At 28.5% G+C, this 71,901-nt stretch overlaps 3 protein-coding genes across 21 annotated transcripts; 2 read left to right on the plus strand and 1 right to left on the minus strand.

The window, feature by feature from the left end:
* The first annotated feature begins 8,313 nt into the window (after window positions 1–8,313).
* LOC136082432 (cytoskeleton-associated protein 5-A-like) lies at window positions 8,314–31,357 on the plus strand. 19 transcript variants are annotated; one of them, XM_065801723.1, is made up of 30 exons: window positions 8,352–8,902; window positions 9,020–9,143; window positions 9,647–9,737; window positions 9,911–9,991; window positions 10,077–10,223; window positions 10,422–12,533; window positions 12,897–13,072; window positions 13,444–13,589; window positions 13,725–13,901; window positions 14,040–14,121; window positions 14,216–14,254; window positions 14,632–14,717; window positions 14,839–14,945; window positions 15,531–15,640; window positions 20,709–20,797; window positions 21,097–21,154; window positions 21,913–22,193; window positions 22,304–22,380; window positions 22,631–22,843; window positions 23,091–23,219; window positions 23,853–23,972; window positions 24,065–24,214; window positions 24,296–24,499; window positions 24,687–24,784; window positions 25,141–25,383; window positions 26,257–26,459; window positions 26,642–26,973; window positions 27,101–27,672; window positions 27,933–28,032; window positions 28,142–28,269. In XM_065801723.1, exons 19-23 carry the CDS (start codon window positions 22,694–22,696, stop codon window positions 24,350–24,352), a joined length of 606 nt encoding a protein of 201 aa, XP_065657795.1. In that variant the 5' UTR covers window positions 8,352–8,902; window positions 9,020–9,143; window positions 9,647–9,737; window positions 9,911–9,991; window positions 10,077–10,223; window positions 10,422–12,533; window positions 12,897–13,072; window positions 13,444–13,589; window positions 13,725–13,901; window positions 14,040–14,121; window positions 14,216–14,254; window positions 14,632–14,717; window positions 14,839–14,945; window positions 15,531–15,640; window positions 20,709–20,797; window positions 21,097–21,154; window positions 21,913–22,193; window positions 22,304–22,380; window positions 22,631–22,693; the 3' UTR covers window positions 24,353–24,499; window positions 24,687–24,784; window positions 25,141–25,383; window positions 26,257–26,459; window positions 26,642–26,973; window positions 27,101–27,672; window positions 27,933–28,032; window positions 28,142–28,269. The 19 variants fall into 19 exon arrangements, with proteins under 19 accessions (XP_065657803.1, XP_065657795.1, XP_065657805.1 ...); XM_065801730.1 differs by lacking the exon at window positions 14,040–14,121 and having other exon boundaries at window positions 8,382–8,902; window positions 10,422–10,550; window positions 12,455–12,533; window positions 13,444–13,544; XM_065801733.1 differs by lacking the exon at window positions 14,040–14,121 and having other exon boundaries at window positions 10,422–12,594; window positions 13,444–13,544; window positions 13,725–13,896.
* On the plus strand, window positions 24,861–27,316 carry LOC136082717 (cytoskeleton-associated protein 5-like). The gene is made up of 6 exons (XM_065802138.1): window positions 24,861–24,864; window positions 25,238–25,383; window positions 26,299–26,459; window positions 26,642–26,711; window positions 26,800–26,973; window positions 27,125–27,316. Exons 1-6 carry the CDS (start codon window positions 24,861–24,863, stop codon window positions 27,314–27,316), a joined length of 747 nt encoding a protein of 248 aa, XP_065658210.1.
* A 7,292-nt stretch (window positions 31,358–38,649) lies between the features above and the next one.
* Window positions 38,650–40,434, minus strand: LOC136082433 (uncharacterized). The gene is made up of 2 exons (XM_065801738.1): window positions 40,346–40,434; window positions 38,650–40,136 (listed from the first exon to the last, which is right to left on the minus strand). The coding sequence occupies exons 1-2, from the start codon at window positions 40,346–40,348 to the stop codon at window positions 39,096–39,098; spliced, it is 1,044 nt and encodes a 347-aa protein (XP_065657810.1). The 5' UTR covers window positions 40,349–40,434; the 3' UTR covers window positions 38,650–39,095.
* Between the last annotated feature and the right edge of the window lie 31,467 nt (window positions 40,435–71,901).

Raw genomic sequence — 71,901 nt, forward strand, 5'->3', positions numbered from 1 at the left:
CAATATCAGCTTTTATTTGTGATACACCAGTTAGATCATTTATAAAAGGAAATAAAGGACATAGAGCCTATTATGGCTGCGATAGATGCTGTCAAAAAGGTTTATATGCTGGAAGAGTAACTTTTCCAGATCTTCAAGCTAAACTAAGGACGAATTATTCTTTTTCAAATATGACACAAAGAGAACATCATGCCAAAGAATCTGTCCTCGTTCAACTTGGTGTTGGTATAATAACCCAGTTTTCTAGTGATTATATGCACCTTGTATGCTTAGGAGTTGTTCGAAAGTTAATGTTTATTTGGTTCAAAGGTCTATTACATGTTAGAATTGGTCCCAGAGATGTGAAAAAACTTTCGGATAAATTAATTGGTGCAACCATGTTTGTTCCTAAAGAGTTTGCACGTAAGCCAAGATCTGTTACTGAATTTGAAAGGTATAAGGCAACAGAATTTCGGCAGTTTCTTTTATATACTAGTGTCATTTATTTGACTGAAGTACTCCCAGAAGCTTTGTATAAAAATTTGCTTTTATTATCTGTTGCCATGAGGATTTTGTTGTGTCCACAGCTTGCTGCAATTTATGCAGAATCAGCTCACACTTTGCTCACTCTTTTTTATCAGCATGCCTCTGCTTTATTTGGTCCGGAAGTGATCACTTATAACCTTCATGGGCTTTCACATTTATGTTCAGATGTAAAAAAAAAGGAGCATTAGACAATATATCTTGTTTTCCTTTTGAAAATTATCTTTCTCAAGTTAAAAAATTGGTGCACAAACCAAACTTTCCTTTACAACAAGTAGCACATAGATTGTCAGAAAGAGCGTCATTGCAATTGAAAGAAACATTTGTTAAATATCCTTTATTGAAGCAGGAGCATACAATACAAGCAACTATTTTTACCAAATTTTTGTGTAACAACCTCAGTAGGTGATAACTGTATTGGCTTAAAAAGTGGTGAAATAGTGATTGTACAAAACATTGTAAAGACAAAAAAAGAACCTTATGATACATTTATAGTATTCAACATTTTTAAAAAGAAATCAAAGTTATTTGTTTATCCGTGGGATTCTACATTGATTGGTATTTATTCTGTCGACGAATTGTCAGAAAATTTACGATTTTGTTGTATTGATAATATCAAAAAAAAAAAATGTTCTTTTGCCACAAAGAAAATCAAATGTAGCATTTCCACTTTTACACACCTAGATACACACACTTATACTCTGAATGTATATATATATATATATATATATATATATATATATATATATATATATATATATATATATATATATATATATATATATATATATATATATATATATATATATATATATATATATATATATATATATATCCACTGTGTGTGTGTATACAGTGCTGGCAAAAAGTCTTGCAACATCATAATTACTTTTCATAATTACTTCCAAAAACAATAATACTTCCAAAAATATTATATTTTCACCAAAAACAAGTTCAATTATTTTTATTACATTGTATAATCATTTTAAACAGATGTACTATTAATATTTGGTAGGATACCCTTTGTTTTTTAACACAGAACTAATTCGTTTGGGCATGGATTGTGCAAGATTTTCACATAGTCCTGATGTAATTTTTGTACACCATACATGACGAATAGCATTTTTTTAAACCATCTAATGAACTGCAGTTCTTAGCAGATACACGCTTCTTGATTAACATCCAAAGATTTTCAATTGGGTTGAGATCTGGAGAATTTCCAGGCCAATCAAGCAACTGTATGTTTCTTGATCCAAGCCACTGCTTCACAGACTTCGCGGTGTGGCATGGTGCTGAATCTTGTTGAAAAACTGTGCACTGATAAATAATCATGAAATTGATTAGAGATTCATCCAAAATGTTGAGGTACTTTTTTGCATTCATAGTTTCTCCTTTGGGCAAAAAGTATAAATCTCCGAGGCCATGAGCAGAAAAACAACCCCACACCATTACAGAAGGTGAATGCTTCACAGTTTTGCATGTGTATTTAGGATTGGTAGGATTAGAACTAGTAGGTCGACGAACAAAAAGCTTAACATCAGAGAACTGACGAAACATAGACTTATCACTGAAAATCACCTGTGTCCACTGCTCTTCTGTCCAGTTTTGATGCTTCTTGCAGAACTTAATGCGCTTTTTTCTCATCTTTTCAGTTACTAATGGCTTCTTAAATGGCCTTCGTGCAGGTAAGTTTAATTCCGCAGAAAGTCTGTGACGGATTGTGCGCTTTGAGACATTAGAAAGTGTTGGTATGCTGTTCTGTAGGTCACCAGAACAGCATACCAGTTTTAAAACAAATTTGTATTCCCCATAATAACCAATACAAACATAAAGTCATAAGGGGAAAAAGTTGAAATGTATTGACCTTATCAAAATGCTTACCGTTCAGGCTGGCGCCTGGAGGTGGCTGCCTCCACTACCTTTTTGTTGCGCCATGGATTTGAAATACTAACAAAATCGTGAAAAAATTGTTATTATTCGGTTCATTATCATCAAGGTGCTAAATTATTTTTCGGAATGATGAAACATGGTAGCAAGTTTGTATACAGTTTTTCCAAATCAAATATTTTTCCAGTCACTAAAGTTTGCATTAAATTGTTAAAATGGGTGACAATAATGACAGACAAAAACTCTCTATAAATAGATAGATAGATAGATATGTATTAGAAACATCAAATACATGTTCTAAAGGACACGAAGGCCCATGCAAAGGTGGACACTAACAGCGTGCCTATAAATAAATTTAAAAGAAAATGCACCACTACAAAACCAATAACAAAATTATAAAATTACAAATATCATAAAGAAAAAAAATTGTAAAGAAACAAATAGTTGTTCCTTTTTGAATAAATGTTCGTTTAAGTCAAAAGAGTTAATCTTATTTTTAAATGATAAAATATTTTTTGCATTCACAGCATCCGAGGTCATATTGTTCCACAATATGACCTCGGATTCCACAATGACCACACCCGGGGTCATATTTTTCCATAATATGACCCCGGGTGTGGCTATAGTTGTCAATCTCAAAGAACAAAGATTGATCTGTACAAATAAGTTTACGGAAAATTTTAAAACACGGTACTAAGTCAATTTTAAGGTGCCGAACCTCAAGCGATTTTAAACCAAGCAACTGTAGTCTATTATGATAGGACAAATTTCTAAGGTTCCAAATTTTCTTAGTAAATTTTCGTTGGACACTTTCAACTGATTTAATCAATCCAATTTGGTGTGGCGACCAAACTGGAGAGCATTCTAAAATTGGTCGTATATAAGTAGTGAAAGCTCTAACTAGGATACAAGGGTCGCGAGTTTTAAAACACTTCAAAATTAAGTATGCTCTAGAGTTAGCTTGATTGATGACTTTAGAAATATGTTTTTTATAATTAAGGTTACAGTTCATTGTAACTAATAGATCATTTGGGTTGGAGGACCAAGCTAAAGTACACTCACCTAATTTATAGTTAACCTTTATACCTGAGGGAGATGCTATTCTAAGTGAAAAACACTTACTACAAGCAATTTTTAGTTGCCACAAATCTGCCCATAATACGAGTCTATTTAGAGCATAAACAAAATCCTGGCTTAGATCCATGTCATGGTAGAAACAATGTGGGACCTAACACACTACCCTGTGGAACTCCACTAACAATATGTATTGAGTTTGATAGAGAACTACCGACCAAACAATCGTTTGCAGATCCTAGGAGATTTGTGCAGGTGGAGTGATTGTTCAGGAAATCATGTTGATTATGAGTTATTAGGCTACGTTGAGTTAGGTACTCTATAACATGCATACCGATCATTCTTTCCATGATGCGATAACAAGTGCATATCAATGAGATGGATTTATATTATTTGGATCCGCAGTAGATCCTTTTTTAAAAATTGGAGAGACAAAAGCATGGCGCCATTGATTAGGTAAAGAACTAGACTTAAAACATCAAATATAAAGGAAAGCGGAATACACAATAAATGAATTTTTCAGAAGTATGTTAGGTATGCCATCAGGACCATACGATGTACTAGCTTTAATTTCCGTTAAAGATTTATACACTGCTTCTGTTGGAAAATTTACTGTTTCAATACCTATTGAACCATTAACATAACTAAAGACACTGCCAAAGTGTTTGTTAAACACATCAGCGATTTCTTAGTTACTACTAGTTATTTCGTCATTATTGTTTTTTCTTTAAGAGGATAACTGTTTTTAGAAATATTGAGTTTTTGATAAGCATAACCAAAAAGTTTTCTATTATTGCTTTCTTTACTAGTTTAAGCTCGACTCTTATTTAGTAAGTGTGTATTGTTTCTTTACATTTACTAGCGTATTTGTTATATGCCTTTTTGTGTGTAATGACTTTAGTATTTGACCATCTTTTCCATAAGAATGCTTTACGACTTAACATTTTCCTAATAAACCTTGGGTAGCGATTTCTTTTTTTGACCAGATGAATCTTTCTAATTGAAACAAATTGGTAAATACCATTGCAAAAGTGATCGCAAAAAAATGTTCCAATAATCCTCAACTGTGAAAACAAAGGAAAACTCGAAGTTCCAATTTATATTTGATAAATAAGATTGAAAACCATCAATGTCAGCATTAACGAAGTCATAGAAGGATTCTGTATTTTTTTTTGACTGATTGAAATCATTTATTTGTAATTGTAGACACAATAAAACTTCTACGTGTAATAGTTAAGTAATTGCAATTATTACAGATGGAAATAAAGTTAACCAAAGCTTTTTTTCTAAATTCAAAACAGTAGAGGGAAAACCTTGGTTATGTCAAAATGGTTCTTATATTTTATATGACTATGTTCATCTTTTGAAGTGCATAAGAAACAATTGGCTAACAGAAAAACTAGGTCAGTTGCAGTTTATTCATAATGAAATAACTCACATTCCAAATTGGAGAGATTTAATTAACTTATATACACTTGGAAAAAACCAGCTAATAAAGTTATCCAGATTGACTGAAACATCAATAAATCCTAAACCAATAGAATGACAAAAAGTAAGCACTTGTTTACAAATATTTAGTGAAGAGACAGTTGCAGCTCTAAAAACTCATCCTAAAATAGAACAAGAAAGTGTCAAGGGTACTATTATTTTTTTGGAGTTAATTATAGAATTTTGGAAAATAGATTTAGGGATGAGTCGCGTAATGTAATCTTCAGATGACATTAATTTAAAAAAGTTGCTCGCTATTGCAACAATGGCTGAAAATATGAAACCAACATCAGGTAAACGTGTTCGCCAGCTTACGAGAAATACAAACAATGCTCTTTCACATACTTGTCGTGACCTAGTTGATTTGTCTTGTCATCTTTTATCAAGTGGAAATGAATATGTTATTTTAGGTTGGTTTTATACAAAATCATTGTATAAAACCAATGGTTTTATACAAAATCATTGTATAAAATTATCAAGTGGAAATGAATATGTTATTTTAGCTTGGTCCAATTACAAAATGCTTTGGAAAACAAAGGCAAGGCTCTGGTGGTACTTACTTTATAACAGCTAAATCAGTTATCAAAAAAGTATTCAACACGCTAAGCTGGTGCTACAACTGAATATTGATGTAGAAGGAAATGATGGCCATGACTGTCTTTTATGTCTTGAAGATTTAAATGATAGGGAAATTGATATAATTTACAATTAAGTAGATCTAGAAGATACTATAAATATAGACATTTTATATGCTATTGTCTATATTGCTAGTTATGTTCAAAAGTGTTCTACTAAAGAAAATGAAGAAGATACAGCTACATATTATGAAAAATATGGAACTTATTTGAATACTTTAAATAGAGGAGGATTAACTATTCCATCAGATACTCTATCTCAGTGGTCCTTATTTTGCTACATATTTTTTTCTTTATTAGATAAAAGAGTTTGCCGAACATTTCTTATACGACAGTTTGCATTTATTGCAGAGAAGTACAGTTTTTCTATTGCAAAGAAACAATGCCAAACATTAGCAAACATTTTTTTAAAGAACTTTGCATTACTTCACACTCCCAAAAGTAATAAAGAAACCAAATTGAAAGAAATAAAGCTTATGTAAAAATTTTTTTTTTATCTTTAGTAAAAAAAAATTTGGTTTTTTATTGGTGTATTTTTCTCATTACTTATTATTTCTTATATATTATATATATAAAATTTTGATTTAAAATGTTTTTATTCATTTTAATAAACAATTTAAGCTTATAAAAAAGTTGTTAATTTAACGTCAAATAACTAATTTTATAATAATGCATCAAAAAAATGCAAGTAGAATGTTTACTAATTATATACTAAGTCTTAGCAAAGCTATACAACATTTTTCTATTTTACTAAACCGCCATATTTTTTTTAAATCGGCCTTCATTCAAAAAAAATCGCGCACAGTGTCGAGGGCTTCTATAAAAAAGGCTATAACTGGGATGTAAGAAAGTGGGCGGTAGCATGTAATTAAACGGAGGTTACGGGACCTAAAGTTTAAGTCTATACAGACCATGTCGATATCCGTGTCAGTTTAAGTTATTTGGACTTGTTCCAATTTAATGTCATTTCTGCAATAAATAGCTACTCCTCCGCCAATTTTGATGCAATCCTTACGATAGATAGTGTAATCTTTCGGACAAACAATAGAGTCTGATATTTTACTGCAAACGCAAATAACGGCAGGTTTATTTGCCTCCGTAAATACATAAAATTCGTGCAACTTTTTTGTAAGACTTCTTGCATTTAGAAAATATACATAATTTTTTAAACATGGGTTTGAAGAAGTTTCGTCATTACTAATACAACTCATTAATTTAGAATTAGTTGATTTATTACGACATTGTGTAGTACAAATTATTTTGTTCTGTTTATTCGATTTAGATATAAATGGTTCACGTGACGAATATACAAGTTCCGCTACACAAAGACTTCCGTGACTCAGTTTCCTGTTGTTTACGATTTTAACAATTCTGTCATTTCGAATACCATAACAATATAGCATAGATTCTGAATTTAATAAGTTTATTTTTACATTTATCTCTTAACAACTTAGCTTTATATCTTTCTGCCTCGGTTAAGTCAGGGTTAATAAAAACATTTTTAAAGTCGCTCAAACTTTTCGATAATTTTGCTGCTTTTAAATTTAAATTCCGATCGATCTTATTATTTAAAACAACAACAAAAGGTGGTTGATCTTCTATTTTCGATTTGAGCTTATTAATTTGTTTAACGTCAACATTTATATTATAAGAGTTAAAAACTTCTTGAATTGAATTTTTATCCTCCTTTATCGCACTTGGTTTATCTAATGCTTTTGATGGATTAATGCCAAATATTATTACATTAATTTCACGTTTCTCTCTCTCCTTTTTTTGGGCTGTAACGACATCTATTAGGTGTAGTTGCTCTACTGATTTTTTAGTTGTATTTTTTCCTTTTACAATGCTTGCCCATGATACTAAGGGTGCTGATTTAATAGGTTCTACATTTTCAAGCACTTTTAATTTTTCTGATAACAGTAAGTTTAGATTTTTTAGATCCTCGATAGTCATGTTTAGAGCTTTGATTAGTTTTTCTTGCTCTGCTTTGAAAACATTAAATTCTGTTGACTGAACATTCACCATAGTTGATAGGTTTTACACATATACTTTTAATATATATATATATATATATATATATATATATATATATATATATATATATATATATATATATATATATATATATATACATATAAATATATATATATATATATATATATATATATATATATATATATATATATATATATATATATATATATATATAATTCGTAGGTGTATGTTTTATTTTTTGATGTATGTTTTTTTCTTTGACTATGTTTTTTTGTTTTTATTAATTAAATAATTTTTTTTATAAACTTTATTTTTAATATTATTATATATTATAGCAATTACTAATTAATATGTAAATATTAATTATGTTATTTATTATTTGATTGAAATAAAAAGACTTGTATGTTTGGAAATTAACTGTATGTTTTATTTTTTGATGTAGTATATATATATATTCTCATAGTAAATTTAAAGTATTCTTACGCTAATAAACACGTCTTATCTTGTTGATAGTGGAAGTCAAAAAAGATGTTTCTCTATTGAAGAAAAAGTTTCTCATATGGCCAAAGATTTATAAATATATATCAATATATAATATTTATAAATATATATCAATATATAAATATTATAAATAATAAACAAAGATTTATAAATATATATCAATATATAAATATTATAAATATATACCAAATATCAATATATATAATCTATCAAGTTCTAAAAAGTATTATGCCTGAAAACTGACCACAATGTGTATTAATAGATGTATAAAACCGATTTAGCAATAGCTTAAATTTGCTTAAAAGACCAATGGTTAATAATGATAAGCTCACATTCCTAATTTACCTAAGCTAAGAAAGCAAGCTAAAGGATACAATTTGATAAGTAAAGAAAACATCATTAATATCTCTACAAGGCAGACGCCGGAGGAGAGAAATAAACAACAATATGATAAGTAAAGAAAACAGGCTAAAATGTGGAATTTTAAATCACAGCATGTTTTTATATTATATTAGTGTTGATTATTACTAAGTTGATAGTTTATTCAACTTTGTTTACACTACTAATAATAACACTACTTTTGCAGTTTACTCAATTTCACGTTCAGTTATGGAAAGCACGTCTGGCTGGTTATGAAGAAGCTGCAAAAAAGTTTCATTTAATTGATAGTGATAAAAGTCCCGAACATTTGAACTTCTCTGGAATTATAAAAGATTTTGTTGTTGACTCAAATGCAGCAGCTCAAGGAAAGGGATTGGAGCTGTTCTTTTATATGTTGAAAATGCCGCTTGTGCAGCAAAGTATGTTACTAAATAATTATTTTAATTCAATAAACATGCTACTTGTTTATGTAAGAATGTATTTACTAACAAGAAAAGGATTTTTTATTATGGAAGTTGTATGTAAAATATTTGCAGATGTTGCTCAGATATTGTTACTGGTATAATTGCTAAGGTAATGACAGCACGACCAAAGTCTAAACAATTGGGAGTTGATATTTTACTTATGTTCATTGAAATTGAAAAGCAAGATGTAGCGATGGTAAAAAATTAAAATTACTCTCCCATTCATTTGTATTGTCACTAAATAATGTTCTCAGAGAATCTTTTTTTCTTTAAATTTATTTTAGTTTCAAAACTAGTGTCTGAATAACTTTTTACTTAGCTGTTTTTCAATCTAAAATTCTGCTCAAAAAAGACTATTTTTATTAGTAGTTGTTGTTCTTTTATACAGGAGGAACTTGTAAATGGTTTTTCTCAAAAAAAAATTTGGCATTAAGTATTTTGCAAGTTATAAGTCAAAGCTTTATTTTTAAATAAATAAAATTAGGCTAAAGTTTTAGTTTGTTTAAGATTGTTTGACTGAGAAAATTAAAACTTTGTAATATACCTCATTACCAAATGTATCTAAAAAAACTATTTTAATTTTATTTGCTAATTAACCAATAGTTTATTTTCAAGTTTCTTCAAAAATAAAAAATAGATATACATTATGCATACTTTGATCACCTACTTGTTTTTTTTTTTTTTTTTTTTTTTTTGCAGAGAATTTGGAGGTATGGTCATTATGATAAAAGGTCTTGTCAAACTTATCCCAACTTTGCTCAGTCATAGTGATCAAGAAATTAGAAATAGGGTAATGGTTTTTTTTTGCTAAAATCATCATCATCATCATCATTATCACCAAGCACTTCAAACTCAAATTAAGTTTAAACCCATTCAAATAAAAAACTTTTTGTGCGGCATTTGTTTTGTACTGTTTTTGTGGATATCACTTGCATGAATGTACATATTTTTTTTTTCTATTAGACTAAAGAACTGGCAATTGAGATTTATTTATGGATTAGAGATGCAATTAAGCTGCAGTTGCAGACTTAAAAACCAGTGCAGGTAAATTATTTGAATCCTTTACTTCCTTTTTCTTTCCTAATAAGCAACAACAATAAGGATTTTTGTATTGTCTTACTGCTCAAAGAGCTTGAAGATGAGCGGCAAAAATTAGATGCTATTCCACCAGTTCCCACAAGATTTACTCGATCTGAACAAGCCAAATGAGCTGCTGCACCCCCTCCTGTTGCAGCTGGTGGAGAACAAATTGGTGACATAGTTGGAGCTTCACAAGGTAAAGTCAATATATATTTCATGTCTAAAAAAACCTGTACCTGCAAGATTTTGGCATATGTACTCCTATCCTTCACTTGTGAAATAAAGATTAGTTATAACGTTTCTATTTGTTTTCAAATTTTATTGTTATGTTTATTTGTCCTTTAAAAATGGATCCACTAACAGGCTGATCTAAATCTTTTTGTAATCTTTTTAGGTATACATACTTTTGATTTATAAGGATAACTGCAGCTGCTGTTTTTATTGCCCCGTGGGAAATGTTTGATCCAGTTGATATCTTGAGTCAGCTTCCTAAAGCTTTTATGAAGAAGTTTTAAGTGTTTAAGTATCTTTTCTTTTTTTTTGGTTGCTATAGACATGTGAAACTCTATATTTTGTTGTTGGGGATGATCAAAGTATCTAGACGTGCATTACAGCTATGTTCAGATTATTCAATGATAATTAAATAATAGTTTAAATAGAAATTTTATCCATATAGTTGCAAAGACTATGGATAAAGTTTCCTGCCCTCCATTTTATTCAATAAGTGTTGCCTTATTCCTGTCCAAGTAGCGTTTCCTATACTCTTCACTCCGTGCTCTTCTATATCAATTACAACTCTTAGTAAACTGACTGTAGGCTGTGCAACTGCATAGTGTTTACAATCTTCCCAGCTAGTAGTATTATTGCTGAGAAATTTTGATGATTTCTAGTCCAATAATCTCAAAGAAGTGAATGGTATTTGAGAAATGAAGTCTTCAAGTTCTTTTGACTGTATTAGTGTTTTATCTACATTCACTTTTTTTATTAGCCTCTCAATGCTAATAGTTGTGAGAGCTGTTGTTATACTTCATTTCATGTAAAATAACACATCATCATTGAAGGAAGCTAGTACCATAAATTCTTCAGACAAATACCAAAGATACTCCTAAAACTTCTTCAAAGCAAGTGATGAAACCTTGGTATCAGGGTACCTGTAATATGCAAAGAATGTAATCAGCTGCATATATAGTTAATGTGTATATATTATCAAAATGCAAACATTGATTGTTTATGATGCATATACAATATATAGCAATTTTAATTTGTGTTTTTGACCATGTGTGAACTCATTCTGTGATTTACTGTATATGTTTGTTCATATTTTAACATGTGTTAAGTAATTTTAATACTAAAGCACAACTGTCACAGTTCATAAGCCTATGCACCTACAATCAAGAGATTGTATTCTAGAGTTCTGCTGTAATACCCACCTTTTGCAGTAACACCTGATCATTTTCAAGTACTGATAAATACTGAGTATTAAGTGAGCGTGTACTAACTAACCTGTATATGTTTTTGATTAGGCAAAGACCAATTCGAGGAGGTGAGGCCAACAGAGCTGTAAACCATGAAGTATCCTCAGTTTGAGAGCATAAAATAGCTTTAACTATCCACATAAATAAAGTTTGTTAAGTAGAAAAAACTTCTAGGTTCAAAGTGAGGTAGCAACCTCTATAAATGTTCCAAAATTATTGATATTTTAACAGGATTTGTTTTTTATTTATTGAAACATTATTTAAAGGTACCTCGCAAAAAATTCAAAGTTCATTTTTTTTGCATCATGCAAACATATATGGGAGTTAAAGTACTTATGGTAATTAAAAGTTCCAATTAAGTTCTTCAAATTAGCATATTGTACACTGAAAATACCCTGGGTTCTGATTAGCTATCTTAAAATCAGCTCAACCCCAATCGCAAAGCAGACAATTTTATAGGTGTTAATCAATTTCATAATGTAAGACTATCTATAGTCTATTTATGTGTTATTATGTAAATTATGTGAAATTCTATTTTTATTTTGTGATTGCTTTATTTTTGATGTTTTTTTTTTTTGATGTTTTCTTTATTATATTAAAAATCAACTTTATGTGTTACTTTTAACACCAAATGCTTTCACCTTTCAGAATTATCCTTTATAAAAGTCTTATTCTTATGTCTCTTATAAGAGACATATCCTTATGTCTCTTATAAATGACAGTTCTGAAAGTTTAAGTCTCTAGCTCTCAGCAGTTCCAGGGGTATTAACATTTTAAAATTTTGGGAATTTTTCTGGGTAACTTTTTTACCTTTGAACTGAATTACTGTTTATTTCAAACATTGAAGTTTGAAAGGTTTCAATATATTTTAAATTTTTTTTTAGTTATTTTGATATGAAAATATTTACAAGCACTTGTGTAAGATCATAAATGATAAGTTTATGAATTTCAGGAAAGCTAAAAGTGGCAGGAATGCAAAGAGACATTAGAAGCATTAGAGAAACTTACATCTTCCTCAAAACTTGAAGCTGGTTAGTATGGAGAAATATATGCTGTACTAAAAAAGTCAAAATATTAAACATTTTATTTTAGGTAATAAGGTATTATCAGAAAATCTTCATTGAAAACTAAAATATTTTAGGTCATTACTATTGCAGCTAATTGTGTCACTAGTCTTACAAAAGGCTTGAGAAAAAAGTTTCAAACTTATTCTGGTCTTTTGATTCCTGCAGTTCTTGGCAAATTTAAAGAAAAAAAATTGAATGTTGTTATTGCGTTAAGAAATGCATTCGATGCAGTGCTTGCAACAACTCAATTTTTTAAATGTTATTCTTAATGTGTTTAAGACAGTTTCAATTTATGGTGGGTGTATTATTTGCTCTTTTTTCTTCTAGACAAATTTTACTAACATAATGGAAGATCTTCTAGCTGCATTAGACAATAAAAATCCACAAATTAAAGAAGAAACTTGTTTTATAATTGAAACTTGTTTTATAACAAGAACATGCTGCACTTCTTCTGTTTGCAGCCCAAAAGTGTTTTAAAGTTGGTAGCTCCTGCATTAATTCTGGTATTTTGTTTATGAATTTTTTGCAGTCATTGTTTTTCTTAAGTTATAGAAATATCCAAATTTTATCTAATATTAGAAAAACCAACAACTAAAGTAATCTACATAAATGTAATTTTATATTTTATATTTTAATTATATAAGATTTTATATATTTAAAAGCCTGAATAGATAAATATGAGTAAATTAGGGCCTAAGTACAGGTCATTTGGTTTTTTATTTTTTTCATAAAAGTAATAATTCAATGTTTTTTATTTTATAATACACAAAAGACTTAAGTTTATGATTAAAATGATCTGAGATAATCAAAAAATTTGTTGTAAAAAAACTTTTACTATTATTACTTAATACTGTTTTTTTAATGAAAATTTTAGAAATTGGATGATACATTAGGTTCTGTGCGTGATGCTGCAGCTGAAGTGTCAAATGCTATTCTTAAACAAGTCACTGTTTGTAATTTTTGGACAGATAAATAGTTAAAAAATATTTTTATTGGGACTGACCATTCAAAAATAAAGATGTTTGTATTTAAATTAGACTAGCATGTTCCAACATTTCTATATGTATGATATAATTTGCATTTAAATGTACTTATGCAGCTTTTATTATTTTTATTTTTTGCTTTCTGAATAGCTTTTGTTATCACCAATGTTAGGTGAAAGAGTTTTTTGATAAGACAGTGTTATCACATAGTGCTGGAGGTGAAATCAATGCACCAGCTCCTACTGTTACAGCACCAGCATCTGCATCTTCTGCTAAACCTGGTCCCACTAAGCCTGTTTCAAAGAATCCGCCTCAAAAAAAAAGAAGAGAAGAAAGAAAAACCAGTAGGGTATTATCTTTTTTTTTTTTAATTTATTAAAATTTTCTTTGTTTGTTTAATGCTACATTTTGTATTAGAAGAAAGCTTCAAAATCTTTCTATTGAACCATCGTACTTTCTGTTTTGCATCAGATTGGTATTTCTTTAGCATGTTTCATAAAAAAAACCAAGTACCATTGAAAGAAACATTGTGAGCATCATTGTGAACATCATCTTCATGAGAAGATGACGTGAGCATTATTTTGAACATCATTTTCATGAGAAGATCTTTATAATGCTTTTCAATTTGCTGTATATTTATACATTTTGAACAATTTTTTATAGGTAAGCAAAGCTCTGCCTAATAAAGCTGTAAAACCTAAAGTAAGTTAAGCAAATTTTTATTTGTAGAGATCTTTTTTTAAAAAAAATTTTCTCTGAGTTTTTTTTGCTCTTAAATTGACAAATCTTCTATTTATATTGTTACTTAATAAGATTAAAAAATATATTGGTTTATAAGTTAAAAGATATTTTAATAAACAAGTAATGCAATAATAGAGAGAGAATTAAAGAGAGTACTCTGAGAGTTTTAAACTTACTGAAACATACTTAAACTTTTTTTAATGTTTTTTTGTTTGTTTGTTTGTAAATTCATACATTTTTACATTTTGTTTTTATCAAATAGTTTACTTTTATACTTTTAATATTTACCTAATTATTTATTTTTTTACTTTTTGTTATTTTGGTTTATTATTAAACAGTCAGGTTGTGCAACAAAAAAAAACAGGAGGTACAAAAAGTGATAAAAAAAAAAGTAAAAAGAAAGGAAATAACTTTGAGGAAGCCAGTATGTTTTCAGAACAAATTTTTTAAGTGCTTGTTTTTTTTTGTTTTTTTATTTTTAAATTTATTTTTTAACTGATTGTAATAAACATGACAATAATGATAAATATAACTATTATTATTAGGTGTTGTTGAATCACAAGCTGAAGAACTTTTTGGTGTAGAATGCATTAAGCAAATGGCAAGTAACAATTGGAAAGAACGTCTTGCAACTGATGAAGAAGTGACCAAGGTTGTAATTTTTAAAAATGTTTATGAAAAGAAAATTTTATATTTGAAAATCTCTTTAGACTCAGACAACTAATATTTCTTTGAATAAACATAGATAACTGCAATATTTATAATAAATATTTTTTTCTGTGTCTTATTCTATAATAACACACAAATTGAACAGACTGATTCAGAGGCAGTGAGTAGGTTACATATTCATCCCTTGTCTAGTAAGGTCTTGACAAATTTGACAAAATAAAAAAAATTTATAATTTTTTTAAAAAATTGAAGGAATGACAGATAAATCATTTCCAATCCAAGTTGTCGTTCAAACGCTTGCTAAAAATCCTCAGTGGAAAGATAGTAATTTTCAGGTTTAATTTTAAACAGTTTTTAAGAAAAAGTAACATAAATTAGTTAATTGCAATACTTTATTTTTCTTTAAAAATGCTACAATACTACTAAATATCAGTTCAAAAGTTGAGTAAAAAAGGCATGTTACTTTTTATATTATGTTAATTGAATCAAACTTGCTATTGTTTTAAATACCTAGTTATCATTTTGGTCTTTATTAAAGTAAATTTAATATTATGTGTAAAATATTTAGGTAATGTAAAATTCAAACTGTTAGCAATAGTAGCCAACAAAACGGTCTTTACTCGAAGAAGTGCTTGGTATGCAGTTGCTGGTCTTATTTCAAAAATTGGAGATACAAAGGTGTTGTATTTTGTTTTTGAGAATTTGAGATATGATTTTATAATATAAAGTTTATATTTGTTTTTATGTTTTTTAATAGTTTTTTTAACAAAGGCTCAAGTATGCTTATGTAAAAAGTGTAAAAGGCTCATTATATGCTTATGATATGCTTATTTCAAAGAGAAAAGCGGGTCACAATATGTTCATGATAAGATTATTTTTAAAATGTTTGAAAATGTGTGCAGTCTTGTTAGCGAGAAGGTATAAGACCAAAAAAAACTCTATACACTACATACAAATGTTACCAGTGAAATTAAAGTAAATACTATTGTTTTTATTTGCCTCAGGACTTAAAAAGTTTTATCTAGATAAGTTAGTTGGTGTTGTCACCAATAGAATTGGGATCCACCTCCACTGGTTAAAAAATTGGTGTGTTTTCCTTCGGGGTATTTACTGGTAGGATAAATTTTGGATGGTGAAAACACATTGTTAGTTATTATAGCCTTTTGGCTTAATAAGATAGTCTTCTGAGACATCAGGGTTAGGGTTAGGGTTCAAGGAAGTGATCAAGCACCTAGTCATTATCCAGCATTTCCATCTTTGCTTATCATACTTGGCAGAGCCTAAAGCTTTCCACTCTTCGTCTTCCCAATGTGTAGTCAAAATTCTTGCTGCTTTGCAGTGCAGCAATCTTTTTGGTGAAATTAAATGCTGCTAGTGTTGGCTGATTTATCTCTTTTTTTTAATACTTTTTTTTTTATTGAAAAATTAGGGTAGCTGAAAAGTTAGAACTAGTTAAACAGTTAAATAACTTTTTAAAAAGCAACTAAGTAAACTTTTTTGTGTGGAATCATTAAATGAAAGAGCTCCGTAAAACATAGGTTCTTCTGTTCTGCAATACAATGAAATTTAGATTCACAATGCAATTACTTCATTAAAAGTTTTTCTTGCATTAATTCAGCACCTTTGAAAATTCCAGTAGAAAGAATTCTTATCATAAGCATGCTTAGCATATAGATTAAAGCTTAACAAATATGGTTGCCATATGCTTATTTTTTAAAAAGTGTGAGCTTAGATCTGCTTATAAGCTTTATGCTAGTTAAAAAAAAAACATGCATTTTATGGCATCAAATTTCAAAATGATATTAAAAAGACTTAAAACTTAAATTTACAAAGTCCATTTAAAGTTGTTTTAAACTATTGCTACTTTGAAAATCATTAAAACATTTTATTTAAACGTATATACAACAAAATTTCTTAATTATTAGCACTCTTGGAGGTTTTATTTTATATGTTCTATAATACCCCCATCAACTTGCATAATCAATTCACATTGATAAAGAATGTTGGTCACAGAAGCCAATAATTCATCCTGTGATACTTTAGATATGACCTCTAAAATTCTTCTCTTAAGTTCATTAATATTTTGGACAGTCTCTTGATAAACTCTTGATTTAATCACACCCCAGAAATTAAAAGCTAAGGGATTCAGATCTGGCGATCTGGCAGGCCAATTAAAATCAAATCCACTACCAATGATAGTATCATGGTAGTGCTCCTTCAGCACTTCTCTAGCAGACTAGGAATAATGAGGAGGTGCACCATTGTACTGAAAAACTGTTGAGGATAATTTACAGTTTTCACGCAATTGTGGCAGAATGTGAGTCTCTAGTATTTTCGTCTGTATAACTTTCTCCTGTTACAGTATCTTCAAAGAAAAATGGTTGAAAAGAAAATGAGGCTGTAAAATCCATACAAACACAAATTTTTTCTGCATGGAGCATCTTTGGTAATGTTTTAGGTTTTTCATCATCCCAAATAACACAATTGTGTCTGTGAACATGAACATCCATGTAAAAATATGCCTCATCACTCCAAAGGATGTTTGGTAAAAGTTGCTAATTTTCAATAATTTTTTTTTAGAAATTGACATGTGCAATCTTTTCAGCTACTGTTATAGCCTGTGTTAAATGCAATTTGTAAGGATATTTATGAAAATGATGTTGCAGCAAAGTGTAAATACTTGATTTGCATATTCTAGTTACTCTTGAAGTACCAGATCATGTTGTTGCAACATCACAAGGATCGTTGCATTGAAGTCCTTTCAGAGCATTGAACACACTGCCACTTCAATTATCTTTTAGAAATGAATGTCTTGATTTCGGAACATCATTAACAGACCTAGTTGTTGCAAATTTGTCAACTAATCTAATTGAGGGAACTGAGAATGGATTCGTATTTAATTCAGGCTTTGTTTTAAATTGCCTGAGAGCTTCAGTCGCACATTTTTTATTTTCATAAAACATTTGTATTATCTCAATGCACATTGCTAAATCCATGTTAGTTTTAAATACGTAGAGACAAAAAGTATTTTTTGTAAAACATAAATTATTTATAAAAAAATGTGTCAAAATTCCATTGGTCAAAATTATATGTTTTTTTGAAAAAATATAATTTAATGTAATGTTTTAATTTAATATTATGATTTAATGTAAATATTATTTGAGCTCATTTATTTTTATAGTTTTTTAGGAGAAACTTATTTCCGTGCCTACATTTAGAAATTAATTCCAATTTTTTGTTTAATAAGCATTCATGGTTTGCATGTGTAATAATTTCAAATTTTTCTTGTAGACATAGTATGCATTTTTTGGGAATATTGTTATATGCAGGTGCTGTTTTAAGGATGGACCAATTCAGTATAAAATCATCAATATTTTTAACTTTTAATTCCCATATGTATTTTGACAGCATGGTGTCTTTTGAATACTTTTTATTTTTAAAAGATTGCTTATGATTGGTAAAACATTTTTTCCATTCACCCTCTGTTATGCCATTATATTGTTTATCAGGTACATTCTTAAAGAAAACAACACATTTATATACCACATTTTTTGATAAACAACTTCCACTCATTTGACAATTGTATTTTTGTTTACAATTACAATTTTCTGTAGTTTTTTCATTTAGGATCTCTTTTTTGTTTAACAAAGCATTATTGTGACCTTTTATAATTCTTTCCATATTTTTTGTGCAACTGTAGCTAACTTTTATTGTATTTCGATTAAAAATTTTATGTAATTTATTAGAGGGCGTAAAATGCTTATCAACTAATTTTAAAAACAATTTTCCTATGTTAGTGGAAACATTTTTGCTATATGGGGGGTTGAACTAAGTTACGTTTCTAGTTCTATTTCGCTTTATTGTATTCTTTTTTTCAAGGTCAAATTTTAGTTCAAAATTTTCAAAACCACTTTTTTTAAGGGCATTTTCTAATATTTGTTTAGAGGAATTGAATACATTTTCATTAGTGGAGTTTTGGTTTAGCCTGTTATTAATTGAAATCGGGATTTGTTTTAGAATTTAGGGTGGATGATTTGAGTTAATATTAATATACAATAATTCATCGTTTAGTTTTTTGAAAGGCTTATATGAATTTTCAGAGAGGTTAAATGTGACATTTAGAAAATTCACAATTTTTAAATTTATGTTTATTTCGATTTGAAAGCCAATATTTAAAAAAAAATTTTAAAACATCTTTTCTAATTTTATTGAGCTGTGGACTAGATTTTTTACGCACTATTAAACCATCGTCGCGATAAAGGCCTAAATCTTTTATATCGATCATTTTACTTAATAAATCTAAAATATATAGTCCAACAAATTCACAAATTTTTGCTCCATCATAACTGCCCATTGTTACATCAAAGCAGTCATGTATGTTTTTCTTTTTCCAAGTTTCCTTATTAAAGTAAAGTAAGGTTTTTCTACAATGTTTTATTATATGCACTGTTTCATCAGGAAAAACTGTATGGCTTTTTGCAAATTCAATTTTTTTATCTAAAATATCTGCAGTTATTGAGGGGTAAAAATCATTAATGTCTAATTGAATAAATGTACAATCACTTTTATTTTCGATTATAGAGAACCAATTTATAACATCAGTAGTATTTTTCCACTGTTGCAAATTTGATTTATTTCTAAGAATAATATTAATTTTGTCTAATTTAATTTTGCTTACATGTCCAATCTCACTTTTTGAGGAAACTAATAACCTACAAGGAAGTTTGTTTTGAAAATTTGGTTTATGGTCTTTTAGTGTTACTTAGGTTGGGGCAGTTGATTCGATTCTGTTATCTAGGTTTATTTTTTTAGCAATACTTTGCGCTTCTAAATTAACTGCTTTTTCCAAATTTTTTAGGGGATTCTCATAAGAACTAGTAATATTGTCGCGTAAAATTTTTTCATAGTTTTCTGTTGTGGGTTTGGTAAATATTATTTGTTTTATCAGCAAATACCAAAATATTAGGATTTTATTTAATTTTTTTAACATCTAACTTTAATTCTGTTTGAAATTCGTTTTTTATAGGGCGAAACTTTATTGTTTTAATTAAATGCAATAGGTCATTTTCAAAATTTTCAAAATCAGGTATAAAAGGTGGGGTATTTTTTGTTTTAAAAATTTTTAAAACAAAAAATAATTAATTTATAATTGCTCTGTTCTTTTAAGAACATTAAACACTCTATTTTCTAGAATACATTTTAAAGTTGTTTAAATTTTGGAGCCATGATATTTCTGCTTGTTAAAAAAATTTTTAATAAGCAGAAATATCATGGCTCCAAAATATATGACATAACAAAAGAAATCTTAAAAAATGTTGCACTTCTCCAATTGTTAGCCAGTTGTTTTAAAGTTATTTTGTATAAATAAAATAATGGCATGAATTTATTGGTGAACCCAATAAATAAAAGCTTGTGAACTCCACAAAGTATTAAATTTATAATTATAAGTATGTAATATAAGTATATAAGTATTATAAGTATGTAGTAACACTTATAATAATTAAATACTAAAGTTTTCCAGGAGTAAATTTTTCACTTACTAATTCAATAGTTAACAGATCAAACTTTTTCTTGTTTTTAAAGTTGAAAACTCAAGTTAATGAAACATTAAAGACTTTTGCTGAAAATATATCACTCAACTACATCAGTTTTTAAAGTTTGTTTATGTATTCATTAAAAATTTCCTAAGCTATGGCTTCTTTTTTCCCTTCTAGAGTTGATCTGTTTTTAAGCAATATAATTTTAGATTGCTGCAGCAGCAGAAGAAGCTAAAAATCCCAAACTGCAATCAGAGGCTTTAGTTTGGATGAAGGCTATAAGAGAATTTGGTTTTAGGTAATATTTCTTTGTGCATATTTTTAGAAGTTGGCAAAACTAGTTAGGCTCGTGCTTACAAAAAAAAGTGAGTTGAAAGATTTTTTGAGTTGTTTTCAAAGAACAGTTATTTTTTCTCAAGTTTTCCTTTCATTTAAATATTATATTCACTTGCTGCTTTACTTATTGCAACAAAAATCCCCCTTAATGTTACTGACCTATGTTATTAATTGAGAGTGATACAGAAAACTAATCACTTTTCTGTAAGAAAGTTATATGGGCAAATGATTATTTTAACAAATTTTAGATTATTTTTTTAGAATTGATTTAAATCCTTATATTGCATTCATCAAAACATCTTTGGCTAATACAAATCCAGTATGTATTCTATTTTACTTTTTATTTTCTAAAACTTTTTCTTGCTTTACCTTGATGTCAGTTACTAATAAATAGTATTTTCAATTTTTATGCTGCCTTGAATTTTTTTTTTAGATTAAAAAAGCATCACAAAAATGTGAAAAAACTTTTTTTTTGTTAACTATGTTTTGAGAATTGTTTTTAGATCATTTTGTATTGCTGGTTTCAAAAATGGCTACAGTTTTTACATATCATATTGTGTTTGTTATCCCCCTATTTTATGTGTAGGGTAAACTAATTGCCTAATTAGGATAGATTTTCAAATCATAATTCTCAAAACTATTATGTTTAATGATAAGTGTGAGATTAAGATTTTCACATACATCAATGATTATTTACAGATTTTTAAGAAATAATGTAAATATTTACAATTGTAACATTTACATTCTCAAATTAAAGTAACAAATTATCTGCATTGAACACAAAAATTACATACCATTACTATTGTAATTTTGCAAAATTCTGTCCAATATAGATCTACCTATGTAATTAAGTATCACTTGATAAGATAAGCAATAACGGATGTCTTTTTTAAAATCAGTTACCTTAAATCAAAACTCAAACTGTCAGCAGGAAAAAAATTAAATTTTGTTCAAAACATTATGAAATAGCTATATTCTTTCCACATATTTGGTGCTAAAAATGCAGAGAAATAAGTTTTCTCAGCATTTCCAATGCTAAATGTGTTGACAGTGCTATATGTTATTCTCTTTCTCTAGGCAGTTTGGAAAGCTGCCATTGAATTTCTGGCAACTTTACACATTTATGTTGGTCCCAACATATGAGTTTTTTTTAAAGAAGAGAAAGCAGCACTTTTACAGCAAATTGATGAAGAGTTCTCAAAGGTTAAAGATGTAAAGCCTTGAATTCCTATTCGGAAATTTATTGACAATGAGGAAGTAGATGAGCAGGTAGGGGGCGATAACCAGCAAGAGGCAGAAAATAATTCTGTGAGCACAGTTGTTAATCTAGAGGACATGGCTGAACGAGTCAATTTAAGGTTAGCTATTGTAATAGTTGCTATTCTAAGTCCAAAATTACATATATGAGCAAATTCATTTTCAATTTTATTCTCTGGCAAGTTAATAGCAAATGAACTTTGTTCTCTAGTGCTTAAATAACTGAAGAGGTGTTGGGAAAAAATAGCTGACAAAAATTGGAAAGTACGTAAAGAAGGTCTAGAAGAGGTAGAGCTTTTTTCATGGTTGTTGTGACAACCATGCTTTAAGTTTTTTTAATACATGTATGAAAGTCAACTTTGATTTTGTTAAATATGTTTTACACAATATAATATAGCTAATATAAACAATTTAGCTTTATGTTTAAAATTTGTATACATCAATTAGTTTTATATAACCACATAAAAAAAAAGGTAAGAAACTTAATTTTTTAGTTTCTTTTCTTTTTCTTTTTAACTTATTAAATTATGTATTTTAGATTCAAGGATTAATTAATGAAGCAAAATTTATTACCCCTGACATTAATGAACTTCTGACTTCAATGAAGGCTCAACTTGCCGATAATAATAAAGTCCTTGTGCAACTGACTATCAGTATCTGCAAACAACTTGTTGAATCAGGAGGAAATGGAATGATCAGACATATGGCTACAATACTTCCAGCGCTTATTGGAACATTCACAGATGCTAAGGTATAACTTCATGTCCTAATAAAATAGAAGTGCTTCAAAGAGTTAATAATGCTTCATTCTGCAACTAGCCAAACTTTATTTCAATAAAACTTCCAACATCAAGTGTTTATTAAAATTTAAATAAAAATTTTTTTTTTTATTAAATAAAGTAAATTTTTGTTTAAAAGATTTGATTTTTAAAAAATCATTTTAAAATTTCATTAAAAGAAAACTTTCTGATAATCAACTGTGTTTTAATTATTTTTAGCCAGCTCTTTTTAATCTGGCAGAAGAAGCTCTTGATGCATGGCACAGTAAAATTGGATTTGTACCATTTTTAGATGGTGAAATACTTTTTACATCATTGCAAATCCAAAATCCAAATTTAAGGGCTACAGTAAGCATCCTTTTCTTGGGTTTAATAACTTATTAAATGCTTGTGTAACTTTAAATGCAAGGAGAATGCTTGGTAAAGTTGGTTAGAGCTAAATAAGTTTTCAGTTTTATATTACAATATTTATCATAATCTTAGATTTAATTTAAAGAACCTAAATTTAATTTAAAGAAGCTTATAGAATGTTTTTTTTTCAAATTTTAATATTCTTAACAAAATAAAGTTATTTAAAAGCCATTCAATATCTGAGGTCAAATTTTATTAATCATTATAAGGTTGTTTTTTTTAACGTAATAAAAATAGATTTTATAATAATCATCATTGACAACATACTGCAGTTGGTTTTAAATGAAAATTTTTTGCATCTTTTTACAGCTTCTCAGTTGCCTGCAGAATTAAAGGAGAGCATATTTCCATTGTATGTATGTCTTGAAGACAGAAATCCAGGTGTTAGAAAAGCTTTTTTTTTCAAGTTTAGAATAGAAACAATTGAAAAAAACCACACAAATTTCAAAGCTTAGAAAAAGCATTTGAAATTAAAAAGTTGAACCAAGTTCATCTTTTCTAAATTTGGGTTCAGAAAAATTGTTTATGAGATTTAAACAGCAACTGTTATAAAAATCTTATTTTTTTAAGAGTATACCTCCAAAGAGCAGTGGTGGTGGACGTAAAAAAGATTTCATGGAAGACGATGGACCACCAATTATATTAAAAGTTGGCAAAGCTCAGAGAATAAAAGATGAGAAGGCACTCAAAGTGAATTTTTTTATGCTTTTACTAAATAGATGCTATTTAAGTAATAATGTTTTTTGTTGTTTTTTAAAAAAATGCTTTTATTTTTATTGTAGGTGTTAAAGTGGAACTTCACTATACCACGTGATGAGTTTCTTGATCAGTTAAAAGAGCAAATGATGCCATGTTTTAGTCCATCCATGCATGCCAAGTTTTTTCATAAGGATTTTAAGTTTCTCATTGAAGCTCTTTCTATTCTAATTAGTGTAAGTCTAAACTAATTCGGTTTGGATTTTCTTTTACTTCTTATGGTTTAGTTTAAAAGTTTAAAATAATGCATCTTTTAGTGTGTTACTGAATATTCTGAAGCAGTGATAAAATCTTTGGATATAATACTTAAATGAATTTCTTTGTGATTTTTTGACACCAACACTTCAGTTTTGTTAAAGGCTTTGGAATTTTTGAGTGCTTTGTTTAACTTTCTTGAAAGCAGCAAGCAAAAATTGAACAGCTTTGAAGCATCTGCATTTATTTCATATTTAGTTGGAAAAGTTAGTTAAATTCGAAAGCTTTAAAGCCAACTATGGCTTCTTTAAAGTTTTACTTTAATGTTTTATTTAGTTTTTGTTTAACATTCTTTTATGTTAAATCTTACTTGTGTGCAAGCCATTAAGAGTAGCTTATATATAAGCTATTATGAATAATTTTACACCATTAAAATCTTCATAATTTTTTTAGATTGGTGATCCTATAGACAACATTGGCAAATCTGTTCATGATCTTTGTAAGCTGGTGATGAATATTTACCCAGCAAGTCAGATGTTTGTTTACCCTATGTAAGATCTTGAGTCAAATAACTCAGTATATAAGTCAAGATTCAACTCAGTATATAAGTCAGTAAATAAGTCAAGAATGGGTCAGACTTTTTATGCCTCAAAAATCTAATTGTGTTGATTGATAGATTTTTGTTGTTTTGCTGTGCATGCTAAAATTATTGTTATAATTTAATTCTGTTATGATTTTTTTTTTTTTTTTTTTTTGATTTTTATGAAATTTTTATTTTTTTTATTTTACCAGTTCAATTATGATGAATGCTAAAAAGTGATTTTTATTTAAATTTTGATCTGAAAGTTTAACATTACTGACTTACATTCTTTTAACAAAAACTCCTTAAATTATTTTTCTCCCATAGTGTAAGCATCAATGTTAAAAAGACTGAGTTATTCTACCTTAACTTTGTATATCATTTTAAATAATGATATACAAAGATGTATGTCAACCATAAATAGATGTATGTCAACCGAGTCCTAAAGTTCTCAAAGACATTGCTGTTCAGATTGCTGATAGAGACAATGGAGTTTGGTCAGTTACACTCAATTGTATTGTAGAAGCATATAGCATTGTTGGAGAAAAAGTTTATAAACTCATAGGAAAGGTAAATAAAACAGTAAATGATAAATTCTAACAAGATGTCCAGGGAATTTCACTTTGATGGATTTTTAGATATACTTGTCTGTTAATTGTACTCATTTTATACTTCTAAATTAACTGTGACGTAAAAAACATGGACAATCAGTTAAAATAAGTGTTCATAAATAACCCCCTGCAAATTAAAAATAAGGATAGTTATGTTGGTGCTAACCAAAAACCAAGAATATCAAAATGTTTAAGTTTTATTTAATCATACTTTGGAAAAAGCTTTTGAAAAATCAAGATCAGACTTTTTTTCAAATGTCTAATTTGAAAAAAAGTCAGAGTATGTTAGATTTTTTTCAAAAATCTAACATACTCTGTTTTTTCCTGCACCTTTTAAATGATTTAAAGAAATAAAAAAGTCATCCAATAACCACAAGTACATACACTTAATGTACTCAATGCCTCAAAATGAGGTATTGAGATAATATCTTAATAATAGTTAATAATATCTTTTTCATGTATCAAAAAAAAAGTATGGCTAATTTATCAATATTTTTTAACTTTCTGGTATTGTATACAAGATGTTTTACAGTAAAATGAACAGCATGAAACTTAAATTCTATATTAAGAAAAGGTTCTTAATTATAAAATTTAAGTTTTATGCTGTTCTAATAATAGTGTAATCCTTCATACATAATACTTCCTTCATATGAAACTCACATTTTTAAAATAAGAAAACCTGTATTTTTTTGCAATTTTCAGAAATATAATTGTCATTTTTTGTATATAGTATTTGTTGAATGATATACATTTATAACAATATATGTTTGCAATTTATTTTAAAATTTTTGAGTCTTTCTGCTGCTAATTCATTTGAACTTTTTAAAATTAGCTTGCAGATAAAGAAATAGGATAGTTAGAAGAATGAATCAAGAGAACAAGTAATAAAAAAGAGGCACCTCCAAAGCAGTTACCTAATGTGAAGCCAAGGCAACCATTAAAATCTCCTGAAGATTCTTCAGATTCTACTGAAGCAATAGTGCAAGTAAAACAAGAATTGAATTTAGTAAAAGCTCCTGTTACTGCCAGAGCCATGTGAGTCATTTTTTGTGTTTTTTAAAATCCTTCTTTTTTGCTAGCAAATGTTTTGTTTTTTTCTCATTACAATTCAGATCTGGGAGCTAATGTAAAAAATATTTAGAAATAATTTTGGTTTTAAATTAAAAGTAAGAAAGAAGTTTGTTAATTAAAAAGTTTAATTTTTATTTATTTAAAAGTATTCCTCCTTCTCCACAAATTAAGTGTGAGTTTGAGCTTGATCTCCGTTCAATTGAGGGTGATGAAAGGGTTATTACAGATCTTATACCACAGATAAAGAAAGTTAATTTAGATAATATAACACAAGCTACAAGCATATCTGACAATATTTTAAAAGCCTACAGCAAAAGCTAACACTTTTTCTGCCAAAGATGTGGGAGAGTTGCTTGATCTCACTATTGCTAAAATTTCATCTTATGATGTCCAAGCTGCAATAGAGTCATTAGTACAATTAGAAGATGTGTTTAGGAAGAAGAAAACCGATAATGAAATAATTAAAAGAGTTGATCAGGTAATTTCTCTGGGTTTTAGATTTTTGTATTAAAGTTTTTCATTCCATAAATAGTTAAATTGGATCATTTGGAATGATATTATGAATCAGTTGTTTATTTATAATTTTTTGGGGGTTTTAAATTTAGTATCTAGTAACTTCCTTGGTGCAGATGAAAATGTTATTTTCTCGACATGCTCAAAATCCCAAAGATAATACTGAAGAGCATGAGAAACTTCTTAAGTTACTCCTCAGTGGAATGTTATTACTCTTTGATGCACAATGTTATGCTGGTGTTGTATCATACAATGTTCTTAAAGATGCCATCCTATATTTTATAACTGTACTTAATGATAAACTGTAAATGAATTATCAAGAACTAGATCTTTCTATACAATGTGTAAATAGACTGTTACTGCGAGTAATCACAAATTCTAATAAAACGTCTTGTCTATGTAGCTGTGTAAAACTTTTACAAGATATGTCCGAAAATGAAAATACTTCTACCTCACTTATAAAATTAGTAATGAAATGTATATGGAAACTCACTCATCTTCTGCATGATTTTGTAAATGAAGTTTGCCTCCCAACAGTTTTGCAAAGTATACACACTTTTTACACAGTTTTACTACCTTTCTTTGGCATGCTCGCACAGATCTTGTTCCTCGATAGACAGTAAAAGCTTTGCTACAGACCCTATGCAAGCGTTGTGGACCTGAGGTAATATCTTTAAAAAAATTTTGACAAGTTATCTATTTAAATGGATTTCATTTAAACTTTTTTATACAAAATGGTAATTTTTCCCCTTTTTTCTCAGCTTTATGACAGCATAAATACATTTGAAAATAAACATGTCAGTGAAGTGCCACTATAAAACTCTATAAGTGTATTTCAATAAAAACCTTAAATTGTTGTTTGTTATGTTTTGTATTTTTATTTGTTAAAGTTTAATCTACTATTATTTTTATTAATTATCACAGGAAACCAATAATCCACCTCCAATATGATTCACTCAGCCTTCAAATGAAGTTCTTGTTAAAATATTCAAAAAAAATTGGCTCAAAGGAAAACTCAAGAGCTGTAATAATTTTTTAATGATTTTAGTACTCTATTATAATTATTATTTTAAACAACTATTAATCAAGTATTCAATTTTACATTAGGGTATTCTTGAACTCTGTTACTTTAGGCAGCAGTATCCAGACTATGATGTTAATCCATACATAAAAAATACTTTACCATTTTTTCAAAATTTTATTGATCGTTCGCTCAAAACTACTGCTACTGAAGAAAAGCTGAAGCTCAACAACAACAGAGGTAGTTATTTGTTTTTTGATTAAAGATTTATTTTTTGAATTGTTAAGATTTTTTTTTTTGAATTTTTTTAATGATGTTTTTTGAATAAGATATTTTAAATGTTATTTCAGAAAATTCATCTCAATCAATATTTAGCTCTTCCCACACAAGTTCAGGTTCAGGTACATAATTTGTATGATAATCGATACTGCTGTTTGGTATCAATGTTTTTTACATATGAGTTCTTCAAGATGAGTATTTGATAAATTTTTCCTGGTATAACATTCTTTAGATTCAGAGAAATATATGGATAGATTACGGATTTTAAAAGAAAAATTTCAAAAGTCAAGTCAAAGCAAGGTATGAAATAGGTTTTAATTGACTTTATTTTGTTTAATATTACCTAGTATACATATGCTGAGTTGGGAGAACTGAGACTTGAGACTTCAGTGCGTCTTTTTGCATGCCTTTCATTTTGCTCCAGATTGAATAATCAAGTGGATTTAAATCTGGGACAGGGTAGGATTCTTCTGAACAGGGTAGGATTCTTCTGAACAAGATTCTTAGGTTGTTCTGGGAACTTCTTATTCACAAGATTTGGCATTTGAACCCTTTTCAGCACTATTACATTTTTTCAGCTTATAAACTATATTTTTAGACACTCAAGATTCTGATCGCTTCTTGTAGGTAAACCCATGTGAATCAAGTTTTTTAATGATGTTAAACCCATGTGAAATCTATATATTTAATGTTGCTTTAAAGTCAAGCTTATTTCTATAGCATTTTGGATAATGCACATAAAAAAAATATTTTTTTAACAGAAAAGAATCCATGATCTGATAGGAACTCCTTCTGGCACTTCAGTCAACATGTAAAACTGGCCTACGAAATGTTTTTAAAATCAACTTTAAAAAATAAATTTCAATAAGGTCTGTTCCTGTATGGCTAGGAATATGTTCAACAAGATGAAATGCAACAAATCTGCCTTTTTCAATTCTCATCCCAATGAATTAGTTGATGGAGGTTCTCAATCTTTGGAACAAAGCTGGTTTTATGGAACAGAACTGTTTTGAGAGTTAAATGTCAAGAAAAAGATTGATGATCTTTTAAAACGTTTAAAATTGTTTTATATAAGTATTTAATAAACATTTTATTAAGTATTTTAGACAAATACAATGATATAAACCATGCTCATTTCCCTTAGCAAAAATCTGAAGGGTAAGTTGAACAAACATATCTGTGATATAAGTATTTTATTTCTAGTACACAGTGCAAATATTTTCAAGGTAATACAGAAATACAAAAAGAGAACTGAGGAGGCAAAAGCAGAGGACAACTCTTGACAAAATGTATGGAAAGTAAGATGATGAAAATGGGTTAAGCATATAGAGCATTTTCCGAAAATTTTGAAAAGATTAAGAAAATGGTGAAAATTTTTAGTAAATAAGGGAGAAAAAACAATGACTGAAAATCAACTCAATTACAGAAGTTTGCTTGTATTTAAGTGTTAATGATGTACTTCAGGGTTGCCTTTCATCAAAAAGTTATGAGTAAATGTTAGAGGTTAAAAAGTAAGTTGTCTCTCAGATTTTCAAAATTTATTGTAATCAATGAACTGAGTTAGACTCAGTTTATTGACATATGAGTTAAGTGTTTCCAAAGGAGCTTTACAAATTTCTTGGATAAAGTTCAGGGGACTGAAGCTTGTTGTTCTACTTGACTACAGAATTTAATCTTGAAAATGGAATGACAAAAACTACAGACAGACTAAACTTTGATGGAGAGAACAGTGAGCTTGTCACTAGTATTGGGCCCCTCATCAACCTGGAAGAAATTGTTACTGAAAACACATCTATTATTCTTAGCTCTTAGATTTAATAGAGGAGATATCAAAGGGTAGACAGACGAAGAGTTGATTGGTCAAGATAAGAGATTTCTGGGGTTCAAAGAATACATCAAAAATCTTCAAGTAACAAATTTTATGGCAACTTCTCAGACTTTATCAATCAATCCAACAGTTAGGACCACCTGTCTTGAATAATAGATTCGAGTACTGTTCTTAATTTTACACAAAGTGAGATTTCTTGAAACCTTACTTAGTGTAAATGTATGTTCTTTTTTATAATATAAAAATGTTATGCTTTACAAAGTATCACGTGTTGGGGGAATATTTTTTCTCTTAATGGACCAACCTTTTTTACTTTTTGTTATTCTTTTTTAAATTTAATAGCCTTCTACTAACTCTACGTCAGATGAACCTTTCATCGAAACACAAGTTGAAACTTTAAAAGCTGAAAAAGTTGATCATCTGAAGGTAAGCTTTAAGGTTATTGAAAAATTTTTTTTTGTTCGTGGTGTTATTTTGTATATTTTTGTTTTACTTGCTTGTATTTCATAAGACTAATTTAAAGTGTCTTGAATTCGAATCTGAAGCATTTATTTTGCAAGCAACAGATTTTTTTTTTTTTGCATTATCAAATTCTGCATTTCTATAATATTTATCATTAATATTATCTAAGAAAATAGCAAAAAATGAAGATTAATTGTAAGTGTATAACATGATCATCATCAAGATAAATATGAGTTTAAAGACAAAGCTCTATCTTAAAACTCTTGTGGGAACACTTTTTTTCACTTATCACTCACAACTACAAGGTTTTTTGGAACTTAATCTGATATTTTCATCGATTTTTGTTTCTTTGTCCAAGTTAATGGAAACATGAGTTGCATGAAAAATGTTCAAAAGAATTTTTTCAAATGTTGAAATAAGGAGCTACATTTAAAATTCTTGATTGGAATAACCGTACTCTTTGTTTCTTTGTTTTTGTTTGTTTTTTTGTTTAGGTCGATGTTAAGGTGGAAGAAATGAAAAATTTCGACCTCGATGACATTAAGAAACGCCTTGCACTTATCAAAGACACTAATTGTTAGCAGCTGTTAGGTTAAGAATTGCTTCAAAAAGAGAATTAGCGGTTATATTCACTGCATTTTTGTGTAAACTTAGATGTAGGTGATGTATTTTTTCTGTGTCTATCACATAATTCAAAAGATATTGATCACATCTATTGTATTTAAAGTATTGCTTGTAGTAGAATAATTTATTCAAAAACATGCTGATTCTCTTTAAAGTCATTATTTGGTCTCTAACGTATTTGTTAGGTATTTTCAAGATTATCCCACTGGTTTAAAGCAAACAATTTGCCTTTTGGCATCTCATTTTTAGTTAGAAAAATTGATAATTCATAAAATACATGGTACTACTAGATAAATACGATATTACAACGTCACACTTTCGGTTCGCTATTTTGCGCGTGTAAAATGTAATTTCGATGATTTTATGAATATGATAGAGTTTATGAACCTTGAAATCTTAGGATTTCAGGCTCATAAACTCTATCATATTCATCTATCATTTTGAAACCATTTTCAAAAAGCTGTAATCTTTATGAGGCTTACCATGTCAATCAACGTCATGAGTAAACTGTTCGTTCAACTGAGAGCGGCCCCAAAAACACCGTTGGGAAAAGGGACCCTCTTCAGGTTGGTTCATCACTCTTCATGCAAACTTAATTTAAAAAAACCTCGTAATAGTAAAGTTTTTTAAAATAAGATTTAAACAATCGGCATTATTTGATTATACTTTGTACAATGTATATAATCCGCTAAACGTGTAACCTGACTTGAGTTTCTGTTCTAATAATTTCAAAAAGATAATTTCTGAATAAAATATATATATAAAAAAACAAACATAAAAAACTGACCTCCGTACATTTTTTCTTTGTATAGTTGAGTAAGTCTTAACAAGTCCGAAATGTTGTCGTAAACATGTCATTTACTTTAAACATGTCAATTACTCGTTTGATTCGATTTTTATTACGTTTAAATATAAAATGTTTTAAGGGGAAGGTTGCTCGACTCATACTATTTGAATTTTGGCTGCGCTACGTAGACAATTGACAAACTATCGCAATAAATGTCAAGTGTCACAAAGTTCTTTTTTATATTACTGTCTTTTGCAAACCAACCTTGTTACAACTCCTAATTGAAAGTAAGTTTAACTTTTTTTGTCATTTTCTGTTTGGTAGTTAATCTTGCAAGTTAATTATTGATTAATTATTGATAAAATTGTTTCTCATTAAATACAAAATCAGTACAATTTTACATAATTATACATAACAATTTACATAATCGTTTGTGTAAAAAAAATTATATTAATTTTATTCTATATTAAGTTATGTTTACTTGTAAATTAGCTATTGTCATGCCCTAAGTCATTCCCATAAATAATTAATAAAATAAGTAATCGAACCAGAACGATTTAAGAAAACGCTTCTTGTTTTTACTTATTCTCAGCTGAGGGTTGCTTTCATTCCTATTTTTAGGTCAAAGTTGTGTCACAACTGTCAAAACGTGGTGTTAATAGATGGAAACAAGAAGATATGGAAGAGGCGTTAACCAATTTATTAAAAAGAGTGATATTTGATTCAAAAATGCTTTTGACACCTTGACGTCCTAAAACCAACATTACAGGGTCATTTTAAATTACTAAATTAGCATGTCTAATTGGGAAAGCCTAAGGACACCCACCGTCCAGAATAATTTCTAAAAAAGGCAGACATCAATTTAGTGTACTTAAAAGTGGTCACAGTACATTGGAACATGCTCGAAGACCTTGCAACACGTGCCCAGAAAATATTTTTGGATTTTCATTAGAGAACATTTTCTCATTCCAAATATATAAAAATCAACTTTTTTTACTGGAACCCTAGAGAGAGATTACCTATTTTAAGAGAGTGCCCAGGAACTCTTTTGCTCAAAATAGGTAAGTAAAAGGCATGGGGCTCAAACAAGCGCACCAAACATAAGGCCATTGTTTGGTGCGCTTGTTGGTGTTGTACAAGACCCATTTCTTGTCACCAATTTCTTGTCTGCATAAAAGAGATGTGCAAATTGTACATCGTTGATCTTTTTCATCTGAGGCAATAGATGTGGGACCCATTTACCCTCCCTATAATCCTTCCTGATCTCATGAAGATGTCTTTGTTGACCAAGTAGTTTGAAGAGTGTTTGCTATTTGCTGGATACTCAGTTTGGGATTCGTTTCCACCAATGTTTTTAAAGCGTCGTTATCAAAACTTACTGGGTGCCCACTTCGATTGCCATCAGACAAGTCAAAATCACCATTTGAAAAATTTTCTAAACCAACGTTGGCACTTATTGACCTTCAATACGTCTTCATACACATCACAAATTTTTTTTGTTGCGACTATTGCACTAAAATATAATCGAAAATCAAACAGCCTGTAATGAAGTAAATGTTCTTTAGTTGATTGATCGTCCGCCATTTTACACCAGAGTAATAAAAATGTTTAAATTTACTTTAGTCACTAAATTCAATGTCACAGATATTATATTGTGGAATAAAACACGTCTGTATGCATTCACGCTTTGAGTTAGCCTGAAACAAATATTCCACACTAAAAATAATTGATTACTTATGGGTACCCCAAACATTTATGACAATGTAAAGTTTAAAGTTTTCTCCGTTTACCCCCTGAATTAACTTTAATAGGTCGTAAATTTAAATCAAGAAAAGTTTTTTGATGAAATTTGAAATTTGTCAATTAATTATAAATTACGTTAACGACGAAAAAAAAACTGAAAAGAGTTTTTAGGAAACAAACTAGGGATGGAGCGGGAACTGAGGGATTGTTTCGAACACCATAAAATTATGACCACGTTTTTGATTTCCAATTTTGGAAATGTCTGATATTAAATTTATTGATTTTCTTATATAATCTTTAAATTGTCTGTTTAAAACTCAAGTTAACAGACGGATATGTAATTTTCATTACTTTTACTTTAATTTTTTTATTGAAATAAAAACAATGTAATGTCGGCTTTAATTGTAAACAAATAAAAAAAAGGCAAAGCCGTTGCAAACTGTTAGTAATTAAAGCGTTGTAAAATCATTTACTTTTGTAAAATCAACACGAAGAAAGCGTTTTATCCAGTTCTACCTAAGATTTGAGCACAAATGAATCAGGGAACTCATTAGCTTTGAAAACTTTTGATCTAAAGCAACTCGTTGTATGTGTCGGAAAGATTGAGGTTAAGAATACTCTTTTTACTTTTGATGAACAATTTTCAATTAAAATTACATACCAAGTGATGTTTTACTACTTAAAAAATATATTTTTTAAATTTTTATTTGAGTTTAAAGTCCAGTTTATGCAATAATTTTACTATGGTTTCTAAGATATTCACAATATGATTGAAGTTGCACATTTTCTGAGAAGCGAGGGAGTACTGAACAGCGAGAAATTTGTTTTATAAATTAAACTGATTATTTTGATGAGCTGAACAATTTTCAATTAAAATTACATACCAAGTGATGTTTTACTACTTAAAAAATATATTTTTTAAATTTTTATTTGAGTTTAAAGTCCAGTTTATGCAATAATTTTACTATGGTTTCTAAGATATTCACAATATGATTGAAGTTGCACATTTTCTGAGAAGCGAGGGAGTACTGAACAGCGAGAAATTTGTTTTATAAATTAAACTGATTATTTTGATGAGCTGAACAATTTTCAATTAAAATTACATACCAAGTGATGTTTTACTACTTGAAAAATATTTTTTTTAAATTTTTTTATGAGTTTAAAGTCCAGTTTATGCAATAATTTTACTATGATTTCTAAGATATTCACAATATGATTGAAGTTGCGCATTTTCTGAGATGCGAGGGAGTACTGAACAGCGAGAAATCTTATAAAGTTTTATAAATTAAACTGATTAACAACAACAAGCTGGTTGAAAAAATATTCATTGGTGATAAGTCCCTAATTGCTGTAAGAAATAAATGAAAACAAAGAGGTCAGCACCTGCTACCTCCATTTCTTTCCGATTACTAAATTGTAATCTGTATCAATTACTTTCAGTTTTTATGTATATATAGTTTACAGATAAAGGTCCTCCTATTGTGTAATAATATTGAAGAACTTATTGTAATGCTACTTTATTACAGAAATCAAGAAACAAATTGTATCAAATTAAGCGTAGGTGGAGGACAGGAATTCCTTAAACTTTTTCTGTCAATCACCTTAAAAACAGCTAAAAATTGATAAAGTCCTAGAGAAGTTGGGCAAGTATGATGAATATGCGTGAAAATACTTCATATATTTAAGTCTCCACAAAAATTATTTTTTGTCATTTTGCTTTCGTTAAAGAAAAAATACCCTAATCTGCGGATAATTTTGTGTAAATTGAACATTTCTTCCTTATATGATACAGTATCTGAAAATCAAAAGGTTTTGCTTCAAATGGTTTGAAATAAACTCTAACATCAAAGCACCCTTGTCCGTTTTGCATGACCTCATCTCACAAATTTTAAAAATCTATTACATTTAAAACTTTTGTGCTGGTTGTACGACCAATAGCTGGTTGATCGTGTAAAAAAAATATAGACAAATATTGTTACACAAATATTGTATTCATTCCTCTTTATTAACAGGGAACCAAAAACAAAAAGTGCTAGAACTTGTAAAAAAATCCTGGTCTACATATACTGTTAGGTGCTACGAGATTGAAAATTGTTTTTAATAAAAAACAGGATTTAATAAAAAACAGAATTTAATAAAAAACAGCGCTCATCAAACACTGAAAAATGATTAAGTTATTGATAAAATAATTGTATTATCAATAAATTAATCATTTTTCATTTTTTAGTTAATTAAAATAGTTCATTTAACTAATGAACCTAAGTAATTTAAATTATAAAACAATACAGATAAGATAACAAAATATAAATAAAAGTAATGATTAAAAATAATACGAATAAAAAATGAGTATACATGAGTTTTATTTATTTTTGAAAGTAACACCTTAAACTGAAAGCGTCAATCATTTCGTCGTTAATAATCTAATTATAAAAAAATAATATAATTAATAATCGCGTTCGATTTTTTAAGCTTAAAAACCCAGCCGCTGAGATTGCTCGTTCGGACTCCACACGTGTTGGCCGTATAGATAGTATATAATCATATGCTTTTTGGAGGTGATTACCTTTTGTGGCACCACTTTCAAATAATGAAATTTTTTTTTTGATTTTTAGAAGTTATACTTTCTACCCTTATAGTTCTAATTTTTTTTTCAAAGTTCTAGAGTTCTTAAACTATTTCAACTTACGTTTCTTTATCAGATCTATAATTCTAACTGAATTTGTTACTATGAAAACGATTACCATTTTGAATAACTGTAAAAAAGTTTATTTATTTAATAAACCTTCCGTATTTTGAAAACTTCATTAATTTAAACCGTAGTTGAAGAACTTTTGAAAATCACGCATACATTTCATCGCATAAGATTTATTGGGTTTTATTTAATTTTTTTTTGTTGTTGTGAAAATTTAACTTTCAATTTTTCTTAGTTAAAATGTTTTATTGCTGTCATTTTTTAAAATTAAAACTATAAATCTTTTTTGCTATTTATGCTTCATAATTAAACTGATAATATTATTTATATAATTTTTAAATGTTTTGTTTTATTACTAATTGCTAATTGAAGCTTTTATTAATAAATTTTTATAATATAAAAAAAAAGCTGATTGAACCCGCTAATTCTCATACGACGGTTTGAAATTAAAATGAAGTCAAAAATTGGAAATAACTAGCTAATTAAAAAGATGCAAAGAGAATAAACAACTATGTAAGAAAAATTTTACCAAAGACTATATTTACTAGACACTTTATGATGTACAAATAAGTTGTACATCAAAAAGTGTCTAGTAAATATAGTCTTTGTAAGTTAATAGCTTAATCCCAATTTATCTTTTTTTTTTTTATTACATTCCCGATATCTCTGGAAAATTTTGCGAAAAATCCCGGGATTACGGGATCAACAATTTATACGGGATCCCGGTATCCCGGGATTGCCATCCCTAGTTGGTGTAACAGAGGAGATATGTGTAATTGTGCATCCAGTTACGGGCGGTACTTGGTATTGTCACTTATGTCAAGCAACATTTAACACCGGTAAAAATCACTGTTGCCACCTTGCCAAAACTCATCGGGGTGTTAAGGTTTTCTACAAGTGCAGTGCATGCCCGTTTGCCAGTGATAACTCGCGAAGTGTCGGTTACTGTAACTCGCGAAGTGGCGGTTACTGTAACTCGCGAAGTGGCGGTACTGTACGAGGAAGAAGGATGACGCTGAAAAACCGTTCACCTGTCTGAAGTGCGACTTCAAGTTGGACTCTTTCTCAGGACTACAAGTGCATAGGCACCTTGTTGAATGAAAAGAGTCGCTGCGGGAGAAAACGACGTTTCTCTGGACGAATAGGGAGCTGAGGAAACCGGTTGAGAAGGAAGTTTCTCTGCCATCTGCAAGATCTGTGAACTTAGCTCTCTTTGAAGATCAAGGAAACACACGAACTTCGCGAGTCAAAATATTCGGCTGGGTGCAAGTTACAAAATTATTTTGGAGAAAGTGCGGCTGCACAATGCACGAACCGGGGGTTAGAGTACTCTGAGGCCGGAGAGGAGGTTGTTATCGAAGAGCGAAATGACTGGGATTAGAAATTGCCTCTGTCCCAATTACGATTGACAACGTCCTGATTGACATTTTTATTGACAAGGAAGTCAAAATTTACATCTCGATTGACAAGAATTTTGTCGATGTACCGGATATACCGCCTGATATTGAAGTGGGAGTGGACTTGGGAAGACAGAATGCTAAGAATTATCTGATTTCACTGTGTCAAGTTGACCTCACAATCGAAACCGGAAGGTCAATCCTTGCATCCTGCAGGGAAGAAACCAACTGGGAAGTAGCTAAAAAGGCAGTTTTTAATAGATCGAGTACTGACAGTCCGTTATAGACAATCGAGGAAGGTGCAGTTTCGTGACTTTTATGAGGGTTTCAAAGTCAACAGAAACCTTCCAGTTTGAAGGGAATATAACTTCCTTGAAGGAAGCTATAGGGAATAGAAGAAGGAGACTGTTGACAGTATACTCGACGAAATGATCGCGAACGCACCAGAAAAAGAAATTAGACCTGTGATGGAGAAAATACAACAGATGTACGTTGATAAGCTGGAGGTGGTATCTTGCCTTGATACTACTCCGATAAGACCAACAGACGAGGTGCTCGGTCTGGAGGCATGTGGCCGCATCATGACCAGAAGGGTAAAGGATGCATTCATGGCAAGCAAAAAGGGCACAGCTACTGGTTGGCTTGTTACTACGGGACGTGAATAATGCGAGTCCACTCTTATTGTGTAAAATCTTTAACATGTGATCCTTTAAACATTGCGTTTTGTATGATGACTTCTTTTCAGTATTATCAACCAAACGAACTCAATTATTTAGGTCATAAGAGTTTATATTTAGACAATAAAAAATTTGTAAAAAACTTTAATATTACTTGACAATTATCATTATAACTGACAATTTACAGTAGAGATATAATTGATTCCTCATAATAAAAAAAATTTAAATGTTAAACTATGTGTTAATTTATTGTTAAATTAACACATAGTTTAACATTTTTATGTTAAAATCGCTGAAACAAAATTAATGCTGCTATCCCTTATATTACTTTTAACAAAATAAAGTAAATCAGAAATTTATACAAAAAATGTGTAAAAAAAAATGATTAAAAGATTATAAATAGTCATAGAGAATTTTATACAAAAAATGTGTTAAAAAAATGATTAAAAACTATAATTGTAAAAATATAAAGTCATAGGTACAAACTTTTAAATATTTACTTTTCTAGTTATAAATTTCGCTGTTAATGCAAAATCGATAAATTTAAAAAAGTAGAACAGTGCAACTGTACTTAGTATTATTTATTTAGATCCTCCCAAACGTTTGCCAAAATCGATATTTTAACGGCATCATCTTCATCAATATCTTGAGATTTTGTGAGAACATCTACAGCATCCAATATTTTATTCTTGCTAGCAATAAGGGGATGAGCGACTTGATTTCCCCCAACATCATCTTTAAACTTTTTCATAAAATGTTCCATCTCCTTCCAGTCTCCCCCTAGCGCTTCTCTAAACTCTTCAAACAAAGCTACCTTTTTAGAATTTTCTTTTTTATCGAACTCAGTGATTTCAGGTAATTTTTTAAGATGACAGTCAATCTCACTTAGCCAAAATGTTTTTTTATTTCTTTTTTTTTCAGAGAATATTTTCCAATACATTTGAGTTGGTACAACATTTATTACTTGTCTAATTAGTAACTTTGCTTGATCTTCTTCTGTAATTTTGAGATGGTCATTGAGTTTGGCAACTACACCTTCTAAGTGATTAATTTTAATATCAGCTTGCTTTTTATCTTCCTTAACTTTCTCAATTTCATTTGCTTGTTCAGATATTTTGTTCGACATTTTAACTTGCAACTCCTCTGCTTTTTCTTTGTAATTAACCAATTCGTGATGCAGATCATTCATAGTCTTCTTAATTTCATTGATTTCACTTTCTAAATGTGAATTGACCATGTTTAGATTATTTATGACTTCCAGCAGTTTTACGAAAATACTTTTTGATTTTGAAGCACAATCTATTATTATTGGAGCACAATCTTGTACTCTTTTATTTAAGTTTTCTATTACATCTTTTAGATCTTCCACAGATGTCATGGATTTTGCTTTTTCTAATTCTTCAATGAAAAAACTCATTAAATTGTTTCCATTATTTTCAACAACGTCCAGACTTTCAATGCATGATTCACAATCTGTTTTATTCATACCAACCGTCCATTGAAAATTTATTGAAAATACATTTGATCGATCATTTGAAATACCTGGATCTACTGATTGTTGAAGTAAAGAACTTGGGTGTTTGTTACGAAATGATCTTCTACTTTTCATCTTATTATTCTAAAAAGTTAAAAAACAGCAACAATTGTGAAAATTTTTAATTGAAGATTGCTACTCCTTTAACACATTTTTTATTTACTAACTTAACTCTTTTTTTTTTTTTAGGAAAAAAAGTTTAGTTTTTTTTTATTTAAAAGGTAAATGTTAGAGTTCTTTTTTATCCCTTCTTTAAAATATCATTATATTTGCTTTCGTTAAACAAAAAATACCATAATCTGCGGATAATTTGTACCATACTCCCATCAAAGTATCAAATTAACTCTCTAAAGAAAACTCATTATTAAAAATGCCCCTATTTGTTTTTTAGTAAGCTATGCAATTCTTTTGTATAGATTTAAATAGATCATAATATCGTTAATCCTCGATTAATGATATCCATGCGTTAAATGAATTTGACAATCTATTAAAAGGTTTGTATTGTATTAAGCTTTCATTTATTGAGAAGGTTGATGTTTAATATACAAATTTTAACTGAAAGGAAGTAGGTTTAAAATGTTCTTAATTGCGGTAAATATCTTTTAGAAATTCTCATTAACTGAACAAATGAGAGATATAAAAACAGGGAACTTTATCAATGGCTATTATAACTGGTCTTAAAACACAATCTGTTAAACTGTTCTGTTCAATCTGCTGACTCTAAATACATTATTCTTAAATCTGCTGACACTAAATACATTATTCTTAACATTTCCAAAATCAATTTCTTTGCATTCAGTTAAGAGGTTCTTCACCGTCTATCGCTATTAATAAGAAGTTTAACAGAGACTTTTGAAAAATAGTCCAGGCGGTGAAATCGGTAAACGCCATTAAGAATTTCCATTTTTCGAGGTTTTCTTATTTAAAAAACTTTCTCCAATGCTTTGTTTGTCCTGGAAGCTGTTTGCATTATGGCTCCTTCTTGCTGGAGCCGCATGTTTTGTGGACCTTGTCTTTTTAACTCGGGTATCCAAATGCTTATTACATTTCCTTCTCCACCTTCAAAAAGGTGTTCCAGACTTTAAGAGCAACTGTCCAGTCTTGATATAAGCAATGCGGCTTGAGAAACTATATCAAAAATCTTGCTGAAAAGGAAGTCTATTTGTTAGCCTGTTACTTTTAAAGTTAATTGCAAACAAGTTGATTGAACAATTAACATTTATATGAAGAGTATAAATGTTAATTGCTTACATAGTAGACAGATGGTGAAGCTCAATCATGTCTATCTGATTTGTTATTATTAAAGTTTGAAAGTCATTTTCAAATGTATATGTGGTTTTTATTTTGATTAATTTTGTTTGCAAATCATTTTTAAATGTTTATGTGGTTTTTATTTTGATTAATTCAATATTTACACTGATATATTTTGAAAATATAGTTATGAAATAACGTGCTTCTACGTTGAACAAGTTTCCTTGTTGTAATACACCCTAAAGCATTCACAGATTAATTTTCATGGGCATCAGATTATAGCCACTTTTGAACAATCAATAGGCATGATGTCACGGAAATATTCATAAATTTTGGGAGACTTTCCCACGCGAAGGGTCATGGGAAATCAATAATTGTAATGTAATGAACAGAATGTTAGGATTTTTGAATTCTACGTTTTTTCTTTGAAAATGTTTACTCGCTTCTTTCTAAGAATTCTTAGAATTACGACGCTTTTTGTAAAAAGAGACTACATTTCCACATAGAGTTTTGCTAAAATTGTTTTCTTTGTTAAATGTATTGGGTTAACATTTCATGACTCTAAGAAACTATTACATTTTATGAATTTAATGATTATCTATGCGCAATAAAACGTTAAAAAATTGGTCTCTAAATAAACTTTACAAGATATAAACAGTTTTTATACTTGGTATTGATGTAAAACTTCCTGTTGTTATACGTTTCCGGTGATCCTAGCAACTGCTAACACAAAAAAATCAATTTTAGACTTGCAGGCAAATCTGATAAATTTGATGAATAAGTTCAGCCATAACACTTGTTAACAATGAAAGGTTCACTGTTGCTATGCATTTCAGGTGTTCCCAGAACAATAGAGACTAAGCAAATTAATACCACAATGAAATTCGCGATAAGCAGGCTTGCTATGTTGTGCTTATTATTTAAATTATATTTTATCGTTTCTTATTTATTAAGCAAATAGGAAATAGTTGTCATTTTATGGAAAGCTTAACAAATCTTTTATAGAATACTTTCTATAATAAGTAACCACAATGGAGCAACAATTAGTTATTTCTGAATCAAAATGGTTTGTTCAATTGCATAAAACAATGTGAAAATCTATTCCTACGGTTTTATATTTGCTTGTAAATGTATATGAATATTAAAAAGCTTTGTTTGAAGTTTTACTCATATTACTTACCACTACTTGAATTCTTCTGAACATTGAAAACTTCTACTACATTCTAGAAAAACTTAATTACTCATTTTCTTTTTATTAAAAATGTCATGGGATAATGTTCTCTTTCAATGTTTTAACCTTTTAGGTAGTAAGTATTTACATCACCATCTTTCTTTTGTCACAACATTTACTTTCGTTTTCTATTGAATGATTCATTATGGTATCCATGGTTGACAGCTAAATTATCTTAGCTGAATTTTTGGTCATATTCTTTTTAGTATATTTCTTAAAGATCACGTTGTTTCTTACGTACGAGATAGTAATCTCGTCGTAAATAAGAGAAACATTATTCTTACCTTGTTATTGTAAATTTAAAACAAAGCAGTTTTGATAATTTTTAAAAAGCTGTTTCTATCCTGTAAAATATCCATAATATAGGTATATAGTGAAGTAAGAGTATTTCGATTTGTTTATACCTCGTCAATATATTTTGCGTTTGGTAAGATTATAATTCTATTTATTAGTTTGCGATTACTGATCTTGTATTTAGAAGTGAGCACAATAGTAAGAAAACATTTCAATGTTTATATTTCATATTTATAAGAGTTCTTCAAAAAACCTTTTTGACTTCTTTATTACTGATTTTTATTAATGCAGATCTTCTTGCATCAGGTTCTCATCGAGTTCAATGTGAATTTTGTTTTTTGAACGTTATAAAACTTCATAAAAATGAGATTTTTATTATGAACCCTCTGCTCGAAATTTTAAATCTAGGAGTCGCCTTGATTGAGAATTTCGTGCAGAGGATTCATATTAAAAATGCGATTGTTCAGTCCGAACAATTAAGTGCTCTGGTCGATTCTCTTTCACGTAACTATTTACTGTAAAGATTTATTTACTGTTTAGAGTCATTGCTTTCCTTAAACACAAATCCTGTCAAACCCTTGACGGCTATCCGCTCTTTACTAAACTACTCTCTGAAGGCAATACACTCTTTACCAAAATGTCACTATATTCCTATTTCTTCTTAAATTTTCTGGAAAAAATTTTATATAGCAATAAATATAGCATGTAGCAATGAAAATAACATGTAAAGTATCAGTAAAAAACTAAAATTAAAACTAAAGTTAAAAAGGCCATGGATAACCTGCAGCACGAAAAAAGCCGAAGACTTGTTTAAAGAAGGTGTAGTTGACAAATATCTTTATAAAATCAGAGCATGCTAAAATAAAATAAAAAGACTTGTAATAACATCAACAGAACTGACATCAGTTGATAACATCAACTTAATTATCATTAGCTAAATGCATTTCAATAAGTAATATGATTTTTTTTAAACAATAATTAAATAACATATTTGCAATTAAAATTATTAGAGAGAAAGATCAAGTTAAAATGTCAAACAAAATGTCTAAAAGAAGTTAAGGAAGATAAAAAGCTAACTGATATTAAAATTGATAATTTAGAAGATGTAGTTGCCTAACTCAATGGCCAACTAAAAACTACAGAAGAAAATCAAGCAAAGTTTTTTTTTTTTTTTTTTTGTAATTTATCTACCCAAGGCCAAAAAGGCCTTACAGATGAGTAGGCTACTTGTGGTTATAACCCTCTCCCAACTCTATAACTCCGAAACACGAACCTTGACGAGCAAGGCCGCTGCGCGGAAAAACAAGTTGGGCGCGATATTTGCAGGGACGTGGTGGGAATCGAACTCGGAACCTCTCGCTTTTGAAGCGAGAGCTCCACCACTACACAACTACCGCAAGTTACTAATTAGACAAGTTATAAATCTTGTACCAACTCAAATGTATTGGAAAGTTTCTCTGAAAAGGAAAAAAAAAAAACATTTTGGTTAAGTGAGATTGACTATCAAAAAATTGCCTGACATCACTGAGTTCAATAAAGAAGAAAATTCTAAAAAGGTAGCTTTTTTTGAACAGTTTAGAGAAGCGCTAGGGGAGATTGGAAGGAGATAGAACATTTTATGAAAAAGTTTAAAGATGATGTTGGGGGAAATCAAGTTGTCCATCCCCTTATTGTTAGCAAGGATAAAATATTGGATGCTGCAGATGTTCTCACAAAATCTCAAGATATTGATGAAGATGATGCCGCTAAAGTATTGATTACGGCAAATGTTTTGGAGGACCTAAAAAATACTAATTAGCACAGTTGCACTGTTAAATTTATACAGCAAAAATTATAACCAGGAATTTAAATATTTTAAAATTTGTATCTTTATATTTAATTTTAATTTTCAAGTAATATTAAAACGTTTTTACTTATATTTTATTTTATAAATACAATTACTTATGACCTAAACAATTGAGTTTGTTTGGTTGATTATACTGAAACGAAGTCATTATGTGAAACGCGTCATTTAAAAAAATCGAACCTGCAAATAATCTATTTCAGAGAGAGTTTTGCTTCCAAAGCTACTTTATTTATTTAAACAAATTTTCCCAGGAACAAATAAACGGCAGAGTAATGTAAAGAAAGACTAAAGATATAGAAGAGAACAAGGAGGATGAGCTGACAATAGCAGTTTTGTAATATTACTGATAAAAAAACGAGAGATAATAAAGAATTTACAGAATCGCCTTTAAGTTTCATTCAGAGCAAAGGAAAAAAGAATCAAACTTGCGTAGTCTGAGCTGAGAAAAGAAGAATCAAACAAGATAGTTTAAATTATGTCAGAAATAGAACACACATGTCAACAATAAATATGTTTGTAAAAACTCCTTAGACCAATTCCCTTAAATGTTATGATATTCAGTTAAATGTTATGTATTTTTTATTCATAGAAAGGTTTTAAATTTCATAGCAAAAAGCGGAAATGATGTCTCTAAGACTGCCAAGACTTTTTTTAAAGTCCCAAATTTTAACCTTAATTTATTTGGCAGTGGAGACGCCAAGACTAGACTCTTAAAAAAACAGCTCAAAACTATCTATGTTTCTAAGCAATAAATTGCAAGAATTGCCTCTCCTTGATTGGATACTCTGCAAATGTTTATTTTAGACAGACATTGATTGACAAACTTTAAGCAATATTACTTTTTTGCAAACAAACTTTTTTTCTATCTCTTTTTTTTGACTACAGCATCTAACATTATATGTAGACCATGAAAATTTACAACTTCCAGTACCTTTTGTTTTTGGTTCCTTTTTAATATAAGGGGATGAACAACATTTGTATACACTTTTGCCTTTTTCTCGTTTTATATCATCAACCAGCAATTGATCAAGCAACCAACACACAGGTTTTAAAATAAAGTAGTCTGCTTTTTGAAATTTGTGAGATGAGGTCATGCAAAACGGACAAGGGTGCTATGATGTGGCAGTTTTCCAGCCATTTGAAGCAAAACCTTTCGATATTTAGATACTGTTTAATCTAAGGAAGAAATGTTTATTTTATACAAAGTTAACTGCAGATTATGCTGTTTTTTGTTCAATGAAGGCAAAGTTTCCCACAAAGTAATTCTTGCAGACGCTTGAATACTTAAAATCTTTGCACGCATACCATCTATTACCAAACTTCTCTGGAATTTTATTATCTTTTATCTGTTTTTAGGATGATTGACAGAGAAAGCTTAACGAATCCCTACCTAACATCTACACTTAATTTGATATAATTTATTTCTTGATTTTTGTGATGAAGCAGCATTTTGACAAGTTTTTCCATGTAATTGCAATACACGGTAGGAGTATCTTTACTTATCAACTATACATATATAAAAACTGAAAATGATTGATACAGATTGTAAATTATTTATCTGAAAAAAATGGAGGTAACAGGTGTTGACCTCTTTGTTTTAATTTATCTCTAATACCAATTGAGAACTAATCACTATCGAGTAGTTTTTCAACGAGCTTGTTGTTCTTAATCAGTTTAATATATAAACCAGATTCCTGGCCAGATTCTGTACTCCCTCACTTTTCAGAAATTGTGCAACTTCAACCATATTGGGAGTATCTTAGAAGTCATAATGAAACTATTACAAATTATAACTTTAGGCTCATAAAAAACACGTTACCTGGTAAGTAATTTTAAATGAAATTTGTTTAATTCATCAAAAGAAAAGAGAGTCTTCTAAGTGTCAGTTTTTCTGATACATACAACAAGCTGCTTTAGGCAAAAAGATTTTAAAGCTAAGGAGTTCCCTGATTCATTTGTGCTCAAATCTTTAATAAAACTGGATAAAACGCTTTCTTTGTGTTGATTTTACAAAAGTAAATGATTTTACAATGCTTTAATTACTAACAGTTAGCAACGGCTTTGCCTTTTTTAATTGTTAACAATTAAAGCCGACGTTACATTGTTTTTATTTCAATAAAAAAATTAAAGTAACAGTAATGAAAATTACATATCCGTCTGTTAACTTGAGTTTTAAACAGACAATTTAAGATTATAAAAGAAAAATCAATAAATTTAATCAGACATTTCCGAAATTGGAAATCAAAAAAGTGGTCATGATTTTATGGTGTTCGAAACGATCCCTCAGTTCCCCCTCCATCCCTAGGTATGTTTCCTAAAAACTCTTTTCAGTTTTTTTTGCGTCATATTAACGTTTTTCAAAATTAATTGACAGATTTCAAATTTCATCAAAATAATTTTGTTGTTTAAAGTTTACGATCTTTTAAAGTTAATTAAGGGGGTAAATGTGGAAAATTTTAAACTTTTCATTGTCGTAAAAATTAAACTAAGAAAGATTTTCTAATAAAGTTTGAAATTTGTCAATGAATTTTGATCTATTTAATGATACTACAAAAAATTTCTAGGAGACTTCATTCTAGAGAGTAGCAATTAGGAATCGGGTCGGAAGGAGGTTAAAGTCATCCACATTTGACACCAGTATCAACACAATTTGAGTATGTTATATATCTTTTAGTTACCGATATTGAGCAAAAAATTTCCAGAGCACTCCCCTAAAATACGCCATTTCTCCCTAGGCATCCAGTGAAAAGAGTTGTTTTTACATATTTGGAATGAGGAAACGTTCTCTGATGATAATCCAAAGAGATTTTTCACATTCCTATGCAATATCACCACTTATAAGTACAATAACTTGATTTTTGCCTTTCTGAGCAAATATTTCGGACGGTGAAGTGCCCTGAGGCTTTCCCAATTAAACATGCTTATTACTTTAAAATGACGCCGTAACGTTGGTTTAGAGACGTTAATTTGTCTAAAGGCTAATTTTTAATTAATAGTTCTTTACTGAAGACAATTTTTTTTGAATCTAATAACTCTTTTTAATAACCTTGTTGTGGCCTCTTCTATATCTTCTTGTTTCCGTTTGTTATAACTTTGCTTTGATAACTGTCACAACTATGGCCTAAAAACAAAAATAAAAGGAACCTCACCAGGTAAAAACAAGAAGTGTTTTGTTAAATCGTTCTGGTACGTTTTAGGTAATTACAAATAAACATAACTTAAAATAGAATAAAATTAATATGATTTTGTTTAGCACAAACAATTATGTAAAATTATACCAACTTTGTATTTAATGAGAAACATAATTTAATCAATAATTAACTTGCAAGATTAACTACCAAACAGGAAGTGACAAAAAAGTTAAACTTACTTGCGATGAGGATTTGTAACAAGGTTGGTTTATAAAAGACAATATTACTAAAAAGAACTTTGTGACACTTGACATACATCAAGTTGCAATAACTATTGTATTGAAAGTATTGCTTTTAGTTTACGCAATTGTCTCCCTAGTTCCGCTAAAATTTAAATGGTATGAGGTGAACAACTTTATCCTACACCTTAAAGTACGTTTAAATTTAGTAGTAGTAATAATAGTAGCAGTAGCAGCAGCAGCAGCAGCAGCAGCAACAGTAGTAGTAGTAGTTGTTGTTGTTGTAAAAGCTGTAACTGGCAAGGCCAGTGACTGTGTTTCCTCACTTTGACAGCCTATTCTACGTTTAGTTTTTCTCTAGTCAAGTTAATTTTTTCTTGCCAATTTTTTCTAACCAATTTTCTCTAGCCAAGTCAATTTTTTCTTTGAATCCATTTAGATTAACTGAATTAGTGTTACTAGGAAGATTGTTCCAGTGAGTTGATGCTCTGTTAAATAGAAAATTGTGCGTAGGAGTAAAATTGGTTATCTCCATCATATTGCAAGCTATGTCCTCGTATTGAACCTTCTGTTTTAAGTTTGAAATCTTTTACTCGCTGAACTTGTTCTATATTATTAAATAATTTATTAAGTCGAATCAGATCGCGTCTTTCTCGTCTTTTTTTAATGCTGTAATGTTTAATCAAGTAATGTTAATTTTTTCAGCCCACTATTCAGTCAAGTTACTCTCTGTAGAACTTTTTCTAATTGTGTCCATTTTAGCTTGTGGTGACCATACGCTAATAGCAAACTCTAGGTGAGGTCTTTTAAATGGCAAATAGATCTTTCTCAACAATTTGACGTTATTAAAACTAGTATAAGTTTTTCTCATCATTTAAATCAGTTTATTAGACTTAAATGAAACAGCAATCACTTGATTTTTCTATTTCATAGTTTTTGAGAATACAACCCCGAGAGCTCTTTCGAAATCAAATATATTTAAAACAATTCCTCCCATGCTGTAATCTCTACACTTATTTACTACATCAGTTTCTCATCAAGTTCAAAATGAGACTTATATTATAAAACCTCTACACGAAATTCTCAATTTTGGTTGCTCCACAACAACTAACTGCGGTTTAAATCCTGCAATTGTTCATTCCATGCAGTTAAGTGTTCTTGTTCTTTTATTTTCACGATACTATTTTCTCTGAAGTTTTAGAGACTGTTAAGAGTCGCTGCCTTTCTTAAATATAAAGTCTGTCAAAATTATCCCTAAAGACAAATCCAATCGTTACCAAAATGTCGCTGTATTCCTATTTCTTTCTAAACTTTTATAAAAAATATATATATAACATAAAAATAACACGTAGCAATAATTTTTATTTATTTTTTCGAGTAAATTCCAAAAGGTGTGTTATGTCATGGACGAAAATTCAAACCTAATTTTAATTGTGCTATTCAAAAAGGTTAGTAATTTGTACTGATGAACACAAGAGTGAGGTAATTTAAAGGATAAAATAAAATTTAATAAACCATTTATGAGTTGTTAAGCTTTTAAAGGAGTGTTGCGTCATGGATGGAGCAGAAAAACTCTACATTTGTTTAAAGACAATGTATTCTTCATTTTGCTCTGAATCAGAAACGGTGGTAGATTAAAGTTTGGTTCTTATACTTTTACTAGTCTATCTCCAATTAAAAGGTGAAAAATATTAACAAAAATTGTAAGGTTTTGTTTTCAGGTAAGTAATGAGTTATTTAACTGTAAACCGAATTTTCAAGAAAAATTTCGGAAAATGGTTATTGCAAAATAAACAACTTCTTAAGTTCAAATAATTAGTACAATTAATCATACAACTTCCCAGTTCAGTAAAACAATAAAATAGGGATGTTGTCATCGGAATTCTGGGTTGTATTAAAATTACCAAACTAGATTTAATCAATGAACCTCATCAGCTTTCTCGATGATGTCTCGATGATGATGATGATGATGATGATGATGATGATGATGATGATGATGATGATGATGATGATGATGATGACAATGATGATGACAATGATGATGACGATGATGACGACGATGATGACAACGATGATGATAATGATGATGATGATGATGATGATGATGATGATGATGATGATGATGATGATGATGATGATGATGATGATGATGATGATGATGATAAGGTTAACATGCAATATGAGATACAGATCGTCTAGAATAATAGATTCGAGTATTGTGTTCATAACTTTACACAACGTGAGATTTCTTGAAATCTTACTTTTGACAATATAAGTACATTATACTTTTTTTTCCGATATAAAAAAATATTTTTTTTATCCAGAAGCGACATTAATGGCAAAGTCTAGGGCTTTTAATATGGAATGTGTTTTTGGATAATTGGATAAAATGAGTCCATATTAGATGAATACAAGTTCACTGCTAATCAAGTATATAATGTTGAGGCAACAGGTTTGTCTACTGTTCACCAACCGTCTGAAATAATTGCTCAGAAAGGCAAACATTAAGTTAGTGTACGTATAAGTGGTCACAGTGCATAGTAACATGCTCGAGAACTTTGCAACACATTCTCAGAAAATCTTTTTGGATTACCATCAGAGAACATTTCCTCATTCCGAATATGTAAAAAACAACTTTTTTCAATTGGGAGAAGTTAAGTATTTTAGGAGATTGACAAGGAATTTTTTTGCTCAAGATAGATAACTAAAAGGTATGGGGGATACTGAAAATTCTAGTTTGTTGAAACTAATGTCAATGAGGATGATTTGAACCTCGTTCAAACCCGACTCCTAATTGGCTCATCCTAGAACGTTTACAAAAAAAAAGTTTACAAAAAATCTTCAAATTTACTTTTTTAGTATCATTAAATAGATCAAAATTCATTGACAAATTTCAAATTTTATTAAAACATCGTTTCTAGTAGAAGACTTATTACAATATATAATTTCCAGCTTTAATTATTAAAAATTAGCGACCGTTGCTAATTGCGAGAATTAAAGCATTACAAAGTCATTTAACTATTGTAAAATCAACATCTCCTTTAACTCAAAAAAAGATTTTGCCCAGTTCTATCAAAGATTTGAGCACAAATGAATCAGGGAACTCTTAAACTTTGAAACCTTTTTGTCAAAAGCAACTCAATGTTTGTGTTGGAAGACTAAAATGAAGAAGCCCTTTTTTTTTTAGACAAGTTAAATAACAAACAAACTTTAATTAAAACTACATACCAGTTAAGCTTTTGCTGCTTAAAAAATATTTTTTTTAATAATTTTTTTATGAGGTTAAATACTGTTTTTTGTAAAAATTTTATTATGATTTCTAAAATATTCGCAATATAAATAAAATTACACAATTTCTGAGAAGCAAAAAAGTGCGGAAAAGCGAGGAACCTGTTTTATATATTAAACTGATTAACAACAACAAGCTAATTGAAAAATCATTCAATGGTGATAAGTTCCCAATCGCTATAAATCTATTTGCATAAAAATAAAATTTTAAACCTACTTGAAAATTCCCGTTCTCATGATTGTAATTGTTCATAACACATATACTTAGAGGTTTTCAAATATGCCAACAAAGAACTCCATGACTAAAAAGTTCAGCACAAATGTATTCATTCAGAGACTATTTCTTTTGCTTAAATGCTGAAACCAAGTTAACCTGAAACAAAAATTGTGTTGTTTTCTGTAAATTATTTGAAATAAAATATTTTAAAAAAATTAAAGAAAAAAGTAGACTTAAAAAAAAACTTTAAACATATCTTATTTTGATTTAATTTAACTGCTATTCAAAATATCTTATTAATATAATCTGTGATGTCAATATTATTTGAAACCACTTTTTTTCCACAATGCAAACTATTAAATTGAAAATCCTCCAACAGATCGATAAAGAAATTAACAAATAATAGAAATTATATTAAAGGAATTTTTTTAAATACTAACTTGGTCAAGAAAACTCTCTTTAGATATCCTACTCTTTTTTCGCTTTTGACACTATTAGAGATAAGTTTTCTTTTCTAAATGGATATATAACTTTAATACCAAAAACATTTTTCAAAATTAATACAATAATGTTATCAGAGATAACTTGATAAAAAGAGGCTTAAAGAGTTCTGTTTCTGGGTGAACCAGGCAAATATCGGCATGAATTTGAAAACTTCTGTTCATATTTCATACCTTTAACAAGTTTATCTCACATACATTTTTGATGGTTGGGAAGATCTGACAGAATTTTTAATTTAAATAAAAAATCAAAATACCCCATAAAGTTTAATGAAAATTGCCACATAAAAGAGCATAATATCTCCTACTTCTATTTTTAAAATATAATTTGCATTGCATAATTTATAGCTGATCCCTAATCAAATACCACTTTTAGTTCTGTGTCCAAAAGTTTCTTTTTTTAATGCAAGTTCCATATCAACATCCTTTATTGCAAACACACAATATGGAAGAATTTCATCAAACCCTAACTCTTTTTTCAGCTTTCCATGTGCAATAATATCAAAATATCCAGTAAAACTGCCGAACTCAAAATATCTAATGATCAAATAATTTGAAAAAAGTATAAAACAAAGTAAGATTGAAAAAGAAAATTGAAAATTAGAATAAGGAACTAGAAAATTAAAAAAAGTAATATGGGCTAAATAAGGTTTTTAAAATCCTAAAAAATTCTTTTTGAAATAAATCAACAGGAAGAACAATGTTTTAAAGTGACAATTGTATTAAAGAAAAAAAATGCTGTGTTTTTCAAGGAAAAAAAAAACTTGCCAAATGTAAATTTAAAATATACCTAGCCAAATAAGTTTCCTTTCCTAAAGCATTAACTTTAATTAGTCAGTAGAAAACTCCGTTGACTTTGCCATGACTACCAAGTGATAGTAAAGATTCTTCTACCTGAAGAATCAGAGGAATCACAATGATATTGTGTACCAACGCATTTTCAACTGCAATGCTGCTACCACATTTACATAAATTCTTCATTCCTATCATTATTAAATAAAACCTTTAAATCTAGTATTGTTTTATAATTAAAAACACATTTAGGGGATGTTAGCATGAAAAGTTGTTTTTACAACCACCTAAATATATATAAATATATATATATATATATATATATATATATAAATATATATATATATATATATATATATATATATATATATATATATATATATATATATATAAGTTTGGAACACCCTTGCATTTTTGAAGGAAACGACACATTTTGTGTAATAACATAGCAACATATATTTTATATAACTACCATAACAGTACGAAATTAATCTACAGTCAGTAGGTCATTAAAAATTCACTATTAGTATTTTTTATATGGTCCTTGACTCTTCAGAACAGCTTCTATACGCATGGGCATCGAGGTCACCAAATTCTCACAATACTGCTAACTCACTTCTGTCACCCATACACGCTCTAATATAACCTCTATTACATTCTTTTCTGATGTCGGTGCTTGCTCAGCAACCTTTTTTTTAATTAAAGTCCACATATTTTTAATGGGATTGAGGTCCGGGCTTGGTCCAGGCCATGGACCTAAGACATCAATCCCAGAATCCCGAAGCCAACTCACTGCCCTTGTTTGATGACAGGGAGCACCATCATGCTGAAATGTGGTGCAATTGAGTATCCACATATGATGAGGAAGTTTCTCTTGTAGGATACTAAGGTAGACCTGACCATTGATCATTTTATTTTGTGGCATGAACCAGATACCTCTCCTGTCCGCAGTGCTAAAGCTTGCCCAAACCACGACCGTAGGTGCCTTCTTTACCGTTGGTGTTACATATCTGGCATTGAAACGTTGATTTAGTGGTCCCCTAACACGACATGACTTTGATTGAAACTGAGTGAAGGTAGCTTCGTCCGAAAACATCACGTTCCTCCAGTTTTCTGCCACCCAATGCCAGTACTTCCTGCAGAAGGCCAATCGGTCTTTGATGTTTATAGCGGTCAACTTGGCTCTTTTTGCAGCACGATAGCAACCGGAGATTGAAATTGTTCACCAATTGCCTCCTGATTGTTCGGGAACTTGGTGGGTCCGACATAGATGATGATATAGCTGAGGAGGACCACGTGGGATGAGCAATACAGGCCCTTCGGATGAGATGATTAGCTGATAATGAAGTTACACGTGGTCTTCCAAATCTTTTGCGTGAATCCGGTGTACCCAACTCTGTTGCTCTAGTAATCCCTTTGCCAACTCCTTTCCACGTGCCATTAGAAGATTATGGGTCGGAATATCTGCAAACACACCCAGAAAAAAATCGTGAATTGCTAATATTTACTAATATTTAATTAACTATTAAGTAAAACAAGGTAAATTGAACATAAAAATCAACCTTTACTCCTTCTAAAATATAATTTATAATTTCTACCTGTTTGAAATGATTCCAAAATATGGACGTAAAATGAAGTCGTATTTAAAGTCAAAAAATAGAAATTTCTAACCTGTTAAGCGTGTTAGCAGACGTCTACACATGCACGTGAATCAATCTAAGAACGTAAACAAGTCAGACACTGCATAAGAAATTTATAGCTTTACACATGATTGGTTGTGTCTCTCTCATAATGAACAACGGCTGATACTGAAATCAATGGTACATTGATTGTATAAACTATAAATATCTTTGTATTCAAGCGTAAGATATTTCAACAACTGCCACTAATTAGTGAAAATAAGTCATTGCGACATAGTCTATAACCGCCGAAAATGGCTAAAACGCTCAAAATGCAAGGGTGTTCCAAACTTTTGGCCAAAGCTGTATATTAAGGTGTGAAACCCGCCCCCTATGTTCTAAAAAAGATCTGTTCATATTTTAAAAATTTTCTATTGGTTTTTATAACCAACTTTGTTAAACTTTTTAAAATTTTAAGGGAGCACCAGACAATTGAACACTATATATAATAAAAAAAAAAGATTTTTAAAAGTATGTCATGTTGGTTCTCAAAAGAATCAAAATTATAAAAAATTTCAAAAATTATAATTATTTGATTAAAAAATTATTAATTTAGAGTTTAATGCAAAAAAATTACCTATTTTAACTAAATATAGAAAAAGAGTATGTTTTTATGATAATAATTCCAAACAAATAACTTTTTTCTAAAATGATTGTTTTTTTTTAATTTTTATATGATTTCTAAGTGTAAAATAATTTTTAAAATCCAACAAGACATACTTTTAAAAAAATTTTTTTAAATAACAAGAGGGACCCGGTAAGCATTCAAGGATCTGGTGCTCACCCTAAATCCAAAAATATTTTAGACAAGTTTAACAAAGTTGCTTGTGAGAACCTATTAAAGGTTTTAAGAATATGAACAGATATTTCTTAGAATATAGGGGGCAGATGTCACACCCTAATATATCAGTCCTGTATATATTATATATGGGCGGTATATATATATATATATATATATATATATATATACAGCCCATATATATATATATATACAGCCCATATATATATATATATATATATATATATATATATATATATATATATATATATATATATATATATATATATATATATATATATATATATATATGGTTAGCCCATATATATATATATATATATATATATATATATATATATATATATATATATATATATATATATATATATATATATATATATATATATATATGGGCTAACCATATATATATATATATATATATATATATATATATATATATATATATATATATATATATATATATATATATATATATATATATATATATATATATATATATATATATATATATATATATGGGTATATATATATTTCTGTGAATGATTTTTTAACTTTCTTTGATTTAGAAATTAAAAGCTGGGACTTGAAGCAATATGCATACTATTATGATTTTCTTAAAAAACATTTATAACAAAAATATTTTTATCATACTTTAGGCTACCTGAATAAACTAAATATTTATATTTTGATCATTTTATTTTTTTTTTGCATAATAATATCGCTACAGTTTGAAAATAAGCAACAATTTTCAAAACGCTATTTTTTAGCTAAAAATAATTGATGACTGCAATTTCTCATCGAAAATATATTAAATATGAGTTGTAGAACTATAATTTTTCACTTAAAATACTCACAAGCAATTTAATTTCTTAAAAATATCTACATGAAAATAACAAATTCGCAACTTCTGTGCGTGACTTCCGTGCGTGACCATTCATGAACTGCTTTTAACCGAGTGCTATGACTCTATGATACAAAGTGCAATCCTGTAACGCAAAAAAAACTGCGTTTTGCGTTTGCGTTCCGAAATAAAAACTCACACGCAAACTCAAACGCATTTGAAGCAATTTATTGCGTTTACTTAAGTAAACGCAATTCACGCAAATAAATGCATTTACACACGCATTTAATACGCAACTTACGCATATAAAATGCGTTTACAAACGTAACTTACGCGTATAAATGGGTTTGCTAACTTGACTCAAACACGACTTACCTAATCTATTCTAAAAAATGTGTCTTTAAAAACGCGAATTATTGAGTAAATACTTTTTACTTTTTAATTCAAAGATATAATATAACTTTTTATTTAAACCGTTGTGTTATTATTAAAATTAATCTCATTATTGAAACTATTGCGTTATATATTCATTTTATTTTTGTGCTTTTAAAGTTCAAAAAATATATTTTCTTTATATGATATGATTACATTTCACTATCTGAGTCATCGTCGTCCAAAAAATCATTTAAACTTTCAAGAAGTTTTAAGTTTACTTTTAACAATGAGCGACTGATAATCAGATCAGCAGTCATGTTGCCTCATCTTATTTCACATACAAAACCAAAAGTACTAAAATATCTCTCTATAAAAACTGCTGATGATGGAGTATTTAGTAAGTTGAAAAAGAGCTTTCGTAACATTGGCATTTTAGAATTTTTTAACCAAAAATCATAAGAAGGATACACAGATACAGCAAGTCCTTTCTCTTCGATTTGCTTAAAAAAGTAAAGTTTTTCTTTTTCGATTTCAAGTAAATAATGTTGTAAATTAGGCTGCCGAGCTTCTGGGCAATAGTTATCATCTAGCATAAATCCGCTAAGCGAATCAGTTTGCTGATCATTTGAACTCAATCGTTCTTTTGCTTGTGTAAGCTCACATCCTGGTTGCGATTCTAAAACAATTTGATAAATATTACGTGGCGTAAAGAATTTCAGAACTTCGTGTAGCTTTTCTACTGCTCCAAAACAATTTTGGGTTGTGATACAAACTTTAATATAATAAATTAATATATAAAAGTAGTTAAATTTATAAATTAGGTTTTGAAGAGCTATTTTTTAAACTAAATTTTAAAACTTTTTATTTGTCTTTATTAAATAATATAACCTAATAACTAAATACCTTTAACAATAAATTGACGATCAGGTCTAAAGAACCATAATATAAGCTTTGAGATATTCAATAGTGATGCTACTTGATAAATTCCTGAGTTAAGTTCGTACTGAAACTTTAATTTAAAAGAAGAAATTAACAAGTTAGCAAATTCTTTTCCATTTCCTTGTAATTCCATTCTACTCAATTTTGAAATCATAATAGTCAATGCAGGCAAAACATCAGCAATCGATGAAAGATTCTTTTGTACAATTAAGTTGAACTGGTATGCGGGAAGAAGGATTTGTAGGTATAGTTCAATCTTATCTAATTCGATTGGGCATTGATTTTCCGGATCGAATTCATTTCTTTTATAAGCACTTTGAAAACTCTGTAACATTAGAAAAGCAGCTGACCAACGAACTCCATCACAACTTCTTTGTAATTTAGCTTCATTTTTTATGTGGTATTGAACGCTATTTATAGATTAATTTATGCTTCTGGCGTACTTTGAAAGCGTCGCAAGTAAACGACACATATATTTTTGTTTCTTAATAGCTATTCGTACAGCGATGTTTTGTTTTATGAGCAGCGCAGGAAAACCGCGATATGTTCGATGTTCCCGATTCAATTTCAAGATCTTTAATTAGCTCAGCACTACGAAGATCGTATTCGTTATGTTCGTTAAAGTCATAAGTGATGTTTACTTCCTCAGCTGTTTTGGCAAACTGAATAACATTTGTAAAAGTAAGCTTCCTTGATTCAGTTAATAGCACTTCAAGAAGTTCATCAGAGGTTTGAATTTCAATATTTAAGACTTCATCTTCACATATTTTTAGCTGCTCATTTTCTGCTGCTTCAATATAAAGGGGAACATCTTGGTTCAGCAATGGATCATCTTCATATGCACTATCGCCACCTTTCGTCTCTTCAACTCTATCTTCTTGAGGCTTTTCAAATAATTGCTTAAACAGTCTGACAAATGAGCTCCCTTCATCACATGTAATAGCTGTTAAATAAATATAACTTAAGTAATCAATAAATTCGTTGTGTTTACAGTAATTAAAGCTATAACATTTTTAAAAAAATTACCATTTATTTTTGATTTATTGAGGGTAAAGGTATTTATAATCTTTTCAATCCCTAATTTAATATTTTCTGCATTGTGACGTTCCGTCATCTGTTCCATACCAATAATGATAATTTCTTTTTTTAAATCACTGTTCGTTAATATTGCACCAACTGCAATAAAGTCAACATCTCAGGAGATGTCCATATATCACTATATAAAGTGACAACCAGGGCATCGCCTAATTTTTCGTTAATTATGTTTGATAATTTTGCCATCGTTTCTTTTTTATAAAATGACCTAAAAACATGTTAAACAAATTATTACGTGTTTAACATGTTTTTAGGTCATTTTATAACAAATTTAAAAAATAATTATTAATTAAGTTTGTTAAAAATGATATTTAATTTCTCATTATAATGGCTCCTTTTAAAACGAGCGTTTTATGTTTTTAAATTTAGTGAATATAGCCAGATTTTTATAATAATTGAAATGAGCTTACTAGTTAAAGGTATTAAGCTATACTTTTTTCTAAAAATAGTTTTGATTAAAATATTAGTACCATATACAACTGAGTATTATTGTGTTCAATTTGTGAGCGGAAAATGAGTTTTCCTTTGTTTTAAGCAATTTTTAAAGTGTGCGCGTGCGCTGACCAATCACAGTGTTTTTGTGGTTGATTGCCCGTTTTAAGCAAACTTTTTTATATATAAAATAAAAAAACATACAATGGGACAATTATTCAAAGGAATTAATTGCCCATGGCTGGGAAAAGACCTACGAAACAAACAAAAATTACAATCTAAAAAAAATTTTACAAATAGCATAACATAGTATTTAGTAAAAAGAGGAAAATGGCTTTTTATGCGTCAGGTAAAACGCCCTGTATATATTTGGTTTTAATATTTATGTTTTGTTTCAAATGAAATAAACTTACCTAAAAGTTTTTAACACGAATTAATCACAGGACGTATTGCATACCCCCCCTCCCCCATAAAAGGGCATTTTTCTTTATCAAAAACTAGCTAATTGCAAATAAACTAGTTTTATTGATTGAGTTTTAAAATTTTTATACTTGGAATATTGTGGAATAAATTACCCACAAAACAAATATTTCTTTATTATAATCACACAAATAATACAACTAATTTTCTGTAACTTTTAGTGGAGCAAGATATTCCTAAAGTCAAGTCCCTTGTGCATTTGTGAGACCTAGGTAAATTAATAATGTTGACTTTACGGACATCTTGACCCACCCTATCGTAAACTTGAAAAAATAAGAAAGCATAAGAAAAGAATAAAAACAATTGTTAAAAAACAAATGAAATGAAAAAATTAAACTGTAAGGTGCAACGAGCGAAGGAGGAGAAGACTGAGTAAGGTAAGTAACTATATATGTTATGTATACATGATATATATATACAACCGATATATGCTATATATACACGATCTTTCTTATTGTAAATTTTATGATACGGCAAGGGAAATGGAATATATATATATATATATATATATATATATATATATATATATATATATATATATATATATATATATATATTGTGTGTGTGTGTGTGTGTGTGTGTAAATTATGTTAGTGTATTTTACAAATAGAGTGCTCAATGTTCTTAAAGAACAGAGCAATAATTAATTAGTAAAAAACACTTATCTACCTTTAATCTTCTACTTGAATTTTCACCTTGGCTGGATCATCAGGAAGAGTTCTATTCAGGAAGAGAACTATTCCTTATGATCCAGCAATGGTGAAGCTTCAAGTCGAAGATAAAAGTTAGATAAGTGTTTTTTACTAATTAATTATATATATATATATATATATATATATATATATATATATATATATATATATATATATATATATATATATATATATATATATATATATATATATATAAATATAAATATATATATATATATATATATATATATATATATATATATATATATATATATATATATATATATATATATATATATATATATATATAATATGCGTATGTTCCGTTTCAGTTACGTTTGGAAACGCATTTATACGCGTAAGTTACGTTTAAGTTACGTTTATAAACGCATTTTATATGCGTAAGTTGCGTATTAAATGCGTGCGTAAACGCAGTTATTTGCGTAAATTGCGTTTACGTTTACGTAAGTAAACGCAATAAATTGCGTCAAATGCGTTTGTGTTTGCGTGTGAGTTTTTATTTTGAAACGCGAACGCAAAACGCTTTTTTTTTTTGGCGTTCCTATGTATGCCTGTAACTTTCTGGAAAACTTTACTAATGTTTAAAACATTATTTAAAAATAGATACATATAACGCTGAAACTTATATTATCTAAGGAATTAAAGTTTATTTATCTTGTAAAAATTTTAGTTTTCTATACTGTTCTGTGCGGGATTCCGCTTCAAACTTAATTTATTCTTTGTTAACATTACTAACGTATACCATTTTTTGTTTACAAAATATTTATGTAGGTTAGAAATAAATTTGAGCAAATCGGAGATCGCCAGTTTTATTATTATGAGTAGAGATGTGAGTCGTTTTTTTGGTTCTTGTTTTTTTGCAAAAAAACCCCGTTATTTTGGCCAAAAAACCAACTGCTTCGTTTTTTGGTCTTTTTTTTTGTTGTTTTTTTTAAACTACTCTTTTTTTTATTTTAAGCACTGAAATGATTTTTAAAAAATTTTCCAAGTGTTATTTATTAAAGGAGAGTTTTCATTCTTTTATTTAATATATGATTTTATTAGTACTGCCTTCTTAAAGTTCTTAAAGTAGCAGATCCCAACAAAAAAATTTTTTTTTTTTTGTATTTTTTAACATATATTTTAACACCTTTAACATTTAAACAAATATCACCTCAAAAGTGTGTTATGAGGTGATATTTCTAATCAAAATAGTCACATCATTTAGTTATTTGATTAGAACATAGTAATGAATAGCAATAATAGAGTGGTCTGTGGCCACACTGGGGGTAAAAAAAAAACATCTGTGAGCATTTTAATCAAGCCAGTAAGTCAGCTGAACAAAATGGAAAGAGTTCAATGTTCTTTTTGCAATGATGTTATGTCGAAAAGTGGAACACGAATGACCATGCATATTAAGAAATGTAAAAAATGTCCAGTTGAAGTCAAATAAAAATTTTTAAATGATCACACAGTCATGTCAGAAAAAATCATGACAGAAACAACACAAAGAAAAGCAACATGCAAATTTAAAAACTTTATTTCAGGCCCTTTAAAACATTCAATTTATTCACCAGTTTCTAAAAGTGGTAAATCCTGTTCAATGTTGAACTAATGCATGAAACAATGTGAGAAGGTATCAACATTTTTTTTTTTTTTTTGCATAGTATATTTGTTTTTAATTGTTTATCTAAGATTAATAATGTCATAGGAATTAATTGATGCACATCTATCTAGAGCTATTTACGAAGTGTCAAACACACTTTTAGATAAAGAATTCAATAGAATATCAAGCAATGTTAAAGAATTAACTGCAATAACAGATTCTGTAGGACTTATGTGTGATGGATGGAGTAATATTAGGTGAGTATTAGTTTAATAAATTTAAACAAAAATACTAATGTATGATTTATGCAAATAATTTAAAAATTATAACTTGAAAACTATTTACATTTTGCAGAAATGAAGCAGTTATCAACTTTGTGTTGACATTGCCTTCATCATTGCCTATTTTATGGAAATCACTGTCTTCAGGTAAAATTTACATAAATGTATATTTATTTTTAAGAATAAATAATGAATACATTTTTTAATAAAATTGTTTTTAACTCTCTCCCAACTCGTAACTTAGTTCTTCACGTTTAAAACTTTTTCTAATTTTATAACTGAACAGTTTGTAAAGTATTTACATGAAAGTAATAATTTTCAGGTTCATCAAGTCATTCTGGTGAATACATAGCAGATGAAATTCGGAGGGTATTAGAAAAAATTAATCCTAAAAAAGTTGTGGGAATAGTAACAGACAATGCAGCAAACATAAAAAAGGCATGGAAACTATTAATAAACAGCTATCCTCTTCTTAACTGCTATGGATGTATATCTCATGGTCTCAATTTGCTTTTTAATGACTTTATAAAAATACCTACTCTTTGTGTGTTAATTCCGTTTATTTTTATAAATTAAACGAATGTCATTAAAACTTTACGTTATTGAATCGACAATAAACTTAAAATAAAATATCTTATTAATAAAATATTTACATCAAAATATATCGTGCATTTTTTAAACTATTATGACAAAAAATAATTTATATATTTAAAAGGAATTTATATATTTAACTCCTTAAGATAAAACTTAAAATCCTTTATTTTCTTTAACTAATTTTTAACAACAACAAAAAAATTATTAAACAAACTGTTTCTTTAACAAAAAATCTATTAGTTTACAATTGCGGTTAAATGATTTTACTTACGACTTTATTTCTTCTGAATAAACGTCACATAAACGAAATCAAAAGATAATTTAAATATTCTAAAAGATAAAAGTCTTTGCGTTGTTTGTACTTTGTTGCACTTCATCCAATACATCAAAGATGCCTGTTAAGAACATAACTTGCCCTTAACAGACAGCTTGATTTCCGACTACTTTACCACCTGTACATTTACCTTATTATTTACAAATCAGTAAAACAAAAAATTATATAGTAAAGTTTACACAATAAAGTGACCTTGTCTCATATGGTAACTCCTTTGTGTCAAATTTCATTTTTTTACTTTATTTTTCCTTAATCTGAGGGCTGTATGTATGTATGTATGTATGTATGTATGTATGTATGTATGTATGTATGTATGTATGTATGTATGTATGTATGTATGTATGTATGTATGTATGTATGTATGTATGTATGTATGTATGTATGTATGTATGTATGTATGTATGTATGTATGTATGTATGTATGTATGTATGTATGCTTGCATTTATACGCATGTATGTATGTATGTATTTATATATATTTATATATATATATATATATATATATATATATATATATATATATATATATATATATATATATATATATATATATATATATATATATATATATATATATATATATATATAAAGGGGAACATGGGGCAAGATGGCAAACGTTTTGAAAAGCCTGAGTTATTGTAAAACTATCAGTCATGAAACAGTAATGCTTTGTCAGTGTGTTCATGATATCATAATAATTCATTGCCTGCATTGATTTTTAATTAGCAAGTTAAAAAATTTGAAATAAAATTTACAATAATAAGTTCATAAATTTGTTATCTGGTCAGGTAACCGGGGAAAATTCTGCCTCTAATTTAATAAAAATTTGAAAAATACTTACTACTCTAACTAAAGTAACACAAAATAAACACACTCCACAAAAAAATATTTCTAAAAAAGTTTTACCTGAAGGACACCATTCATTTTGAATAACAGGAAGCTAGGTATTTTTTTTTAGCGCAAAAAGTAAACTTATGTGCATAAAATTGCGTTAGTAATATTTTAAAAAACCAATTGGCGTTTTAAAATACAAGATGGAAATACAGTTTCGTTTTCACCCATTTTTAAGTTTTTTTGTTGAGTTGTTTTATGGAAAGTTATCTTGCCCCTTTCGCCATCTTACGCTGTGTTCTCCTATATATATGTGTATATATATATATATATATATATATATATATATATATATATATATATATATATATATATTATATATATTTATGCGGATTTCCATTTCTGTGCATGATTTTTAACTTTCTTTGTTTTAGAAATTAAAAGCTGGGACTTAAAGCAATATGCATACTATTATGATTTTCTTGAAAAACATTTATAACAAAAATATTTTTATCACATTTTAGGCTACATGAATAAGTTAAACAAATATATTTTGATCATTTAATTTTTTTTGCATAATAATATCGTTACAGTTTGAAAATAAACAGCAATTTTCAAAATGCCTTTTTTTTTAGCTAGAAATAATTGATGACTGCAATTTCTCATCGAAATTATATTAAATATGAGTCGCAGAAGTATATAATTTCACTTAAAACACTCACAAGCAATTTATTTTCTTAAAATATCTACATGAAAATAACAAATTCGCAACTTCTGTGCGTGACTTCGGTGCGTGACCATTCATGAACTGCATTTAAATGAGTGCTATGACTCTATGATACATAGTGCAATCCTGAAACTTTCTGGTAAACTTTACTAATGTTTAAAACATTATTTAAATATATGTATATATATAAATATATATATATATATATATATATATATATATATATATATATATATATATAAATATATATATATATATATATTTATATATTGTTGAAAAGTAACAAAAAGACCTTATTTAGCAGTTTTAACTACATGGCAGTGCAGTACTAAATGCAGTATAAAGTTTACACTATTACCATTGCAATACTTATTTGCTAATGATAAATTAAAAAAGCTATGATAGTTAACGATGATGCAAGTTGAGTCCTTTTGTTGCTCCTTCAGACTCCTTAGAAGTAACGAAGTATGACCTACCAGTTTTAGTTTTGGGTTTTACTGCTAGCAAAAGTTCATTAAAATCAACAGTAAAAATATCTAGAGGATCTCTGTAGGAGAAAAATTGACCTGGACCATGAGGGTGAAGGGGATTCATGGTTGCTTCTCTTTTTTTTTGGATTGCTCTCCAACACACAACCTTTCCACCAATGTTCATCTACAACCATGTAACCAGTAATTGAACTGAAGTTGAGCTGGCTAACATTCTGTGACGTATTTTTTTCAATTCTAGACACAGAACTGGAACTATAATCTTGTACTTGAAGTTCATACGTGGATAATGGTTTAAAGCAATGAAGTTTAGTCATTATTTGGTCATGGTATGGATGATGTTAGCTTACTTTTGCCGCTTCACATTTAACAGTTCCTCCAACTCCATCACAAGGGCTCTTACCATAACTTGTGGCAAAGAAATGCCATTCGGTTGGAATACCAAAGTCCTCTTTGTGATAGCACAGACGTATTAAATTTATGTAGTTTTTGTATTTTGCTGCACAGCCATCACTAAAATATGTTATTTTTAATACTTCAATTTTCACTTCTAAAAAAATAATTTTTGGCTGAAAAAGATGAACTGCAATTGTGTCATGAGTATTACATTCCAAAAGCAACACATAACTTTCATGACACAAATTTCCTTCATATTTATAATGAAAAAAAAAGGATGTAAAGTTGCTTGAGTATTTGTCCAGTGATATCCTGTGCTGCATCGTGTATGATAAATGTATAATTTTCTGAAAAATCACCAATAACCAGAAATTCTTCCTCGGATAAATTGTTTTTCTTCCAGTCAATATTTTGTCAGCTCTTGAGTGATAAAATCATGTATAGTAAGTGTCTTCAAGCTCCCTAAAAATCTTTCAATAAATCATCAGTGGACTGTATAAAGGTTTGAAGCTGGGACCTATCTATTGTAGTCCACTGTTTATACTTAATTTCTTCAACTCCTTTAATTTCAAAGCATTGCAACATCCATTCCTTTAGCATAGCAACTACAGGACAATTTTTACACTCGTCTAAAGGACATGCTGGCAAGAAAGGACTGCATTTGATTTTAGTAAAAGCATGTTTGTAATTCTTAATAGGGGTTTCTAGTTCATCTTCTAATTGTAAATCATCCATATGTAATCCGACTATCATGAGCTTAACATTTTGAGGAATGCTACACACACACACACACACACACATACACACACACACACACACACACACACACACACACACACACACACACAGTGAAAGACATTCTTTTGGACGTAGCTCTGCAAACTTCGAAAACCCCATTCTGATATTTGAATACTTTTCTGAAAATAATTGATAAACTTCTTTCAAATTACTTAAAACTGATCTTTTCTGAATATGATTTCTTTACCCATTTTCCATAACAGATAGAAAATCTTTTTTTCCTGGCATTACACGCCTAACATTGTCAGAATAATAAAACTCTTTTACCATATCTTTCACATGTACAGGTAGTGATTTCCCTTTGTTTTGGGTTAGGGGTTAATAAAACACCTTTGGTTATTAAAACTTCTTTTGCTTGAGATCCAAGTTGATGCAAACAATTAAATTCTCTCATCACTTTTCAATTACTCCATTGAGCAACAAATATTGTCAAAATCATAATCTTTTCACTCTTACTTTGTGTTGATTAATACTTATCCTGGAGCACTTTAATAATGTCATCAGCACATGCGTTGGAAACTTTTTTTTTAGTTGCTTCGTATTCATTATCCTCTGAAGTATCAATGGCAATAGCATCTAAATTAGGTGATAAACGGTCTAACTTCCTTTTTACAAGTTTTTTAAGTTTTTTTTTTTCTCCGGAATATAACTTTTAAGAGTTTGTAACTTGCTTTTATCTAAGGGTGACTCACTCAATAACGACAAGGGTTTATTAAAAATTGAAATTTCTTCTTCCTAGCACTGATAATTTTCAACTCCCTTGTCACTGCAAATATCTTGATATCTGGAAATGCCTTGAGAATCTGACTCTGTATTACAATTTGCAGAATTTTCATCATCACATAATTCTATTTCGGAAGGTAAGCCAGTAATCTTCTATCGGCAAGTACCACATAATTTTACTCCAGCCATAAGTTTTGAGGGATACATAGCTACCTGCCGACTAGTAACTACCTTGAAGGTTTTATATTGTTTTTTCTCATGGTGTTGGAAAATATCATAACAATAGTGTTGTCTCTTCTTTTACTTGCGCTTAAAATGCCATTTTAATCTAAATTCAGTTTGAAAGTTAGTAAAATCTTCTTCCTAAGTTGCTTTTGACGACTAATTCAATGAATATGAATTGATTATTTTAATATAAATATATATATAGCTTTAAGCCTTATACAATTTAATACTTAGTATGCATATATAGTACTAGTAATTAAATTATAACCTAGAAAATAAAAAGAAAAAAGATATAATTATTAATATATATCTACAATAGGCTAATTACAGAAAACGTCCTCAAAATACTGCATTTGTGAGGCCGATAAATATTAAATTTTTAGAACCTACTTATACTTTAATATTAATCCCAAAGTTGTTTATGGGAATCCCCCAAAAAAAATTTTATGGGACATCCACAATAGAAAAAGCAATGTGTAAAGAAAAAATTATGACCTTTGTTATCAACCAGTATCAAAGGTCAAATGACCAATAACTTGTTTTATATTGAACTTATCACTTTTTCGTATAGACACAAAATTATTCGTCTGTGCAAGAGCTTCTGTTTACCATCAAAATCAACTTCCGAAGTATAAAAGCAAAAAAGTTATGACATTTTAGATAACCAAGGTCAAGTGAAAAGGTCAAAACTTTGAAAGGTCATATCTTAGGAAATACGTGACCTAAGTCAAAAAAATTTACATGTTTTTCTTCTGTCAATATGCCCGACATGTAAGCCAATTTTCATCAAAATCCGAGTCGGTGATGTCAGATGGGTGGTTCTACTCGACTTGGAATGCGCTTTATATTTTCTGAAGAATTAAAGTTTATTTATCAAGTAACTTTAGTTTTAGTTTTTCTGTTCTGTGCGTGATTCCGCTTCAAACTTAATTTATTTTTTGTTAACATTACTAATGTATACCATTTTTTGTTTGCAAAATATTTCTATAGATTAGAAATAACTTTAAGCAAATCAGAGAACGCCGGTTTTGTTATTATGAGAATAATAGGCAAAACATATATGAGTTTCCGTGGGTGATTTTTTGGAAATGCCCGTATATATATATATATATATATATATATATATATATATATATATATATATATATATATATATATATATATATATATATATATTATATATATATATATATCATACATATATATATATATATATATATATATATATATATATATATATATATATATATATATATATACATACATATATATATATATATATATATATATATATATATATATATATATATATATATATATATATATATATATATATATATATATATATATATATATATATTAATACGGTAATGAATAGTGCGCATAGTTACGCCTAATGTTCGTGTTGTTAATGACGGTTCTGTATTCTGTAAAATACACCATTTCTTAGTTTTTAAGTTGTTTCTAGACTTTTGAATGCGCGGTTATATATTCCATGCGGTCTTTCGCAAGCAAGCAAATTAGAGCTGATATATTATTATTTTCGGAAAGAATTGACGTTGTTCATTGTTTAAAATAGAAAATTTAAATAATCGTTTGTTTGTTGTTGGTTGTTTTTATTTTTCTAATTTTTATAGCCTGTTTTCATTTTTTAGAAGAAGTTTATAACTAAAATTTCTGTTTTAGTAAACTGTTTCAGTTTTGTCGTTTTTTTTAAGAACATTTTTAAGAACAATTAAGAGGAGCTGATGGCTTTTTTAGTAAGTTCAATTCATTTTCTTATTTATAGATTAAGATTATTTTTTGTAGAAAGAATAATGAGTATAAAATTTTATTTATGTGTTTGATATGAAAAGTTAAATAGAATAAAATTGTTGTTTGTGTTCATGTAAGTTTATATACATAAGTTTGCGTTTATTTCAATCTATTTTATATTGCTCTATATCTATATATATCTATATCTATATATATATCTCTATATCTATATATATATCTATATATATATGTATATTTTATATTCTTAGGAAAAATAATAAGGAATAGAAAAATAAAAAAAAGTTCTTCTGGAATTTGTCAAAAGAATGTTGTGTTATGCTTCATTTTAAGGTATCTGAATATGTATCTATTAGAAATTTTTAATTTTGTTCTTTAATGGTTTCATCTTTTTCATTACAATGTTGTAAATTGTAGTCTGCATTCTTTGTTACATTAAAAATAATTAATGCTAATAAATGTCATTTTATAGCTGTTAAAGGTTTGCATATATGTTTATCTTATGCTCAAAGTTAAAAAGTTTTTGATAAATATGTGTATGAGATGATATAGTTTTAAAAGTATAATATTGTAAAAAAATAAAATTGTATAAGTAAAAAAATAAAATTGTGTAAGTAAAAATATAACATTGTATAAGTAAAAAAATAGCATTGTATAAGTAAAAAAATAACATTACATAAGTAAAAAAATAAAATTGTATAAGTAAAAAAATAACATTGTATAAGTAAAAAAATACCAACCTGAAAATTAGAACTTGATTCGTTACTTACACAACTTATCATTAAAAGATAAAATTTAAAAAAAAATTTATTGAAGTAATACTACTATGTTTTGCACATCTTTAAAAAAAAAAATTAGTTTGCTATTTTTTCAATTTTATTAACTCAAACCTTCAAACAATAATTTTTACAAATTTTTTGAGTTTAAATTACAGAAAGATTTTTAGTGTTTTTTAAATACTACAAACTTTAACTATGTTTTGTTTTTATTCAAAAAGCAATTATAACCACTGCAATTTTAGGACTTTAAACAAAGTAATTTCAATAAAAAACACTGGGCAATTTGAGCTCATATTACACCCAAATGGTATCTTTATTATCGATTTGAGCTCATATTACACCCAAATGGTATCTTTAAAAAAAGTCAAAAATAAATGTTTCTATGAATTGTTTTCCAAACAAAAATGAAACAGATTTTTAGTTAACATAATTTTCTTTATGAAAAATTAAATTTCATTATTTTAGCATATAAATTTTGTGCGACATATATATTCATGCGTGATGATAATATATAAACAAGGCAAAAAATATAACAGCATTTTAAAAGATTTATGTAGTTTGATAAATACGTGTATGTAGTTGTTTTATAATTGTGTTTATATAAATGTGTTTTTATAATAGTATGAAATGTATTTTATCCAGGGATGCGAAGTCCCAAAAGGACTCTAGCTTTTTGTATCTACTTTTTCCAAGTCTGTAGTGTCCAGAAGCTCTAAACATGTTTATTGACTTATTATCTGCTATAATAATTTCATGAAATTTAATGACTTGAAACTTATTGTTTATAAGCCAGGAGTCCTTGCCGCCATAATACCTAAAAATTCTGGGCTAAAAAAACGATTGTTCCTCTAACCTAAAAGTCTTAATTTTTTTCCTATTAGTAGTCCATAAACTTATTTATATTTTTAGTGCTCCTGTATACCAAAAACTAGGATAAAAAAATCTTTTGTGTTTTATAGTTAGTATAACTATAGTAAAGTAATATTAAAAACTAAAGTAAAGTAATATTGTGTTTTATAGTTAGTATAACTATAACACACAATATATTTGAGATATAGATCTAGAGCAAGATTCGTCAACCTTACCAGTCAAGTGGTGTTACTGCTTTAGGTCTAAGTGTAGTCTAGCCTTCAATATAACTATTCTGAAAATACATAACATCTTTAATTATTTTTTGTGTAATGTTGTTACCTTTGACTTATCTTTATGTTAGTGACTGTTGTTAAAAATGATTAATAGGTAGTTTCATTACTAGAACTCGTTGCTTTTGTTTCTTAATATAAATACATTAATATAATTTCTTCAAGCAGAAACATAAATTAGTGACTTTTATCTGAAATAGCACAGTGAATATTATTATTATTAGTGCGCATAGTTATACCTATTGTTCGATATTAGTTACAATTCTGTATTCTGTAAAATACACTATTTCTTAGTTTTTAAGTAGTTTCCAGACTTTTCTTAACAAATTGTTTTCTTAAAGAAGTCATGACCTTTAAGAAAACACTTGGTTATGAAAATGTTCAAGTTGACATTAGGTAGATAATGTATAGTAGCTTAAATTGATAGGTAATAGAAAATCTTTTTAAAATTTTATTAAGTAAATAGTTTATTGTAATCTTTTTTTAAATTGTACTTTTAAATGTGTTATAGATGTTAAAATTGAAAATATTAGTTACTATAATTCTTATAGTTATTATATGTTTGTTTTTCTATATTTAATATACCATTAATCATTTTCATACATTTTTATTTAAGTTTAACTGCTTATAATTTATTAAGATTTAGATTATTAGAAAATTCATGTTTACACAGAGTTGTTATTAATCATGATCGAGTTGTTGTACCAAGGAAATTGTAGAGGTTTATTTATAAAATGTACTATATATGGTATAAAAAAAATTTTGGATTTCATATGTTTTCACTAATAATATAATAGTTCATTATATATATATATATATATATATATATATATATATATATATATATATATATATATATATATATATATATATATATATATATATATATATATATATATATATATATATATATATATATATATATATATATATATATATATATATATATATATATATATATCCTTGGAGTTGCAGCAGCGTCATATTTTGTGTGTTGGGGGGGGGGGTTAATAACCTGTTTTGTACATAAC

This window comes from Hydra vulgaris, chromosome 07, assembly GCF_038396675.1.
Source record: "Hydra vulgaris chromosome 07, alternate assembly HydraT2T_AEP".
NCBI lineage: Eukaryota > Metazoa > Cnidaria > Hydrozoa > Anthoathecata > Hydridae > Hydra > Hydra vulgaris.

What these genes read in the sequence shown, in the direction of transcription:
- LOC136082432 (XM_065801731.1), top strand. Translation starts at nt 22,694, where the DNA reads ATGAAGGCTCAACTTGCCGATAATAATAAAGTCCTTGTGCAACTGACT. An exon ending in ATCCAAATTTAAGGGCTACA is followed by an intron (nt 23,220 to 23,852) that starts GTAAGCATCCTT and finishes TATTTTTTTAAG; the next exon opens with AGTATACCTCCAAAGAGCAG. An exon ending in AAGATGAGAAGGCACTCAAA is followed by an intron (nt 23,973 to 24,064) that starts GTGAATTTTTTT and finishes TTTTTATTGTAG; the next exon opens with GTGTTAAAGTGGAACTTCAC.
- LOC136082717 (XM_065802138.1), top strand. An exon ending in TTTATAAACTCATAGGAAAG is followed by an intron (nt 25,384 to 26,298) that starts GTAAATAAAACA and finishes GAATGAATCAAG; the next exon opens with AGAACAAGTAATAAAAAAGA. An exon ending in CAATTGAGGGTGATGAAAGG is followed by an intron (nt 26,712 to 26,799) that starts GTTATTACAGAT and finishes ATATTTTAAAAG; the next exon opens with CCTACAGCAAAAGCTAACAC.